Source organism: Strongylocentrotus purpuratus, unplaced genomic scaffold (assembly GCF_000002235.5).
Source record: "Strongylocentrotus purpuratus isolate Spur 01 unplaced genomic scaffold, Spur_5.0 spur5_scaffold_19, whole genome shotgun sequence".
In the NCBI taxonomy this organism is placed as follows: domain Eukaryota; kingdom Metazoa; phylum Echinodermata; class Echinoidea; order Camarodonta; family Strongylocentrotidae; genus Strongylocentrotus; species Strongylocentrotus purpuratus.
Window position 1 is genome coordinate 23264950 of NW_022145604.1, and position 72089 is coordinate 23337038.

The 72089-nt window shown below is 36.8% G+C and overlaps 1 long non-coding RNA gene across 1 annotated transcript; it reads right to left on the reverse strand.

Annotated features, from left to right (window-relative positions):
- Positions 1-832: 832 nt before the first annotated feature.
- LOC115926127 lies at positions 833-26399 on the reverse strand. Its single transcript, XR_004064981.1, has 3 exons — positions 26120-26399; positions 12949-13126; positions 833-3623 (listed from the first exon to the last, which is right to left on the reverse strand). It is a non-coding gene; the product is annotated as an uncharacterized LOC115926127 (long non-coding RNA).
- Between the last annotated feature and the right edge of the window lie 45690 nt (positions 26400-72089).

Consider the following 72089-nt stretch of genomic DNA (forward strand, 5'->3'; position numbering starts at 1 on the left):
CTAAAGAAAGTGCGTTTTCTCACTCTCGGAACTGGAAAGCTAATCAAAACCACATCACATCACCCCCACTTAAATGTTGTCGTATACCTATGATGGTGCGTATTATTTATTGATGTAACTTTTTGTTATTGCTTAAACAGGATGCCTGAAACTCAATCGCAAGAATTAAAACAATAAATAAAGGGCAACCTCATTAGCCTTGTCAGTCACCTTTGAAGTGTTCGAACATGAAAATAACGCATTACGTCCTCCAAAAATGCCTTCTAAGGAATACATAGTCATGATAATAGGGTAAACTGGCCACGGATTCAATTTTTCGAAAATATTACTGATCATGTTCTTGTAAAGTGAAATTAATTGAATACCTCGTCGTTGAATTAAGAGAAGAAAGTGCGCATACGTATACACTACAAATTACCTATAGGCGGTGGAGGATAGGTATATAGCTCAGGGCAGTAAGGGCACTGGAATCATGGAGGGGAGGTGTGTGTGTGTGTGTGGGGGGGGGGGGGGAGGGAAATATGTGAATAAAATTGGATAAAGTGCGAGTTAAGGAAGGGGTTCCAATCTCCCCTCTGGTTTGTTCTCCCCTGCAATTATTATTCCCATAGCCTTGCCAGATACCAATTTTATACACCTGAGTCGAGAGGGACAATATTTGTAAATTACCCTACTCAAGGATGGAAGTTCGGGCAAGGATCGAACCAACAACCTCTTGTACGATACTCAAGCGCCGCTAACAATATAACGCAGTTCTCCCGTTATATTCAGTACAAATTACAAGTACTCTCATTATAACGAACACAAAAACACACAGAACCATCTCGGAAACCACGAGTTAAAGATAAAATTTTATTTGCATGATTCCCAATTTCCACTCCACAAAAATTATCAATGACAAACAAATGATATATTACCCAAGCTATACATCAATGAAATGGCACAGGGATAGACATTGTGGATTTTTTCTTCTTTCAATTTTCTTTCAAGGACAAAAACAAAAATAAGGAACTAACACTTGATATTTTATGAAACTCAGTTTTTTTCATTTATTTGTTCAAGTTATTTTTGACTTTGTCATATAAAGGACACTGCATTTTTGAAAATCATCTTAGGATTACTATGGACAAAATTAAGTTACTACAAACATGAAGCAATACCGATCAAAATATACAGGTCCTGCACAGTCCATGTAAAAACTTTATATTTCTATGCACTTTATGGAAAAAACAGAAGAAAATATGATCTGAAATGAGAAACACATGACATATGGTTATCATGCAAATATGTAGGGGCATTTCCTTTCTTACACTTATATGCAATATTAGATGTTACTAATGGACATGAAAAACAGAAGAAACGTTTAACACTTGATCTTTACAACACTACGATAACAGAAGTTCATACAAATTATGAAACACTTGCGTACTTATATATGAGATTTAACATCGCCATTGAAAGTGTGTGTCTTTCTTTCTTTTGAAAAACAACTTGTCGGATACAAATCAGTACAATAACGGGCAATCTTTACATAAAGACAAATCTCTTTCGTTAACACGCCAACTGTGCATTTCCACGTTGCTGCCCCATTGTGGTGACAATTGAAATTTCCCCAATTATCCCAACTATGTTAAGGATTCATGAAATGCTCCTCTCTTCTCTTCACTTCACTATGCCGTAATCATTGGTATAACATCGAAATATAGCAATAAGTATTTAAAAAGAAAACACAAGCAGTTTTAATTATGTAAATGAATAAGCATGCTATCAATCGGTTATTAAACAAAATTATTAAACAAAATTGTACTCTCACTAGGGATAGGGAGAGAGACCTAAAGATACTGTTTTAATATGTTAAGGAAATTCGTTAAGAGTTTCCATAAGAATGAAATAAGCGCTCAGTGAGGAAAATATATTTTCACGATATTTTCATCTTTTTAACTGTGTAAACTGGTCCCATTTTCTTCCACTGCACCGCAAACTGTGTTACCTTTTATACGTAGACGACACATTATGATACTTTTAAAGAAAAAACACTCTAAAATAAGTGACGAAAATTATAATTTACATTGTTTCCATGGAGACATGAAGGGAAGTGATACCTTTAAGTATTACTGATATTAAATTTCATACACTTGCCTAATGTGACTCTTAATTTCCTCTAAGATAATGAAACGACAAGGATTAGTCGTTGCCATCTTTTCATGGTGAATATTGAGACAGAACCTCTGCAGCAACTATGGCATGGTAATTTTGAATGTTTCCCACCATGTTTGGCAATTTAAAATTACATGGAAAAGCTCTTAAGGTAATGTGAATTCTATGCAGAGAGCATATTTGCAAACCACTTTTCTGTAAATTGATACAAGGTACTAAGCAAATTGTGTTGGCCTGGGTCATATTAATTTTTGAACAAATTTTTGTTGTTTATTAGGTATCATGATACCGACTCACAGTAGAATCGTTAATAAGGTGCTGGTTATATAGGCAAGGTTTTATAATAAGAGACAAATCTGATTGCACGATTGCAAAAAATATAATACATGGCACTGTGTAAGAGTTTATTTGCGTTCTTATAATACCTAGCAGTTTGGGAAAAAACACGAAATTAAAGCAACTGAATAAACATGTTTAAAAAACGCTTTGCTAGTAACGACTGGCCGAAGTGATTACAGTATTATTATCAGTATTGTTATGATGATGATTAAAGGCTCTTTTACATTATAGAATTGTACCTTCTAAACAATCTGATTGAAAGGTCGATGCAGAACATTTTTATTAACAGCAAGCTTATCTTATATTCGCCATTGATTTTAATTGCATTATTTTTATTCTACAAAATAAGCATTTCTTAAAAAGAGGAAAAATACCGAATGATATATACAAACATCTCGACGGGGTATGCAACAAGGAGTAATTAATCCATATCAAACTATATATAACTATATATATAGGTTGATATTAATTTTGTAATTCTAATAAAACACTGCAAGGCTGCGTAGATATTACATGTATCCTAGTGATAAAAAGGAATGGTATTATTTTAAATTAATGCATTGGCAAGAATAATGGACAAACGGGGTCTCCGTTACAATTGACTTCTATCTGAAATATGTACAAGGCAGCTAAAAACAGACCGTGTTCAAACAGATGTCACTGTCATTAAAAAGAATGAGCGGTAACTCCTTCTAACCACTTGAAACGTGATTTCTGATTTGAGATCGTTCCGATACAGAAAGCTTTGAACTGCTTTTCTTTTTACTGATATAGCGCCATCATCGGACTCACAAGAGAAGAACGCGTTTTTTCTTTTACCGTGGGTCTTTTACAGCGAAATAACTTATAACGTAACAAATAAAACTGAGTGAAACTGAATGTAAAATTAAAATCGAGTAACACAGATGTAGTCATCACAAAATGAAGTCACCACGACACTGTTCCGTTATTTTCTGAAAAATTGTTCATGGTGGAATTCCGGGCCGTTCTTGTATTAAAGAAACGCAGAGGATTGAAGACAAAATCTTTGTGTATTTAGGAGATGATCCTTTTGTCCGACGTGGCTTGATTGGTGTTGGTTGAATTTAAGAATGCCAGGTTCTTCTTACTGTGAGCGATTAGAAGATCTGGAGAGAAAAAGAGGAGATAGAATGATTAGTATATTAAGTATATCATTTTTCAAAATGAACAAATTATTTTGATATTGTGGATGTTGATAAAATGAAATGCACATCATATTTTATATTTTGATTAATATGGTGTCTTTAGATGATGTATCAATACTTTGTCATGATATTGTCGAGGAGTGATGATGATGATGATGATGATGATGATGATCCACATCACCTGTAATTTGTATGGCTCCATCTATCTGTTTGAAACATTCAATATAAGCCTTGCTGGTATTTATTCTTCTAGTTGTTATTATTATTTATTGTTTTTATAATTATAATTATTATTATTGTTATTGTTTTTAATATTATTTTTGTCATTATGATTATGATTATGATTATCAATATTATGATCATTATATATCAATTGTTTTTATCATCATTTTACCAACAATGTGAATTGAGTAATTCCTTCATTTATTCATTCATAGCACTATTTTTTAGAAAAAAGGTATGTACAATCTGTTGAGTTATTGCATTATAACTGAGTAAACGCTGCTCTATATATCAAATTGATTTATGCAAAGTATTCAGTATATATTAAATGAACACAATATTAATTTTATAAAATGCTTATAAAGACATAATCTTGAATATCTTTACAGGTATATACATATAAGTAAGAAAGGTAGGGAGCAAAAAAGAGCCACATGTACACAGAGAGTAAGAAATAAAAGAAAGAGACAGAAAGGTAGATAGATAGATAGAGATAGAGAGAGAGAGAGAGAAGAAGAGAGAGAGAGAGAGAGAGAGAGAGAGAGAAAAGAGAGAGAGAGAGAGAGAGAGAGAGAGAGACACACACACACACACACACACACACGCATACACACACACATACATACAAAGAGACAAAGATAAAGAAGAGAAATTATAAAGGATAACGTAGTTTTGCAATGTTGCAGTCTCGCTCTCAAGCACGTGGAATATGTTTAAAGATCTAGTTGACAGTTGGGAGATTATTGAATACAAATTTTGCCCCCTAACAGAATAGATTATATAAATTGAATCTGCAGTATTTTATTTGCTGAAGATGAAGTACAACATTCGAAGGTGCGACGATTGATTGACCGTTTTAGATGTGTCAGGGGCAGGGATTCAATAATTCATTAACCTAAATAATTATATTTGTATTACCAACAATAACTTGGGACGATAATGCTGCCTTGATAAACTGCCATTTTTCTTAGATTAACCCTTTATTAAAATTTATCTTCATTACACAGTTTCCCTGGATATTTTCCTAAACAAATGTAGAAAGTTTTTGTTCTTCTTCTAATTTTCATTTTGCCGTTCATCCGTACGTGTCGACAAATTCCTCGGTGTGTGACGTGTCTTGTGAGAGAGATATCCCACCAAAAGTGAGTGTACGATAATAACTGCTCATAGCGCATGCTCTATTTTAAATTTCGTTCATGCAATAACGCAGCAGACAATGGCGATATACGACCACGTCTTACATCTATAGAAGTTTCTCTCATGAACGAGAGCATAGGTAAGGAAAGGGGCACGACAATTGCAATAAGTTATAGAAATGTATATTGACAAGTTGATAATCATTGTCGTAATGCCAGTATTTAATCACGTTTCCAGACGTAAAACCTGTGTTAATAAAACCCGTGTATCGTTCGCTGTCATCACTAAAGCATGCTTGTATTAATGAAAATCTGTCATAATCAAACGCTTTATTGCTTTATGTCTGTGATGGACTTGCTCTTTGTCTCACACCTACACACCTACTCAAACCGGTTATACGCACCGTCGCGACTCCCACAAATACACACACACACCAACACGCACTCTTTCTTTCTCTGTCTGTGTTTTCGTTCATCACCATCATCATTCTGCACTGCGGTTCTCTCTCTCTCTCTCTGTATGTATATGAAACCACTCACTCTCCTTTGCTCTTTCTTTCTTTCTTTGTTTACCTCTCTATCTTTAACATAGTCCTCTCTTTTGCTCTCTACTAGACTCCCTCTCCGTGTTTTCTGTCTTAGTTTTTGCATCTTTCTCTGTATTCTATCTCTTCTTAGTTGGATATGATCTCTCATCGGAGATATATTTTCCATTTAGCGTACCTCCTTTATATTCCTCCTTCACGATTGGTCTAAAACTCTTTCACCATTAGACTAAATGAAAACATAGTATCTTACACTTGTCTTTCTGCATCACTTGGTCATTCTCACTCCCTCCCCCTCTCTCTCTGTCACTCCGTCTCTGTGTCTCTCTGTGTCTCTCACTTTTTAATGCTCACATACTTCCATCCTATCCTCCTCCCGTCTAAATGTATGAGATTCATCACATTCTGGTATTATTCCTCCTCTACAGTTCTCACCTATGGCTGTGCTCCCACGCGCCACTCTATCCCCTCTTCTCTCTCTCTCTCTCTCCTTCTCGCCTCTTTCCTCTCCCTTTGCCACCTCTCTTTCTCCCTTGTCTCTTCTCAATTCTGCAAAATCGCAGGATTGCAATAAATATTACATGTAGCTCATACATGCTATGTCACTGTTTAACCTCTATTCGCCATGTCATCCTCTTTTCCTTCCCTTTTATTCCATATCTAGCCCCTTTTAATTTTCTCCCACCATCTCTTTCAGGAATTAGCGAGGCGAACATTGGCAAATTTCCATCGATCTTAGCCTACTTTCCATAAATGATAAGGAAGCTGAGCCAAAGGATGAATGGGCTTTAATGTTTTTTGTCGCCTTCAACCGAAAATGGTTTGGAGGAGGCGTCAGTTCGACACGGATGTTTCTGCGGCCGTATCATATTGCGCGGGTGCACATCAAAGACAGAAATCAGTTTTTTCTTCTTCAATTGTGCTTTCGAATTAGAAAATATCTTGCCCTAATTTTTGTAAAAACCCTACGAGTGAAAATAAGTATTTCTAAAGTATAGTTAATAACTTTGAATAACTGATTTGTAACTGATTTGTAAGGCGCCGAATCCATTTGAAATCAAATGCTCAAGGCGCACTTGTGAAACACTCCCCCCGAAAGTAATAAAATACAAGAATAAATAAACGCATCTGCATTATTGAACAAGAAAACTAGAGTAGGCCTAATATAGAAAATACAGAAATGAAAGAAAAATCAATAATATGGCCAACTTATAAACCAGAAACGATTTTTTTTTGAAACTCGTCAAATGATTATAGACACAACAGAGCATAAAGGGTGAAGGCTTTGCGTGAACACAGGGTTCTCCCCATTCAGTATTGAGCATAGGAAGAACAAGAAATCTTCAGTTTGGAGAACGTAAATATCTGGACGGAATGGAAAGATTTATCAAAGTATAAGTGTACTGTGGAGCAGAGCCATGGACACTAGACATATAAAAAACAAAATATTGATATATACATATATGTATGTATGCATATATATATATACAGTCTAACGCATGCAATGTGTATTCTCCAAAAATTATCATTCTGTTGCCTAGAAACGCGTAGAGATGAGAGGAGCTTCTAATCCAGGCGGATGACAGGGTTTTGATCGAAATATTTTTGAATGATTTCTAGCAGGATGTTTGGATGAAAACAGGACAATAAGAGGAGCTTGGTCGGATTCCAGGCGTAATTCCTGTGGGGCTCCAGATATGCCGCTTTATTAGCAATCCCCCTCTTCATTACTCGCAACAATTACGCGCTTGCAAGTCGTATCAATATCTGAAACGTAATACACGGAGCGGGAAATAGAACATTTATTAACCCCGCACTGTCTGCGGTTGGTTCGAGGCAATGGTCTGTGGCCACATCAGAAGCGAATGCCGGCTATGATTGTCAGTATCCCCCTCTGCCCCCGGGCCACCCACTGCTTGAATTAGTGCAGTGAAGAAGCACCAAGTAGCGGAAAAAACCGCGCGAAAATCCAGTTAGCCCGGGCGATCGAAACAATAATTTGGGCGCGTTATTGGTGCAATTGGAATTTGTCAATGGACGTGAATGCGAAATCACCTTGACAGCACAGTTCTGTATTTTGCGAGGCCTACCGAAGACTCATCATCAAATCATTGTCAAGGTGTATATTAATACTAACCCAGCTTGACGTGTCGTCGCTAAGGTTATTTGGCGGGAGAAAGCCTGTTGGTTTATTAGAGCATGTGCTATTCGGAAAGGTCAACACCACTGACAGATTTTCTGTGGGTGGGTTTTCACATATACACGTGCGAGGGGGAAATGATGTATTCATGTTGAGACGTACATGTGAACTTTACTATTCCCTAATGTTTATACCTCATTAACCTTGATCTTTCCAATATCTACCATTTCCATACATTTCCAATAAAACACGAAAAAAAGGTCGAATATGGCCTTCTCCCTCATCTCAGTACCTAGCGGACTCTGCCCAATTATGATTTAGAAAAACGTCTCTTCTGCACAATGATTCGTGGTGTATTTAGATTCCCAAAGCTAATTGATCTTCAAAAACGTGATAGGTCATGCCTTAAGGACTATTAGTCTACGTCACATGTTTCACACCTCGAGGTTCTCCTCTCAGCAAGTCGTGGGCTGGTGAGGACGTGACTTACAGGGGATTCCCCTTATAACGAAACGTGAAGCCCTCAAACCAAACACCGCTTAATGCGTGCGTTGTTCCCCTCGGTCACCATTTACAATTTTTTTCGTTCCGCTTTAAGCAAGGTTTACAAATCTGTCATAGCTAGTTTGTACGTAGGTTCATCAATCTACAAACGTACCTTAACCTGTTATTGTTGGTATTTTGACTATCGAAACCCATTTCATTTTCGGAAGGACAAACCTTTCAGTGCTATGGCAATTTTTCGGTATACGAAACCATTGGAATAGCTTAATTTTTTGGATTATGCATAACTTAAAGATAAAGATAAGTTCTGGTCATGCGATTGCATTTTCAAAGAAACCGTGTGGAATAGATAAGAAAAAGTTGATCGTGTAGCATATAAGTATTGGTGTGTACTGCAAGGTACTGGAGTTGATTTGTTGGTTAAGAAACAAGCACTGTACACAGACAAATGTATATGGGACTACAAAAACAATGCATGAAAACAAAAGGGTGTTGGAAGTAAAGATACAAATAAGAAAAAATATTTCGAGGTATATATTTCATCGATTCACCAGCAATTCAAGAGATATATTGGCAGTTTAGTACACATCTCTAAATGTCATCTGTTAAATGTATTTTTGTTGTTGTTGTTTATGTTGATATATTTGTTATTTGATTTCAAGAGCAAGACAGGATATATAACATGAACAAAAAATTGTTTGCAAAAATTATGGACGACTATCCAACTATCTACGAAATGACAAAATGGGTGTTAGATAGACTGGGTTCCTCCCGCCCATTCGTACCTACATTTTCGCGACCAAAGTGAAACATTGGTAATTAGGTATCCTAGGTATTAAGCTATTTCTATATTACCACACACATCTGTTTGTCTGTTTTGTAGCCAGAAGGGCATTAACAATAATTATCATGATGTAAACATATATAGTTAAAGCGCTTCTTGCTCCAAACAGACGCAATGCTAAACAACAACGCTCTAGTTTGAACCATGAACAACCTTCTTTTTACTCAATACCCGCATTCTTGTAACCTAAATTCATTACGCCTTGGGATGACATGGTCGTGTATCGTGCTGTGTAGAAATTAGGCATCGTGCGTGTGTGCGCCCTTGTGTGCGAGTGTATGTGCGGTATTATACCACATTCATTTGAGTCGAGCTATGCGTGTAAATGTCACAGACAATTAGATCATAAAGGGAATGGTGATCTACTTGTATCCTGCCTTTACCAATCAGTGTTAGTATACGACTGTGACTCATTTACTTATTGAAATTTCTTCGCGCAATATAAACCAGGTTATTTCATTGTATACGAGTTTATTGCTAATTTGGGTAATGGAGTGTTCCTTATTACGAATAGTTGCGTTACATACAAATAATGTTTCAGAAATTATGACTTATTGTGTCTTAGTACCTTTAAAGTGGAGTAATATCCGTTTATAGGCGTTATTCAGGATCATTAGCGGACCTATATGAATACATCTGCAGAAATCGATTTCAATCTTGCTTTTACCACTTTGATTGATATTTAAGGAGCGATGTCACGTAATAAAGATTGCTCTCATTTTCCAATTATAAGCCGAAAATGTTAAAACTCTAGAACAAATTTTGATTTGAAATCGCGTGTTTGTACAGTCCCACGTGCTTAATTGGATGTTTGGTATTTTATTGTTTGGGAATTTAAGCAAAATATAGACGAAATTTGAAAACATTTTTAGTATTCCAAAATGTCACAAGCCAACACAAGTGCATTATTTCGTATGCAGTCAATCACTCGGGATAACTTAAGGATAGTATCTCTTGCAATGCAACAATAAACATCATCTTCAAGTCTTTTCCTTTTCTTTACTTGAAATGTTTCTCCGAGTAAATTGTCTGTCATTTGAAGCCGTCATCCGATCACGGTTTTACGAAAACAGAGGAAACGTTTAGCTAACACGTCAACGTATCGATTCCAATCTGGTGGTTACTGATTGGTAACAAAATCGCAAAGATGATAGTGAGCCACTTCAGCCTCGCTCTCTTTCAACCTCTCATATCTAGTGTGTAATCTAACAAAGATGATTCAGGTACTCTGAAAATATTCTATAGAGACACAGTTGCGATTACATTACGAAAGCAACTGTCTCGAAGCAATTTGGAAAGGTTGTTTATGGGTGTTTATTGTGAGGTTTAGAATGGTATTTTTTTTTTAATTACTAAATTTATTAAAATTATTTAACCAAAATTTGCCAAAACTCACTTCCACTGCACACAGTGATGCGTATATGGCACTGCACGCTTCTACATAGTTCGTATGAAAGTATTGTCCAAGCTTTTCAGCTCTTTCTTGTCATAATTTAAATATGAGGTTCTTTAAAAAAAAACAAGGGTTTTAAATGAGAAATCCTCTTATAAAATGACACAGGTTTCACAAGAATGAAAGAAATCACAAAATATTGACATCTTTACTACTTATCAAAAACGGATATTTGCAGTGTTTTTAAATATATTTTCGCGCTGATTCCGTAAATAAATATTGATTATACTGTAAATTTTGCTCGTAAGAATTACATCTGACGGTATGAAAGTTATCTAAACGACGAATTCGAATTTATTTTGTTAATCCTATACATCAATTTTTAAGGAGGGGGGGGGGGGGAGGCATCAGTCGGTCACCGAAAGCTATCACGTATCATCATATATATATATAACGCTTAGAGTTACAATGTGTTTGTTTGGATTTTTTTTAAATAAAAATAGGCTGACATCATATGCTTATGTCGCATGACGAATCACTTCTTACACTGGAATACATTAAGAATGTAAAATGACATTATACGTTATTATATCAATTTCCCATCTCTCCAGAATCACTACGCAATAATTCCGCTCAAAATTTAACACAAGACCAGGGGGGGGGGGGGAGTATCAGTCCATTAATTGAAAGATACAGTTTTTAAGAATGCCGTGTTACACATATGAGGACGTTTTGTTTTTAACAGGCTGTTGCTTCGGAAATAAGAGGCCTAACTTGATTTAGAAGGACGAAAATACGGCTCTCATTCGATCAATTACTCAGACGTCGAATCTACTTTGAAATGAACCATGAATGGTAACTCAATTTAAGGAGGAGAAGCTCTCCATACGGGAGTTTGTTTCGCGTCTTCAATACTGATTGGCAAATCGTCCCTACCACAAAGGAAATTTAAAGAAGAGAAAGGTAACGGAACCTAAGTAGAATAAGACAGGAATCCCTGTTGTACGACATAGAAGGTGTTCTGTACACATTTCATGGAGCATTGGCAAATCGGGGTAAGAGGGGTGAGGGAGTCGGGGTTGAAGGGGGGGGGGGGTAAGCCTCTGTATACTTTTTTTTGCGCGCTCGAAGCTTGAGTCTTGGTATATTTCACAGCGAACCTTTGTGGCATGCTCATATTATCAATATCGTAACATTATTGTTATAATTATCGTTATTATTTTATCATAAATATACATATTTTTTGGCAGGGGGGGGGGGGGGGGGGGGGGGGGAGGGTGTCCCCTTTATTACCAAAAGTTGGATCCAGTGTTGGATGTAATAGTTGTTTCTCCATTAAGTCCCTGGCACGTCTTAGCTTTACCGATGGACGATGTGATAAGAACACAAGTTCAATGAACCTCTTATGCAAGCAAAGACGTGGGAAACAGTTTGATAGATGGACTTATTCTACTACCCCCTACCACATCAAAGTGGTCCCTTTTGGGATTTGAGATATTTATCTTATATTTTCGGATGTGTCAAAATGTATGTGGAAATGCAATAATCCTTTGCGCAAAGGTTTGTTCACATTTATTATTTTGATTTTGTGGAAGTCAGATTTATCGCAGTAATGCAGCTTATACAGGCTTTTAATAACTTCTCAGGAGATTTCCTTAATTTTTTTAAAACAAATTAATTTCAAAATGCTGCAGATACTTTTAAAAACAATATGTTACAAAGTGTAGTCAATAGTATACCAAGTCAAAATATTCATAGGGGAGGGGGATATTCGCACAGAGTTTAACGATTTTCTACTTAATTTATGATATATTTTGTATCCTAAAATGCGTTGATTACTTGTCGACATTTAAAATTGTATTATTACAAATATGTTTAATTTTCTATGATAAATTGTAAATGTCATTTAATATTCATTTTATGTAAGCATTATTGTTCATGTTTTGATTGACTTTTGGAATATAACTATTTGAATTTAGTTAAATTGAAAAAGAGGTTGAAAATTGACGGTGCCGTCTCGTAGGTTTATGCAATCAGGGTCCCTGACATTTTTTGGTCGAAGAGGGGAAGGGGGGGGGGGCACCTTCTTTCTAGGTGGATACATGCGAAATAACGAGGAAAAATAGGTTGAGGACAGATTGTCCTAAAATTCTCCACGTTCGAATCCATTACCCCATTCCTTTCCTATTTTTTCTTCCAAACTGTCTCAACCATTCGATTTCTATGTGAGCATTCCGTCAATTACTCCAGCGCCATTTGCTAGAGACTTTATTCCGTCGAAGATATAATATTATGGTACGGGTTGAGATTAGGATAAAGGTGAGATTTCTGGTAACGATTAGGGTTAGATTAGGTGAAGGCTGGAAATTAACAGTCGAACAATCGTCGCAGGAGCAACCGTCATAGGGAGGGGCGGGGCATTGGGAAGGGGGGGGGGTGGTGAGAGATGGGCATGTTTACCCTACTGAAGAAGTGTCTGTAATAATGAACATTAAGTCTTACCGATGTAAAAATAAAGGGATGTACAGAAAGCAAGGTGGATGTACTAGCATTCTATATTCATCTGCCGGCACCAGAGGGCGAACTTGACCATGTCCTCGGCGTAATCAATCGACTTGGATCCTCCTCGCTTCTGTGCTACTGCAGCTGGCTCAAAAAGCCTGTCATCTGTGTTTTTGCGCTGCAAAGAAAAGGATAGAGAAGAGAATGGTATCATTAAGCATGGAATAAAGACAGGGTGTATGATGATAGATATTCGTATCAAATAGAACTGGGTCCCATTTCACAAAACTTGTCATCAGTGACAAATGACAATTTTTGTTATAAGCTACTGAAATCCTTGCTTCTGATTGGTTATCAGCAGATTTGTCACTGATTTTTGTAATTTGTCATTTAAAAAGGCTTTGTGGAACACTCTCCAGACCCTCCTCAAGAGTGACTGAGCTGGGTTTTTTTTTTTTTTTTTTTGGGGGGGGGGGGTTTCACAAAGACTAAGTATGACTGAAATCGTACTTCACTATGGCAGGTCGGCAACACCAATGCTTGCTCTCAGCATTCATAATATTAGTCTCTTAAAGGAAGTGCAAGGCATGCTTGCAATTCAACAGAATAACATTCGTTTAATATCATTGTTGAAGGAAACATGCCATTACTTAATGTGCACATCACTTTAGGGAATGATTGTTTGAGCAACTAGTGGCATTAACTGCACATCATAGTTAAGTGTGCTTTCAGTCAATCCTATTCTTTGTGAAACTCCCCAGGAGGTACAAAGGTCGCAGGTTTGATCCCCGGCCAAAGCAAGGCATTTAATCTACATTGGTTCTCCCCACCTAGGTGTTAAATATGTACAAAGTAGGATGCGAACGTTAATGTGAAGGGATTGGCATTTGTGCGCCTGTAAAATGGCGCCTGGCTGGAATACCTCCCGAGCGAGTGCTTATTATTGTTATCATAATTATAACATTACAAACACGTAAAACGCGTTCTTATAATGGTTTGACACTTCATGCAATTGAACCTCTCTATTAAAATCATAATGCGATTGGTGTTGCTTATTTGCTGACAACCTTCATAGTGTTCAGTGATAACAGTTCTTGTATGAGTTGATATATTGGCCTACATTCGAAACATCTATTTACCAGAGACCAACAACGTTTATCTCGAGAATTCGAATGAATAAAACCAGAAGATATGCGAGACCAATAATGTCGGTCTGGTCGACTGTATAGCCAATTGCTGCAACATCAAGATTTACAGATTGAACTAACCATCTTCCTTCATGACAAGGAGTAATTATAATATCTACACATTATGAAGACCCATTTCTTACTTCGTTCTACTATGTGATGTACATGTTTGTGATCTGTATTTGGACTATTGTTGAAACTGTTAATCGTGTCAACATCACTAATTCAGTCTATTGATCGCACTTTCATTTGTCTTTATCATGTAAATAATACTGCAAATGCAATGATCATATTTGTATCGTCATGCATGTAGACTTACCCTTATATACAACATCGATCATTACTGTCAACTTAAACAAAATCTGCTTCCCCTATAAACCTATTACTATGGTTAACTACATGAGACCAAAGGAACTCGTAAAACAATATGGCGTTCACTTCATTCACTGAGTCTCAACCGACTCAATATGAACACCCTTTTCCTTTCTTATAGGCCTCTCAGTGACTATTTATCTTATTATGCTGGAAATGCTTCATCAATCAATCCCTAAACAAACCTAACGCATTCTAACTAAATATTTCAGAAGTAATTGGAGGATGTGCAGTCAGGAAGTACACTATTAAATCAGGATAATTTTGCGTCCACAAAATGTTCAAAATAATAAACACGCATATTGTCAGTGCATGACGTTGATATAGGAAAATGCTTTTTTTGGCGGACCATCTAATGACCGGTCGTGTTTCCCTGGTAACTAACATGACGATAACGATATAAAACCAAAGGAGAAGCTACAGAGGGCCTATTGATTGGAAAAAATAGAAAATATAGAAAGGAGAAGGGAAAGGGAAAGTAAGAGTGCGAGGGGGACATAGATTGAAAAACAGGTAATACGCCCACACCCTCTCCTCATCCAATGACTTTGCGTTTCATTCCATTGCAGATGCCTCCTGAAACGCTGTATGAAACTGATTCATTACGAAATGCAATGTCCTGTATCCATTGAGAAAACAAATTTGGGAGAATTTTTCTGCATTGCCCCCTCTTCCCCTCTCCCCTCTCTCTCTCTGTTATGCCTTTGGGCATGCTGAAGACGCTGTTTAATTACCAAACTCACCTCACAGACCATCACTCACCCATTCTTTGGAAAACGATTATATATATATATATTATGATAAGATTTTAGGGGAAGTTGAGATTAATATTGAAGACATGTGATTGAAGACCATTGATAAGGTATAAATGCTTCATGAATTGTCTGGGCGTTGATCATTTATTCAAGATAGATGAAGATAATACTTTCATTAAAGGTGTTTTACTACAGCGTAGTCAACAGCAACCATTTTTGATAAAATATTATAATGTGATAATTTCACCAAAAATTAAGAATAAAAAAGGGCAGGTGTATAAAAGAGAAGATAGATTGATGACAGCTGATAAGAACAGGTAGATAGATAGAGATTGATTGCAACTGAGAAAGATATAGAGATACACAGATAGACAGAGAGGGAAAGAGAATAATAGAGATTGGAGAGATATGTTGATGGAATCTTATAAGGTTAGATAGATAGAAGGAGAAAGGGATAGGAAGGGATGGAGATATACTTATATAATGCTAAAAAGTGAGCGATGGTAAGCAAACAGCTAAATAAAAATGTCGGGAAAGCGATCTAATCTTATACGCCATGATGAGTAACTAACGCAGGTAAATTAAGTTTATTTCAATAGACTTAAAACTCCCTCTTGAAACCACATCTAATTACTTTACAGACCAACGTCATCGTATTTAAAGAACAAAAACAAGGAACATGATCAATGTAGAAAAGTTTTCTCCAAATTGATATTATAAATCTTCTACTAGCATATTGCATATTATAAATGACCATCAAACCGTTGTTTACTATTCGTCCTCTGCACCATGTGTTGCAGTGAAAACAGTTTCATATTTATTTTAAGAATAGGGGTTTGAATTTACTTGTTTTCCGTAAATGTCCAAAAGGCATCCGTGTTGATATAGTTGTACTTATAAAAATGCATGCATGAGTATTATAGATATTATAAGATACAGATTGGATAAGCAAAATAATAAATAGATAAAAAGTAGCCTCTTAACTGTCAACAAACTGTCAATATCTCCCCCTTACATCAGTAAACATTACACATGTATGTAGTGCTTTTACATTTATATAGCCTTTCTTAATCCTTACGCGCTTTCATTGTATATTTCTCAATTAAATTAGATGAAGTTATCATGAAGTTTGTACACTTAGACCTCAATTTTTTTTAGATATTTAAAAGGTCGTTATCCGATAAGGCATTAATCTACTCTTTGTCACTGCGTACTCAACATATATCAAACACTTGCAAGGGTATAATGAATACCTAGCCAATGAGTGTGCTATCTGTACTGCATGTATGTAATGTTAAAAATGGTAGGAATTTTGGCCATTTAAAGCCATAAATATTCCCGAACGATTCACATTATATTCGAGTTTAATCTGAAACCAGAAATGCTTTTGAAGGGCAATAATTTTCATTTCAAACTGGCACTTTCAATACGATTGCCCAGGGCTAAATACACCTGTTCTTCGGTTCAAGAGCTGGGTTGCCATCTTGCAGATCACAATGTAGGCCTCCATTACAATTTTATGAGCATCATGAGCATACCTGTAGCATCACCGAAATGAAACCGATAAAAATAGTGTACCATTACGTTTTCTTTGAGAGCGCTTATTGCTCACTGGAATTGGTCATGTTTGGGATTTGTTTCGCCCGAGGATGGTTAAAATGCTGAACCAGTGCCTTGCAGAGGCATGAATATAGTATTTCCTAACCTGATCTCCCGGCATGGTGTCAGCGGCATTGTAGTCGCATGCCCTCGTACTTCAAGGCCACCATTGAACTTTTATAAATTCTTGCAGAGAGGACTTTTTATGAAGTTCACCAGGGAAATATGCGACATTGATTATAGGAAGAGTGGGCGAAATTGAGGGTAACGGATGACTGGGAGCTTTAAGTGTAGCGGAGTTTCAGAACAATCATTGCAATATTGAACATAAAGTGTGGTCATAAAAAGTGCAATCTAGACACACTCAGGCTGAAACCGAGAATACCAATTAAATCTTGAACATAAAACATAAAAACGCGATATACACACATTTTCTACTTTATGATGGAAAAATAGCGCCCAATTTTCCTCCGTTTAATTACTTTGCAGTCTGAGAGAGACAATAGCCAGTATGTTATCAACGACATTCGTTGACACGTCGTATGATTGTTCAAGTTTAATTATTGATGTTTTACAATAATCGTTATGTGGCAAGATCTCATATTAGCTTGTATTTATTTTGGCGCATGCCCATTACCTATAAATGAAAAGTCTGTTCAATGCATTTTCTAATCAAACTGTGTTGTTGTGAACGGGAAGAATAGTTGACTTAACTGACTTAAAGTGGTGGAAGTGGGTAAACATAGACACAAGGAAAAAAACAGAAAATACGCATGCAATGAATAAATTTTACCCATGCGGTTAAAATCGTTATTGTAAAATGAGGCATGAAAATATACTAAAGCATTATTGATGAATGGGCTACGCGTATTGAACGGTGAGTAAATCAGGCATGATTCATTTCTTGCAATTATCGCTCGACCGTTTATACTTTGCAGGAGTGATATATTTCACGATCATATTATCTCGAGTTGGTGTAATACCTGAGCACATTAACAGATTCTGACCAAACAAAAAAACACTTTATCATAAATAGTAGATATTACTGACGTGTGTGCTTGTGAAGAAAAAAATAATTACGCAACCTAAAATCGGAGATTTGGAACCGTCTCTGCTCCCCAAATTTCCATTTTCTAAATCTAAATGCGACCATGAATTACTCGCCAGTCAATAGAGATTCCCCATTAATTATTATCTTGACCTTTAATACAAATTTCAAAAGGAAGATACGGTGGTATTATCAATCTTGGACCCCTTTGAAAAACAGCTTATAGCTGACAAGGGCAATCCATCCCATGAGTGGAGAATAAATAAATAAATAAATAAAATAAAATTACCTTCCATTTTGCAATTAGATAATTTTCGAATTGTTACATCGGGTAATAGGCAAGGATTACTGAAACCGTTGTGTTTACATTCACCTTGGAAGACTCGTAATATCCGCTATCATCTTTTAATAATATTCATGATAGTTATGAAAATGGAACAAAGCAAAAACAATATCTGATTTGATTTCCGTTGCAATTCGTTAATGAGGTCATACGTTTATTAGATATTCCAAAGCGTACATCAAAGCAAAACATTACAATATCATTTAGCTCCGATAGAAAATATACGTCAACATCAACATAATACGTCAACCTTCAGATTCAATAAGAAAGAAAAGGGAATAATATTTTCTATATAGATTAAATTTGGAAAAAGAAGGAACAGATTATATACACGAAAAAAAAAAAAAAATCATGAAATCATGAATTCTGTACGAATAAAGCTCCTACAATATTTTCCTACGAACAAGGTCTGTATTCCCTAATTAAACATTCATTAATTATGGCGATATCAGACTTATTTTTGTCTTCTAGTCTCTTCATGCCATATACATTTTTAGTTCTTCCTGATCATTTTAAGCGCAATTTTTCAGGGCTGCAATATTACACCATATCACAGACACTGATAACACGTAGGGCCGTGCATCTCAGATTTAACATTAGTAAATGATGGCTTCAATGTCATAACTCAGGTTTTCACGAGCTACCAATTATGAACTTTTATGTGAGATCAAGTTAGAGAAGAATTCTTTTTCAAAAGCATGTGAAGATCATGCTCTTGCATGGGATTTCCTCAAATGCAGGGTATTTTTGACAGGCCAAATGAAGGGATATTTCGAAGGTGCGCCCTAAATGCGGCAATATCATATGAATCATTAGACCTACAGGAAACCTCGTATTATTAAAGGACGATGAAATTACCAGGATGTAGTGAGAAAAAGCAGAAGAAATAATAAGTTCGCAAGACCACTTTTGAAGGAGTTAAGAGAAATAAAATCTACACAAGTAATGGGGAGTGGAAACGTTGATATGAAGCTTTTTGTACATCAAATATCCGATTGATATGGACGCACATGCTATAACAGTGGTCCAAAAAAGAGCATATTTGCTTGATATAACAAATGATGCAATGCCAGCATTAACAGCAGACTTTGGTTAACTATTTTTGTATTGTGACTAAATTTACCTCGATAAAACTATATTGATTTTGCTCGAGCAAACCTAAGTATAATACCCCCTCTAAACCAGCCAGAACTTCAGCCACATGTACATATAGTCATATTGTGATATTAGGCCAATACATAGCAGATATTTGAAAGAGAAACATTCATATTCTCTGTGTCATCATGTAAGGGTGATGTGAAAGTATACTCATCTTGGTATAAATACATCAATTATTGTACTCGAGCATTAAACTATAATACCCGCTCAAACCAAGGCAGAAATTCGAGCGTATTATACCAGTGGTACTATGCTGCATACAGCGGATATATTAAGAAATGATAATGATATCCACTGTCTCATCATTGTGGGTGATGTGAGACTATTCTGACCCCAATAAAACCCTATTGATTATACTCGAGCAATAAAGTGTAATAACCCCTAAAAACCAATTAATTAGTTCCATGCCCCATTCTATTGGCAGGTTTTTAAATTACGCACCAAAAAACATTAAAAGTTTGTGCATAGAATCCAACGTTTGGATGCTCCAATAGAATACAAACTATCGTTAATAAGCTCATCTGATATTGAACCAAAGAGATGCATGTTTCTTGAATAGTTATTAGAAATTCAACATTTGCAAAACGGTGTATCTTTCTGAAAAAAATGCAGCAATTAGTTAAACACTAAAGAACACAATCTTATGTACAGCGGTTTTACTAAACTTGTCAAACACGGAAGGGGCAAAGACGGGGGAAGATGTGACACATACAGGCACCGAAACGACATAGTTCCGTTGAAAAGCCCTCTTTTTTTTGGGGGGGGGGGGGGGGGTGTTAGAAGAGGCAAGCGATTGCTTTTGTGGCTTCTATCCATGCATACGCTTTTATACAAGCTTGCAACCAAATAACACTTGAAAAAGCCTACATCTTTGGTAGATGTGGAGTTACTGACAAAGTAATCATCGATTCAATTTTTTATTTAGAATGTCATTGAGGGTTCTAGGACACCTACCCCTGGACATCTACCCCCGAACAACTACCCCAGACAACTACCCCCAGACAACTACTCCCGGACAACTACTCCCTAGGACAACAACCCAACGGATAACTAACCCCCAGACAACTACCCCCTAGGACAACTACCCTCGGATAACTACTCCCTAGGACAACTACCCCACGGACAACTACCCCGGAAAACTACCCCCAGACAAAAGCGATTGCTTTTGTGGCTTCTATCCATGCATACGCTTTTATACAAGCTTGCAACCAAATAACACTTGAAAAAGCCTACATCTTTGGTAGATGTAGAGTTACTGACAAAGTAGTCATCGATTCAATTTTTTATTTAGAATGTCATTGAGGGTTCTAGGACACCTTCCCCTGGACATCTACCCCCGAACAACTACCCCAGACAACTACCCCCAGACAACTACTCCCGGACAACTACTCCCTAGGACAACTACCCAACGGATAACTAACCCCGGACAACTACCCCCTTTAACTATACTAGGGGTAGTTTTCTGGGGATAGTTGTCCGGGGGCGTAGTCGTCCTAGAAGATGGTTGCCCTAGGGGCTAGTTTTCCTAGGGGGTACTTGAATGGGGGTGGTTATCCGGGGGTGAATGTCCAGGGGAAGGTGTCCTAGAGGATGGTTGCCCTAGGGGGTAGTTGTCCTAGGGGGTAGTTGAATGGGGGTGGTTATCCGGGGGTGGATGTCCAGGGGTAGGTGTCCTAGAGGATGGTTGCCCTAGGGGGTAGTTGTCCTAGGTGGTAGGTGAATGGGGGTGGTTATCCGGGGGTGGATGTCCATGGGTAGGTGTCCAAGAGGATGGTTGCCCTAGGGGGTAGTTGTCCTAGGGGGTAGTTGAATGGGGGATGGATGTCCAGGGGTAGCTGTCCGGATACGGTCATTGAGATGTTAACCAATTTCAAATACAAGACCTGCAAATCTACAATAAATAGCCTGACATTTGTGCCTTACGAATTTACGTACTTTAACATATCGTCCTTGTTTTCACGAAGTGACGGTAGTGAGGAAAATCGTAACGCAAAGCGAATGCAATTTTTTTCACTACCGTCACTTCGTGAAAACAGCGACGATATTTACTTTAATTTCCAAATGAGTATATACTGTCCAACATCATTGTTTTGCGACAAAATATTGATCTTTCAGACTAAGTCACGAAAAATGAGGAATAATTAAATAAAAGGATTTTAAGAAATCCCATACTATTCTCAAACGTGATATATTTTTGTTTCTAGTTGCATGTCAGAAAGGCCCATCCTTTCCTTAATCTTTGGTTTGGAAATAGCTAAAAATAAATGCAGTTAGGCCTATCTTGCTCTCACATATTTACTTATGATTCAAGGCATGTCTGTGGACGGTCACTTTTTTCCATGACGTTTATGACAAGCCATTCTCCAAGTCTCAACTCCTCACATTTTAGCGCGTTTGTGTAACATGTTTATCTAGCTTAAGCGGGCAATTACGGAATAGAATTCTCCTCCCATCTAAGACAGCTGTGCAAAGCCACTCAAAAGTTTAAGGGGGACATACCGATGCAACCACCACGCTAATGCAGCTTTGTGCCTATTGTTAGCTTTAGGATCGTCTTAAATTTCTCTCACTCCTGTAAACACGTGATCATCATGCCTGAAGCTTCTACCAAGAACATAGAGTTAATGGATTAATAGGCAGTTATGTGATATGTATGACATTTTCCATCTATTCCTGATAATTCGTCATCTACGTTAAGATAAAAATCAACACAATCTGATAAGAAAAGAATGGTTCTTGCCATATCGGATGTAGGTAAACCCTCAAAACCTGTCATCCAAGATGCAATCTCGAGTTTCATCCTACTGTTCAAGGCTGGAGTAGAGCGCCAAAACATTCATATCCTAATCGACTCAAATCAATATTTCAGACAAGCCTCAGTCTGCATGTTTTCAACTTAGGCCTATAAAACCCTGTTTATCCTGCAATTAGATTCCGGCGACTTTTAGTAATGCCTTTCCTACCGGGAGTCGTATAATTGATATCCCGTAATTGTTAAGGCGGTTGCGTCTTCGAGTTTTCCCTCACTCCTCCTACATCTTGTTTTGAAATCGATTTTCTTTTTCTTCAGAATCAAAATATATGTGTATACAAAAACTTATCTTTAGCATGAATAATTGCAAAGAAATACAATCTGGCTTGTTCTCTGACGTCATCAAATGCAGGGTAGGTTCTTTGGGTGTGTTGTTATTTCTTTATAATATCACTACTCAGAGTTCCCCCCAAACGCTAGTAATGCCCCGTCAATTTTCATTTCTTTATGAATAGCTCAATCGATATTTTCAATCAATATACGTCCTCAACAAATATTAGGTTCATTTAGTAACTGACCACACTAATGATTGCCGTCCAATTATCTTGTAAGCATATTTAATAGTGCCACGTACATAAACATATTTACATTTTTCCCGTAAAGGTCTCCTATTTTTAGCTGGATAAATAATGGCATACATTCGTCAAATCTTCGATTTGACACGATTTTTACGCTGGGTGTAAATAAAAATGTTTTTTCTACCCTCCTTCGATGACCCAGTGTTTGTTTCTCCGGGAGCCGGGGGTGTTTGATTATGCTGGCTCATTTATTAGACGGGTTTGAGTGGCGGGAAAATGCGGTTCGATTTTGCCGTCTGTCACAGAAATTGGGACGGTCAAAAAGGATGTCACCTAACCACAGTCTTATTAAACAAATTTTTTGTCTAATACTTGTAAGAGAAAGAAGGTTAGGGTGCGAGTTTGAGAAGGAGATAGAGAGAGAGAGAGAGAGAGAGAGAGAGAGAGAGAGAGATAGCGAGAAATTAGATACAGTCTGGGCTTAACTAGTATTATAGACCAGTACGACATTCGACCACTGGCCAATCGTTTTGTTTGGGGCGACCCTTTCTATGTACGTTGATAGTGCAACATGTATAAGGACATAATCGCAATGACGCGTCCGCATAATTTCCACCCACATCCAAACACACGCACACCCACAAAGAATACGCACACCCATTAACATGTATGAATTATACAGATGAACGAAGACACGCCCGATACACACGCGCATAAGATGTTTAATGAGGCAGTGGTAGTGAGATTACCGGAGATAACTCTTTCAAAAAATGAAGGGGAGGCATTAGAGGAAAACATATTTTTACCCCCCAAAATGAGCACTTTATTTTTCCTGAAGTGACATGTAATCTCCCACTTTCAGATTCAAATTAAAATACCCACCTCTCCGGACGATTTTTTGCTTTACTTACGACCTTCTCATATATGAATATAAATACCTCAAGAAAATGTTGTCTTTGCTTTTGAAGACACGCTGTGCTGATTTGTTAAAGAAAAATGTAGTCTCAGACATACCCCCGAAATTGATCGCTTTACGCTTATCCCATCAATAGAATACCCCAGAAATGTTGGTATGGCTTTCAAACAGGTCTTGTGCTTATTTTTTAGGCAAATGTAGTCTCTGACTTACCCTGGGTTGTGCGTTTTGGGTTCGCTTATATTTAGGCAAATCTGCTCCGGCACTGTCCTCATTAAGGGTTCCGGATACACCCCTCATTACATGCAATGCATTAACTAGACACAGGCTGGCTTCTTATCTTCGCTTGATATCCTCCGTGCATCGTACCATGAACGATGTCCTAAGGGAGGAACGGTCGAGACAGACACCAAACCCCTAACTAGCGCCAAATTGATGACCGATTGAGCCGAGCAGCATTAATCAAATCAGAACCCCGTAATTGATCATGTAACGATGAAATCATTAACGTTAGCGGACTAGGCGTGCATTCGTAATAATGGCCCAGCTCCAGCCCCGTGGCGTCGGCGAACGCGGGGGGTCTACACAGCTAGTTACCATGGGTAATGCACCGTTATCGAGTTATCATTAATTGAGCATGTCAAACAGAAAATAAACACAGAACTTTCATTCCATTATATCAATCAGTGAAAAGTAAATAATTAATTCTAGTCATTGAGATATTAAAACACTAAACAAACCGACTTTTTAGTGTATACATATTTATATAAATTATTATAGGCTGCCTAATGCGAATAGAATCAATTGTTCATCCGATCGGTCTATTTTAACATTTCATACAGATACGGCTAAATTCTGATTGAGTGGATGGAAGAGTGGGAGGGGAAAAATAGCGACACCCACCTTCTCATATATATAATATATGTTTACCTTGATTATATCCATAAATGAACTGAGATCTGGATGAAACTAATTCTTGATGTTTACCACTCAATTTCATAGTAAAGGTAAAAATAAAGGAAATTCGTCATGGCTTATTCGCTCAAGAAACCTCATTGCTCCTTATTCGATTTCTGAGAAAATGCTTGGCCAAGCTAAAGCTACATATATTTAGAATTACTTTATCACTTATCTTGTTTTTTTTAACTCAAAGAATGAGGGAGGTGGGGGGGGGGGGGGGGGGGGAAAAGGAAGATTTATTGTGGTTGCATTGCGGATGTTTGTTGGTATTCGTTGATGTTTTGACCATGACATAAAAGCAGACATGTCTTGTCATAAAAGCTGGTAAATTATTCTCACATATATTATAGTGAAATTTGTGAGCAATATTTGAAAAGCTGAATATTTTATCAATAACAATTACCTCTCTTAATCGTCAAACAAGTGTGTTTACGAAGGAGTTGCTCCTGCTTGTTTGTAAACCTGAATGTAAACTAAGCGATCGACCTATTTTGCTACCTGCCTAAATCGTGTTGAATTTAATACCTTATTATCGTTTCCGGAATCCCTACAGCTCCCATCACTCGCTAAAAACTCCAGGCCTTTCCGATCACCTAATCTTTAGCGATCACATGTTAGCCGATACACACGTTCCGGTATATCGGATGTAGGGGGAATCGATAGTGATGTAGAGTGGAGTGTGTTTATAGTCTTGTTTGGGGAAAGAATCGAGTTTCCTTACCGTCCAGACACAAAGAACATCTAAAGAACTCCGAATAAATGTCTGCAGGTATACTGGCGACATGAGGTAAACATAACGACCTTTCACAATGCGTGAGAGCATGCTGAGAGTATGACTAAATCTGGATCTAGATGCATTCGCAGTACTCAGTTTGTACCACAGGGTGACTAAAGTATGGCTACAAAGTTACTTCATAGTATTGACGCTAAAAACGCTTTTGAATGAAATAGGATTGCTAAAACGCAAGATATGGTTAAATCATTTAAATATGTACTACTGACATCTAGAAGGATTCCTAAAAGTAAGGTCAAACAATCAAAGATCACCCGCCATTAGTGGATTTCCAAGAAAGAGGTCAGGCTTTGATTATCATGAATTTTTTTGTTGTAAATACTGTAAATTGAATAAATCGGAGTAAGTTATGAATATATTTGTATGTTATTCAATTCTGTATATTACCCAATCATGTTAATGGAAGTATCCTCGATTAGTGTTATCCTACTGTATTTATAATTCCTTTTACCGCAATAGACTCCTAAATATTCTATTTGGGTTTAAGGTATATATTTGATATTGGCTTGGGGAATAAGACAGTAATGAGATTGAACATTTTTTTTTTAGGGGGCGGTAGGACTAATTTAACTTGTTTAACTATATCAAAAACTGGTAAATTACTGTTTCATTTAATTATGGTAAGCTACACAATGTACACAGCAGAACGAATTATGCGGGAAGGTTTTTTAACATGGCGAAATGAAACATGTAAAGATGAATGTGCTTACCATAATTAAGGATTTAAGTGTGTTTCGGAGTGCTGCGTCTCTCTTTTGGAATGCGCCTTCTGCCGTTTCCCTCTCATCAAGCATGTTCATATCGAAGGCTCGCGCATGCGTACCCCTGCTCTGTAATAGTAAGACCAAGCACGCAGTTGCCAATGTGAGGAGCAATACCGATCCGGACTTCATGATGGATGAATGTGTGAGGTGTGTGTGGGTGTGTGGGTGAGGGAGTGAAGCGAACAGGAAATTTCCCGGCCCTTTCTCTTCCAGTTGTCTTCTTGAGGATCCTATTTTTCTGAAAGAAATAGTAAAAACAAATACAATTTAAAATTACATTCATCTGATATATCACCAAACTAAGTTTTTAAAAGATTTAAGCGTTCATGTGCAATATTTATAATTATAAACAACCAATCCGTAACATTGTACATGAAATGTCTAGCCCACATGTCCGCACGTACGTCATCAAAGGGACGGATCGAGTAATGACTGAAATATTAGTGTGTTTTTTAAATTTTCCCCACAACATTATTTTCAAAAATCTCACCAGTCCCCCCCCCCCCCAATTTGTCATCTTGATTTAGGAGCAATTTCTTTCAAGATGACTGCCTTAAAAAAGGAGGGAGTAACCCCATTGGCACCTCTGGACCCATCTTACTTTCGTCGATTTGTCTGGATACTCCACACCTTTTAATCACAGCGGAACACCTATCACTGCAGCTTACAACAACCATTATTATCGTTTGTATGCTTCCGAAGATCGTGCTTCTTTGGTTTTAATGAGAAGAATAACTAAATCTCAATTTCCAATCAGCTGGGAATCTAACTCTCTCTGGTGAAACATATATACGGATATGTTTGCTTGGAATAAAGGGGTTTAAAGAATGAGGCGTTATGCAACATGAGATGATACAAAATGAGGACACGTGGCCTGATTTTCCGTGTAAACTCGATGCGGTTTAGGGAGATGATGAAGGATGATTGATACAGACAAGACTGGCGGGTAAAGCAAGGGTGACAGAGGAATACTTGGGAGAGAGAGAAAGAGAAAGAGATAGATAAAGAGAGAGAGAGAGAGAGAGAGAGAGAGAGAGAGAGGAGTGAGGAGGAGGGAGGAGAAGGGGGAGAAGTTGAAATATTTATTTGAAGATACAAACTGTACATGGAAACGGAAAGAGAGATAGAGTGTGGGGTTGTAAACGTGTGTGCGTATGTGTATTTCAAGGCAGACGAGAGATACGTGTGTTATCGGCAGAAACACAGAAATAAGAAGCCAATATAAAACTAAAAGTGTCTTTACGGGGAGTGAAGAGGGGCTTGTCAAGAGAGCAGTAAAGACAGTAGAAACAAAAGAAAGAGAGAGAAAAAGAGAGACACAGAGAGAGAGAGAGAGAGATGATACCGAGATAAAAAAACGAAACAGGAACAACTTCTCCCTTCATTGACGACCAAGATTTAGGTACAGATATTACAAAAAGATAAGGTATTTTGGTTTGCCTTCCTTTCTAACTATTTAGGTTACATATGACAATTGATATGGCAAAATATGCCTCAGCCCAATCTCGATTGAGATGAGATATCTCAGAGTGGTCGGTCTTTAATACATTCATTGATAGAAATCTCCCCCAGTCAGAGAAGCCTCTACATTTGAAGTAAACAGGAGCATGGATATACATGTATTTCAAAAATAATCGTCAGTATGCTTTGCGTCACGTAAATGTGCAGATCCATTCTCGCAAAATTTGTTCTCACTGGACTTCTATTCTTACAATGTATACTTATTCGCAAGCTACTCGAAAGAGTGAGTTAGAATGTTACGAAAAGGTGTCATTCTTAACCACTTCTTCCCCTTTTTTTTTTTTACACCTTTTAACACAGAGTGTCATATCGCTTAATTAAGAAAGACACATTTTCCATTTGTTTGTCATTCATGCCTCCAAGGAAAAGATTCATTCTAAACAGCAGTAGTTACTCTGTTGCATGTCAATGCGTGAGTGTTATTGAATGAGGAGACATGTGTTTCGAGAATTGCATCACCGAATCAATCTTCTCTCTGCACGTGCTACTAAGACCTTTCTTTTGTAAACATGCTTGAAGCAGAGAGAGGGTAGAGCGTTTCGAGGTTTGAGCTGGGTTAAAAGGTTTCATTCACATACGAATGGAGAAGCAAAACACGAAACAAAAAACATCAACGACTGCAAGCCCAAGTTCAAACGCATCGTATAATACTAGGATACATACAATGGAAGCAGAGTTAATTTTCTGTACTCGATACACAGTCTTCATTGGTGAAGTATTATAAAAAGCAGTCAATATTGTGATTTCTCTATTTGTAACATGTTATTTTATGGCACATCTTTATATACGTAAATATTACATAGGCCTATGTAATCAATATAGAGTTGGTTCGAAGTCTCTCTGCGTTATCTTCTTATTAGATTAAACCATACCTTGTACCTATTATTAGCTCTATAATCATTTTGAATTATTTCACTCTCTTTTTCGAGATCGATATGCCTAAGGTTTCTATCATAAAGGAAAGCACAAGACGAAGCGATAACAACCAACAGCAACATGGACACTTCTTCAGCTACACTCATCTTTGACTCTCCGATGACCGCTTGCGTTCAGTTTTTACGGTTTACGTGATTATTTGGTAACGAATATACGCCAATGAAATGATAACCTTTATAAGCTAACGACATTAAGGAACACAAAACATATTACAACTTTAACAAGACTGTACACTCTGAGGTGAAATCACTGAGACTATCTTTAAATAAGAGCAATTGACCAAAATGATAATACACCATTAAATATCGTTAAAAAGATAAGTTATGATGACGTAAAGTCTAATTCCCTTCATATATCTGTATTTACCCTGCTGAAAAGAACACACTCATTCACACTCATTCACAGTGTGATTCACACTGTGATTGAGTGTGTATGAGTGTGTTCTTTCCTTTTCTGGTTATCCACACTGTGAACCACAGTGTGAAACGCCCAAATTTAACATTGTGGAGCACACTGTGATTCACAGTGTGAAACACAGTGTGATTCACACTGTGAATGAGTGTGAATGAGTGTGTTCTTTCCAGCATGGTAAATACACAGAGCTCAGTGAAATCGCGCATGCGTACTTTGTTACGCACAGTTGCCATTTGTTTACACGTAAAAAAAAACGTGGTGGCTTTTTGCGGCGGTCTATACCTCGCCACATCTGAACAGGAATTAACAATACAAGCCCTTTCCTCTTATCTGGACTCCCTGGTAATGACTGAAAGTAACAAACTCCGAAATAATCAAACTATTCATACACTGCATGTTCTAGACTTCATCTGAGGAATAATTTCTTCTTTGGAAGTAAAGCAATAGCAAAATGATAAGTACATGTATAACTATTTTGTGTAAGTAAAATGAGCTAATTAAACGTCCAAGCTCTCTGCAGAAGATGAACTCTTATATGAAAAAATAGGAGTTAGGCTTTCCATTGGAAAGGGATTTCAAGCAACTTTTATTTTTTTTTTTTTTTCATTCTGCTACCATAATTACCCAAACTCAAAATTAGCTGCAAGTGGATTTTTTTGTCACACTTGTCTCTTTAAAATGTATCTACATGCTAATCATTTTTCTGCTTGTATTATTTTATTTCGCCACGTATGGTCATGATGATGCTTTTTTTTAAATAGGTCATCTCTAAAATATTTGGAGAAGATATATCTCTACATGGTATAAAGGAACTCTTCCAGGGCCAAATATCTTGATCATAGCGCAGATCAGTATAAGTACTGGGATTAGGTAGGCTTTTAAATCTATATTCATTCGACTTGGTATTTACTCTTTACTTTATGCCAAATTGACATTTTCGTAGTAACATGTGAAAACGAAACACTATGCGGGTAATTTAAATGTTAATCAGGGGAGATCAAGCGTGATTTAGAAAATGAGAAGAAAAATCATTATTGGTGAGAATTTGGGGGTGTATTAAGACAGCTTCTAAATAATGAGAGATTCATATTCGATGGAAAATTCGCCGATCGATGAAAGGGATGGTTATATATATATATATATATATATGGTAAAAATGAAGTGACTAGAAACTATTTTCATTGAAATAATGTGATATAACAAAATGTCAAGTTTGACACAAGTTTCGCTGCATATAAGTTTTTTATCCACTGACGAAGTCTGGTGTATTGAAATATGCCGCATCGCAATTGTCGTTAAAAATCATGCTCATTCTTGTAACAAATGGAAGATCTCCTCGAAAAAGCATGCAGCCGGATAAAAAGGTTACTTCTACTTTCTAAACAAGGATTCCAGACCATTGTTCAAAATGGTGTGGATGCGAAAAAAGGGTGCGGAAAGTGGTTCTTTTTCTTCTTCAACCTGTCACCTTTTGATGAACCTATTTCAAATAATTTATCCTTTACCTCCTTCTAGCCGACCTCCTCGAGAGAGAGAGAGAGAGAGAGAGGGGGGGGGGGAGGGAGAGAGTGACATAGAGGGAGGGAGGGATAGAGAGGGAGAGAGAGAGAGAGAGAGAAAGAAATCCGAAGTGTAACCCGAAGGCGAATGCTATCTACCAAGTTCCCCTTATAAACTTCTGTCACACATGCAAACCTACACTATATAACTGTGTATTATGCCTAGGTCACACTGCCAAACTGATTCTACTTCTACTCCACACCGACTTCATACCGACTTCATACCGACTTCATACCGACTCCACACCGACTTCATACCGAATCCACACCGACTTTATACTGACTCCACACTGATTCCACACCGACTTCATACCGACTCCACACCGACTTCATACCGACTCCAAATCGACCGGTTCTTGACCATTTGTCAAATTGTAAAATTCTTGTTTTGTGTGTTCTCAGTCTGGTGTCGTTCTGGTTGGCGTGCCTTAGTGTGAATGGGGGTATTCGGAGATTTCACGCTAATCTATTTCATAAATATTACACTCCAGACCATATTTTGTATGCATCGCTTAACAAACACCATAACAAGTTCGGCATGAAAGATTAATCACTGTAATTGTGCATGCATCTCGTAATGGTATTCTGGGAAAGGTCTTTCATCTCGATGTTTTGCTGCAATGACGTATTTCACACATCTCATCTCAGGATTTAAAAGGGAATCTCATCCTTACAGTAAACTAATTTCAAAGAAAGTATCGAAGAGATGTAAATGTAACTATTTGATATTCAATGTTTCTTTTTACAGGAGATTATTTTGGGCAGTTTTTGAAAATACTTTAAGGCATTATACCTTTGGTGAATATATTCAAGACATCAACCGATCAAGACGACGAAATTAGCCTCATTACCTAAATTTTTTCTTCACAAAAAATAAGAAATGTATTTTTTTTCTTCTCATATTAGTAAGACATGGGAGTGTATGAAATTCAATCATAGTAACATTAATGCAAACACTTATTGTTTCGGATTTAATATTAAGGTTGATTAATTACTGTGCTAGCAGGGAATCAACCCCCTCCCCCTGAGGGTTTAGTTGTACACAAAATTTTTCTCCTTATAATTTCATTTACCAGTAAATATAATTAAAAAGTAACTGTAATTAGAATTTGAGTACGCGCTTTGAAAAAACATAGGTGTAACGGTGTATGTGTGTGTGCGTGTGCGTGTGAACGCGTGTGTGGGTGTGTGTTAGAACCAGAACAAATGTCCCCCCCCCCCCAAAAAAAAAAAAAAAGAACACAGAATCCGTGTTGCACCAAGTTACAGATAGTTACGCTTCATACGAAAATCTACTGCTTGAAATATATAAGACCTAACGGCAGGGTGTTTTTCCCCAACTTTATATGACGTGTCAATGCTAGAGTATACCTTCTTTTATAATTCATGGTGTGGTTGTGTTGCTTCTTGATCAACTTTAACTACATGTTTGTATAAAAAACGCCATTCATGGGGCGCCAACGGGGTCGTTACATTATCATCCCCAGTCCAATCACTTTCGCGTTTTCACGTCATCGGGGGCAGTTCTGATGATCAAGAAAAGGCTAGTTGGTAATCGTAATCTCCTACAACCTTCTGTTTCTGTTTCACTTCACGCCTGGTTTTAATGCGGGCCCAGTCATCGATCAATTAACCTCCTATCGTAATAAATAAACACTTCCACACTATCCGTTCTGACCTAAGATAACGTCAGAAGACTTGACCAAATAAACAATGCATTTCGGGTTCTTCATTAATCTTTCCTGCTGCTGACTCATTCACGTTCAGAGTATATGTCGTTGGGATCTCTTCCCTTGATACATCAACCATTCTTACATTTATTGTTGAAATGCTGCTCTTGGTAACGCCATCGAGACTATTATATTCCGAGAATACGGGAACTGTCTGACAAGTTAAGGAGAAAAGATGAATGTCTTAAAATTGTGAGGGAAGGAATACACTAATCTACAAATTGAACCTGTCTTTTTTTTTTTTTTTTTTTTGGGGGGGGGGGGGGTTTGATATCTGAAATGAATTATATTTGAAAAAGAAATGTAAAAAAATTCATCAAGAACATAATCATTATTCCTAAATAACGATTAAGATTCTTGACAGACAGTATAGAATGAAGGAAGCGCACAATGTTGTGATGGAGGGTAACCATTCCGATGATTTCCTAGTTTCGATATCCGAAAAGAAATACTTTTGAAAAAGAAAGTGAAGATAAGTCATCGAGAATATATTCCAAGGAAACTATTACAATTTCCTGACAAAAGGAACCGTATTGGCGAATCTCATAATAATTTGAACATGGTGAAGGCCCGATTTCCGTTGATTCAATAGTTTTTTTGTTAAATCTGAAAAGAAGTACTTTAAAAATGAAATAACTTGAAGAATTAATCTCGAGGATATTACATGCTCTACTAGTTCCTAAGAGCTCCACCCTTGTCACACTCCCACTCCCCTCCCACTCCCACACTTTCACGAATGAACCTCACAACGTTTAGCCTGATACATCTAAGAGCTCACTTCATGAATCGTTTCCAGACCGCTACTTCTCCGACAACGTAACCATGACAAATGCATGCTTACAAATGTTGCTTGTATATAATTTGTGTTATCGAACGTTAAGAAAAGCACAAGGCGTATTCATAAGAAGCGTGCAAGAACCGGTACCAGGCGAATTAAGAATTCCATCAACGCTCATTTTCATCCAGCCCACTCTCCTTCGTTCACTGCGGACCTGTTCTTTGCCTTTCTTTGGTCATACCCTAGTCACATCAATGATAGCGACACCAGACCGACACTAACCAACCGGAATATTACATTACTACCAGTGGCCAAGAATCAGTCCGTTCGTAGTCGGTTGGTTAAGAATCGGGTTTGTGTGTGACTGAGGTATCAGCTATTAAAGCGTGATCTAAACCATTAGGTGACGTCAAACATTATGTCTTACACCCTGCCGAGGCGCCATGTTCTTGTACGATGCACCCTCTTTCTTCTCCTCGCAGGCAATGGAGTCCCTGCTTTAGAATCATGTTCAATTAAATTAAATGTATTTGTTAGAGTCGAACCATCAGTAATGTCGATGGTAGGGGGCCACTTAAATAGAGCATTAAACACATTGGGTTACGCAACGGCTGTTTTGCAGACATTGCATTCACAAATCTACAGACGTCTGCTTGTTAGTAGAAAAAGGATTTATAAGTAAGACAATGAAAATAAATTCCTTTACCGTAAACCCCGTAGAACTCATATCTTTTATAAAGCTAATTCATTTCATTTTTCCACGACTTGAAGTTCGTAATTTCCCAAATTTAGCATGTTTAAATGAATTGATCTTTCATATAGCTTGCCTCTTTCTTGGGTTCCTTAATTTCGAAAATTCTGACTACTAATAAATACCTTTAGATAAATCTGAGATTAACTCGTGTGGCAGGTTATTCATCATCATATATTTGTGAAAGAGAGGACAAAGGGAATATGTAATTATGCAATTTTGCTTCTTATCCAGAATAATAATTACAAAAAAACCAAGTGCAAGCTGTGTTTTCCTTTGTAAGCTAGATGTTTCTTATTGGCAAACCAATTTAATTTTTCGCATTATCATAAAAACACAACCTTCGTTAAACGCATTGGTGTAAATGCTAAATCAACTATGTTGACGTTTTCTTTTCTTCCTTCAGACATCGTCACCCTACTTTGCCTGATTTGAAATTAGTGTTTTGTAGAGAGTAGAGACACACGCTTTAAAGTGGTAAGAAGTACTTGGATTCATGTTTACAACGCAGGTAATCAGTTTCATGCTTATTCGATTCACTTGAAGAGAAGACGGTTCACTTGAGAATTTACGAATTGGCTTTCCTCGTAATCTGGATACAGATCTTTACATTACATTAATCGCTATAGGCCTAATTATACGTTCGTTAATTTTCTTGAATCATTTGTATATTTTTTTCCTTTTCCATCGCCTCAAGACACTTAGTTAATATCATGTAAAGGTTCTATTAATTGTTAGTATTTTATAATTGATCATATGTTACAGAATACCTTATGTTATTTCGTACACATTTCACGCAATAGAATAAACAGATGACGCATGATATGTTATGTATTTTAGAAATATCTGATTATGGGGATATCATTAAATGGAGATCGTTAATCATCACATCTTAACGAAATAATAATTCGAACATGTTGAATTATTCTTCAAAGCGTCAAATGGCGTCTAGGGGGATTATTATCATAATTATTGCTATTATTACCATTAATATTATTACTATTAGTAGTAGATTTATTAAGTATTTGGCGTCATCTGTGCCTGGGAGGCTAAACCTTGTGAGCACGTCTTATCTTTTCAAAATGCATATCTAACATTGCTTTCCATTTCTTACTGTTCCGCTCAGCTACTATACTGCAATGCATCATAAAAATGACAGTATCGCTCGTTTCAATGGAAAAAAAACCTTTTAATACAGCGACCGTCTTTTCTAAATGGGTCCTTCAATTTCACACTTGCTTTTAGGACATCGATTGGTGGCTATTTTTCAAGTTCATAAGTCTGTCAATCTATATCATGTATGGAGATAACTGGGATGCCGCATTGGAAGGGTTAATATCTGTCGGGTAGGGGTTCAACCAGTAAAGACGTCGATGGGCTAAAATGCATTGTAAGCCGATCGGATTTCGGCTGCAAAGTGGAAAATGCGTAATGGGGGAAATGGGGAGACAGAGAAAGAAAAAAGAGAAATTGTGCTTCCCCAGGTTTTTAATTGGTCTCTTTGGGACTTCATCGGTTTATCAATGCACTCTCCTCTACTCGGTGTCAAAGGCGATTAAAAATCGTCTGAATATAGTAAATTTTTCAATGAAATATTTTTTTCCTTTACCATCTTTTTCCTCGCCTCATTTATCCTACACTATAAAAATGCAGTTATGTTTTCTTCAATAATTTTACTTTCATGTTCTAATATACATGTACATGTTTTTAGCTCAAACATACATCCTGCAGAATAATCAATATGGAAAAGCAATATACCAAACAATATGCAGTGCGCCAAATTTCTCATAGAAGGTTATGTATACAGGTTGTATATATCCCTCCATTTTTGTCGTGTGCGGTGATTTTATATCAAACAGGCCTTGAAATATCTCAACCAAGTGCATTTTTCAAGGAATTTTACGATTTATAAAATCAGTTTTTTGGTTCTCCCGACAATATGGCTATAAGCTAATTTTGCGGGAGATATTTCTTTTTTCTTTCAATATTTCACCCAAGGATAATATCATTAGAAACCCTGGGGCAAGATCTGAATATGAGTTTGTTTAGACAAAAATAGATTTTGCATTTCTTGTAAAACATATTAATCTAAAACAGTTTCTCAACTAGTAATATATATATAAATAAATACAAATTGGTAAACATCTTCATTATCGAGTCTATATTGGATATAATAATGTAAATCATACACTTGAGAGTGTCTACCCAGTTAATCAATGAACGGAAAACATTAAGATATGTATACGTGAGCAGCGTATACGTCTTAGAACATGGTTAAATACCCCAAACCCAATCTGCCGCTACGTCTCTGAACATTTCAATTGCTATTGAAAACGTGTAATAATTGTGTGCACTCTTATATAAGACATACTGGAACTTAGCTTTTCGTTTTAGTTTTAAAGGTTTCGTCAACTATGTGTTTTTGAAAGGTATAATTATTTATTCGACTTATAGTATATCATAATGATTATACATTGTATTTGGCATTTGTTAATAATATATATAAAACTAGTTTGTATCTTACTTTTTGTTATGTTGAAAATGCGGAAATAAAATAAAACAAACAATAGAAAGAGGGTTAATGATAGCTGCGGGAAATATGCGGTTTTGTAGTAAGCTGTCATTTTCAATTTTTGAGGGTATTTGAATCCAATCGCCAACACCTTCCTCTTCGTATCAATAACATGTTTTGATTACGTGGTTAAATAAATAATTATAAGTGAAGGACACATTGAGTCGAAACATCATGTTGTTATTGAAGAAAGTGATTATCGAGGAGATTTCTTCTCTCTTAGTAATAATAATAATATTGGATATTTATATAGCGCACATATTCACCATGCATGCATGATGCTCAAGGCGTAAGTGATTGTTAGTGAAACAAATTAGAAGAAAGGAAATTAATTTGTATGAGTTTTATTCCACAGTTTGATATGGAGAGGTTATATTACGCATATGGTATTGTTTATATATGAGGGCTATGTCGCAAGATTACTCAATATTACCAACGATGTGTGTGTTTTCATCCGGAAAAAATATATCCCGGTTTGGAAACATATATATATATATATATATATATATATATATAAGGTATATCGTGTCGATTTTGACTAGAAAAATAAAAGACCCTATCCTATGACTTTTTGACACGTTTGTTTTTATGAATATTATTTTGAAATATGATGGAAAACCATTCTATCTGTCCCTCCAGGTTCGAAAACATCGTGTCAAGTCTGAGTCGAAAAATAAATGGTCGCACCCAATGCAATTGCGAACTTCCTTTGTTTTAATTGTCATTATTTAGAAATCTGTTAGGTTTCCAATACGTGTTTTCCATCTACTAGAACAAAAATATGTGATTGATTTTTGAAAAACCAAAAACTGCACAAAGTATTAGCCCATTCCCCCGTCCAATGAAATCATGTTGCTAAATAATACCAGGATAGGGGCTTACTAACCAATGTATGGTCCATTCCTATGCGTTCGTAATATACACAGTCGGAAGCAAAGACAAGACGTCCTGGGCCCGGGGCAATCCTGTGCAACGGGTGCGGAGTCATTCATGACCACCCCGGGTTAGTTTGACCGATTTGAAGGGAGTACCATTGATGCATTGAGAACGAGAGAGTTGGAAAAAGAGAGTGAGAGACAGGTAGATAGAGAGAAAGAGAGATAAGAAGAAAAAAGAAGGGGAGAGAGAGAGAGAGAGAGAGAGAGAGAGGCTGAGAAAGAAAGTGAGAGAGACCTAGAGAGAGAGAGACACACAAAACAGAAAGAGAAGAAGAGAAGAGAGAGAGAGAGAGAGATAGAGAGAGACACACAAAACAGAAAGAGAAGAAGAAAAGAGAGAGAGAGAGAGAGAGAGAAAGCGGATGAGTAAAAGATAAAGGGAAACAGGAAAACGAGTTAGCTGGAAGATATATAATAAACAAAAAAGAGACGGGTAGATTGACAGAGCTGTTCGTCTTAAAGATAGACGAAAGAACCTGAACATAATTTCCATGGCCAAGAGGAACACTTTCATTTTGCGAATGATTTCATTATTTCGTTTGGTTATCAAATCAAACAGCTGTTGGTAATAACGAAGGAATATGATAAAACATAACTGAAAAAAATCAGTGTGTTTCTCGCCCTGGGTCTTCAAAGAGGTTAGCCCCGCAGGAGAAGGTCGGCTCCCTTTGCCTTTGCGGACGGTTACGATCATTGTTTGTTTATTATCAATTGTGTGAATGCCTAAAATAGCGAACTCATCAGCACATACCCTATTGGCTGAAGTAAGATCATGTGACGACTTATAGTCGGGGTATTGCGTTGACGCACGGCGCGCATCTACGCTATACATGTTACATTTATCGTAGTTGCACTGTCATACCTGCGCATGTGACGCAGCAATTATCAAGCATAAAATTCCACGAGGTAGGGGTTTGCAATAGGCAAACGATTACATACTTTGTCCAATACTACATAAATAGTTCCATAAGGTTATCGGGAAAATTAACAATTGCCCTCGTGCAAAAGTATTTCGACTTCGGCATCAAGTTTTAGAGATAAATATGTATAATTCATCGGATCGGTGCATCAGACGAGATCTAGTTTGAGTATACTAGGAGACTACTCAAAATGTTGGCCTATGTTTATTATTCTGAGAACTAGATTCCAGAGAGGCCATTACAAAAAAAAATCATTTTCATAGCAAAGTTTAATTTATTCAGTTCCAATAAACATATAGCAATTATGGCACGTATACAAATGATAAATGTTGTACTCACTTGAAAATCATTCATTTATTGTTGCATATTTGGCAATATGTAGGTCTACGCTGTAGTTTGTATTGGATATTGACTCACTTTAAATGAATAGCTTTCCTTGTATGTTGCCATGTATCGTTCTGGTCGTATATACTATCATAATACAATCCAAACCTTAACGTAACTTTGTGCCAGATCCTAACAAGCGCACTTTATTAATTGGATTGAAACATTTAAGATGTTACTAAATAATCTTGATATCATTCTATCTTTATCAAGAAAGATAAAAGCCTTGCTGAATCAATACATCTAAGCTTAATCTCATTATTATACGCAAATTACCAAGGGAGTCTTAATAAGATAGATGGGAGATATGAAATACATATTAATTGTACTTAATTGCTATAACCGTGTATTGCTACGTCAGTGTGGTATTGTCTTTCGATTTCCAACTGCTTACGTGCTTATAATCTCCTGAGATTACTAATTAATATTTGTTCGGTAGGAGTGATAGTGATGGTCACGGTGATGACAAATCGATGAAATCTTTAAATTACTGTGCTGCACGGATACTGATTATGTCAGTTTGTCCAAGGAGTTAGAGAGAGGCACGGGAGAAAATATAGGCTGTAACCTGATTAATTTCCAGTTCTTATCTTTATATTCATGATATATATATACTGTTGATATTGTTTCAATAAAATGATTGGTGGGATTTCATTTTTCCAGAAGGAAAGATGAATGAATGGGATGAGACGAAGACAAGTAGGCATGTAAACTTATTTTTATTTTTGTATAAAGGAAAAGTATTGTTGAATGACAGCCAATGTAGCACTTTAGCCTCTCAAGGAACTAAGTACTACTGGTTTTACTTCAGGTGGATGGAGGGTGGCAAATGTAGATAAATGTTTTGCCATGGATTCGAACCTCGTACCTTGTGCTACACAGTCTGGGGATTTATCCACTAGATCACTGCACCTCTAGTATTAGTAGAATGTAAGACTACCTCTATCCCATAAATCTTTTAAAAACAGGTTTATATCATTTGTATGACTCATAAAAGATAACAAACACTCTTGTCAATAATTCGTATGGAGGTAAGTAGGGCACTTTCATCCGTCGGCTTCATATGCAAACACATTTTCACAAGATGAAGGCTAAATGTTGCAAATGATAAGAGGGGCTAGAATCAGAGGGGGCGGAACTGGTTACAAAAAATATAGAGCGTTTATTACGTGTCGTTTAATACGTTTCTTTCTTGAAATGTCCTTGAGCCCTCGCTCTTAACCACTATTTTCCAGATTGTTCCACGAGCTTCGTGGCATACATAAGAATGAGTAGGAGTGTAAAGTCATTTCATAACAAAATGAAATTATAAAAGTAAAATATTTCCAAAGAATCGGGAATCCATACGTTTAACACAAGGGTGCATCTTGAGCGATAGACGATGTGAGAACGCGAGCAAATAAGTATTTGATGAGATAAATAAGCACGAACCATAAAACTTCTCTAAAGACGGCTGCTTGTTTTCTTTGTCAAGCCAGCTCAGTGTCTTCGCCTCGCCGAACAAACAAGGTCGAGCAATGAAGATAGAAGCAAGTCGACTGGCTCCTTATCCACGCACAACATCCAGCGCGTGGAAGCCGAGTCTCGGGAGAAAGGCAAATTAGCAATAACGTACATCAAGTGTTATTCCTTCTCTTGAAGCTATTTGCTTCTCAGAAAAACAAATAGGGATCTGTCTTTTCTCCTTTTCTCCTCAAATCGAGGATCGAAGATTTGTTTTGAGGAATCCGGGATGCGTCCTGCATCTTTGTTATTGATCGGTTATCTGGGGAATGGGCCAATGATAAGGTTATTGATATGTGCTAAGGTGACCAATATATACATGTATAGATACCGTTAACAAATACGATCTATGACAAGGTTCTAGTTGTAGGAAAGGCGATGGTTTCTGAGCATCACCAGGTATGAAGCAGTAAATTTAATATCCTGGCTTTTAACTCTTATTTCATATATAATGTAGGCTTATTACATACTAGCACAGTCTGTCGAAGGTACATTCTGTCACCGCGTAATCTCTCTAGACGTGACTGGATATGAGTCTTTGTTGTTGTTTTTCTTGATTCAATTCCTTTGCACTGTCCACAACGCATTACAATATATTTCAGCGCTGTGAAAACGTGACGATACAAACTCACAGATTATGATATACGGACTATACGCGTCAGTCAATTTCTTGCATTAGTTGAAATCCTAGAAAAACCTCGACTTGCCATTTCCCCTAACCCTTAGCCTGGACTTAAACCTTATCTAGCACTTAGTGCCAAAACGTCGATAACCATATTCTAGACGAAACAAAGCTCTTTCCAAATACCGGAGTATAACTACACCTCATGAACGGTATATTACCGATTGTATGGAATCATTTTTTTTATCATATTTATACTTTTTCGAACAAGTCGATTGAATTTGATCACCATAGTGAAATAATTTTCTCGTCAATAGCCTGGATGCATCGTGAGTGGGGGTAATCAGCTTACCGTCGGTAAAATGCCGACAGTTAAAACTAATCGTCTTATAACACATTTGTATCTTGTGTAGGAGTGAAATAGTATCGTACTATTCCCTTGGCGATTCAGATGGTGATAAATTAAGGCGATTTTCATAGAAAAATAATACGTCACAATTTGCGTGTGTATTATTTGTTACCGTAAGACCGATCATAAACATAATTTCTTACTTCCTCCTTTAGTCGATCAGGTTTTTTTCTATCCCCCTATCTCTCTCTTTCTTTTACCCTCTATCTTTCTCTCTGTGTAAATTTCAAGCTGGCCATTTAAAAAGTAATTTTACCATGCTAAACTATTTCAACTATAATACTACTTTATCAAAAACAACAAAAACTACCTACTACTACTACTACTACTACTACTACTTCTACTACTACTAATATTGCTACTACTACGATAACGACCACGACCATGATAAATACCACGACGACCATGACTTCTAATACTACTATTTTTTGCATCACTACAGCTACTTTGTCTGTATTTAATCACAAGTCTTGTGATAAGTTAAGGGTACCACGTTTAACATAGAGGAAAGTGGAACATCGGTTGTAAGAACCAAACTATAATTCTTTAAAGTGCTTTTACACTTCCCGTCCCCCTTAAAAGGTCACATTAAAAAAAATGTACATAGTTTATGTAAATGATCATCTATCATGCACGCCGTTTAGGCCTTGTATAATCTCACTCTACTTTCTACTAATTTATTTAAAGCCCACCTGATGTCTGTCACTAATTTCATTCATTATTAAGAGATACTAACCTTTTCATGGAATAAATGTGAGTCGACAGATTTTTTTTCGAGGGTCTCGTAACATAATTGTTGTCAGGTTTATGTTTAATGATACATAAAAACTCTCTAAGGCCGTATTTGACAAGTAGCATTTTACAACTTAATATCTTGTTTAAGTAGGCGATAAAAGTGTCCTCCCACCCAATTTAAGTGATATCTAGCTTCACAAAGCAATCTGGAACGATTGCCCATCATGTACAATCGACTCCAGTTTTACTGCTCTCCGATTTTATTCTTCACTCACCCAAATCAAATATTCGCAATACTCTGCTACGCTATACAGGAATGATCCTTTCGTTGTATGTTTTCATTGAATTAAAATAATCTTGAACAAAAGATGGACTTAATGGTCAGACTGTCTACTTCTTTCTGTAGCGTTGACATTCTTCGAGACCCCGTTCAAATTATGGATTTTCAATGGAGGTTGGAAATGTCAGGGCCGTTTAATTGCATTAGAGAGTGTTTGAACAGTTTGGAAATACGACAAAGAATCTGTAATTGAAATTATTCGTTAAAATATGATTGAAGAACGCAGAGAGGAGAGGGAAAGAGAGAGATAGAGACATTGAAAAAAGGGTACTTTGGAAAAGATACATTTGATTCATAAGGAAATGTATTCAAGATGGGCAGAGAAAGAGAGGGTAAGTAAGATAGAGTGTGTGTAGAAGAACATTGTGTGGGTGACAGGGGGTTAAGAAGTATAAGCACTTGATATTGAAAACGTTTATTTATTTTATTCAACTGTATGTTGTCGTTGTTTGTATTACATTTGGAGGAATAAAAAACAAAATTACTATTAAAAAATCCCCAACAAATAGAGAGATAGAAAGAGAGAAATAGGATGGCGCGAAAGTGGAGAAAGAGAAAGAAACTAAGTAGGGTGAAAATCCATTAAATTCAATACATTTAAGTAAGCTTTAATATAAAAAAAGACATTCCTATTCAGTATATTACCACGATTAAAGCTTTTTATTCATCTCCATGCAACAGCTTAAAATGTTTATACTTCCAATATCTCATATACAAAATAATGTTTTTACGCATCAAAAACATGTTATAAGCCTGGCTAAAATCATAAGAATACCTATAGTCTGAAATATAAAACAAGAAGTGAGCTGGCCTAGAGGTACGGCCAGTTGTCCGTGTTCGACTACAAATCCCGGTTCGAAACATATTTTGGATGGTGACGTTTAAGGTCAATACCCACAAGCAAATAAATTATACCACAGACAATTCCGAACCCAATCTCTCTCTTTTTCTCTGTCTCTCCCTCTTTCTGTCTCTCTTTCTATATATATATCTCTCTCTCTATCATTTTCTCTTCGCTCCTATCTCACTCTCTCGCACACAAAAACATCCAATCACGCTGAATATTTATTCAATATTTATGGTTATGAAACTTAAATTTTAAAAAACACCACGTGACAGGATAGGATGAGAAGAAAAAATATCGAGGAAAAACAAATCGACCACTGATGCGGAAATACATTGGGTTACATTTATCATATATTGATGCATCCTGATTTGGCACTGAAAAATATTGTGATTGAAAATTGAATAAACTGAGAGTCTTTAGGTGTTTTCCCTTTGCCATTATACCTTAAAGGTATAATGTGATATTATAGGAAAGTCCTACACCGTCATCAATAAATTCATTCTTGCTAGTTCTAAGAATCTATCTTGATAATAAAATATGAGTTTTTTCATTTTAAACAGATAAGGTAAAGTTAATAAATAGGAACACCCACAAATTTTATGACTCTTTGCTTTTGTTGGTTGGTTTATTTGTTGACTTTTGTTGTTGTTATTTGTATTGCTTTTATGTCACATATTTTGCCGCCTCCTGGCAATATAACCCTCGTTTCACCTCTAAAAGTACACATCTTCTCAATATAAACGATCTGGGGGAAAACGTCGTGTAAAGCACAGATTCCATGTATATTTTTACTTAAACATCCGTTTTTTTGTAGAAACAAAAATCAGTTATGTACAATATTTGTTTCATATTCTAACCAGGTTTAGATACATCTGAGTAAATCTGCAGACTCCCGATGCAAACCGTCAATGTTTGAACGGTATTTGATTCCCAAATCGATTACTGACGTCTGTAGTGCCAATATTTCCCTTTCTGCCCTACACATTGTTAGGTGATGCCCCATCAGGCTTTCCGTTCTTGTTACATACGTGAGTTTACATAGTATGTATTAGCTTTCATTTAAAGGCATGGGCTTGAATTTGTCATCGTAAAGAGAAGGGCCAACTTCCCCTTTGCTGTTTGAACTATTTACTATCAGAAAACTACTAGCAATGGTACATGTAAAAGAACCAAGCAATGAGATTCATATTTGTAATCATTATCTTACCCATCTCCTTGCATCTCCCCAGTCATAAGACAAAACACAAACACATGGTATTTATCACTTAAATGTGTACACTACTCTGCAACCGTACAACTGAAGCAAACTCCAAGTTCGACGGCGGGGACAGTTACGCCCTTCGAAATTCGTCTTACATTGCCATAACAATGACCTTGAAATTGTATCAAATATTCACATTAAACGGAAAGATGAGCATATTCACAAAACTTTCCATGATAAACTACAACGTCAACTAATTTGAATACTAGGAAGATAAAAGCAGTTTTGATGGCTTAGAATCTGACGCACACATAGCCAAACATAACCGATCGCCTTTAAAACAACCGAGTCAAAAATCCAAACAGTGAAATCTTCTATTCCCTTTCTTTCTTTCTCTCTCTCTCCTTCTCTCTCTCTCTCTCTCTCTCTCTCTCTCTCTCTCAATCTCTCTCTCTTTCATTGTCCAAGGGTTCTCTATTGTATGCAGCCCGATCATTTTCCAAAGCAAATGTACACTCAAGAATGAAATAAAGCCGAAGCACGCTCTTCAAAGAATGAATGTCGAAATGTCAAGGTACTGTCTAAGCAAATAATGTATCAACGTATTGAATGTGAGATGAATTCCTTCACGCGGAGGCGAGGCTGAGAGAAAGCCTGTAATTGTTCGGGAAAAGAAATGTTTTGCCAGGTCAGCACAATGCTCATTCTGAATTGAATGGCTATTTGTTCTCTGAATACTTCTAAATTGGCAGAGGCATTAAAAGTCGCATTCTTCTGAAATGCCACTCGAAACGACATTCCGAAATGTAAGCATGTGAAAACCTAATTACGTGATGCGAATTCAATGTAATCCAATTTGTTCAACCAATCATTAAAAACAATTTACAATCACACTGTTACTGATAAAATTACAATTTAAGGACAGACTATGGACCTCTGAGAAGCAAAGCTTGCAAATGGGGCCCATTACATACAACTGAATAAAAGAAAACATGCTATAAACAAATTATGCTATTACAAAACAGTTTCAAATATCTTGCAAACACACTCAGTAACAATATCATGAACATACAAGAACATGAGAGGTTCCACTACAGACCCTTGCGGTACTCCCCATGATTATGTTAATTGCAAAACAGTTATAACACGAGGAGGATTAGCCATAGTTCAAGTCATTTGAAATAAAGTGCCTTTTTTGGCACTACTGAAAGGTTGTTGAAGAAAAAGAAAACGATTTTTTTTATTCTCATATAATAAGTACCTATAAAGAAATCGATGCCATTGATTAACAATTGTTCAATATTAAATATTCTAAGTTTTTTGTTAACCAATAGTCAGCACTTAGAAGGACCTAATTATTCGACCATTTTCATTGTCTTATCAATTAAATTCATTATCTTTAACAATATGTGGATGCACCAAAAAAAGTTATACACTGAGTCATCTATGACCTAAAACAACCGGTATGTAAAATCGATAGAATACCTCGATGGTCCTACATACAAATCTCTTTGCCTCGTTCCGTGAGTGTATGTATAACACATGGGATGGGAACTGACAAACTTGGTTAATAGATACGGGTTGAAACCAATATTTCTAGAGAGAAACCATTTAACAAAAACGCATTCTAATTGCTATTTGGTTCTTTTATAGGTTTAAATATGACTATCAAATGCCTGTTTTGGTGAAACGTTTGTGTTTCACAACATATCGTGCCAAACAATCCCTTATCTTTCGGGGTACTTGTAACACATGTCCTGTGACATAGCAGACAGCGTTTCCCAAGAGTTTGGAAGCCCATTTGCAGAGCAAACCTGATCGCATATCGTGCTTAATCTCATCAAACAATCTGAGGTAAAGTCAACTCTCACCATTTTCAGGGTTTTCGATCTTTTGTTCGTCTTCCTCGCGCCTGGACTATTATTCGAAAGGTTATCTTCACCATGCCTATTCCGATGCATCTAATTGGACAACATGAACGTTCGATACAAGTCTTTCAAGAGCTACCTTAAACTTTAATTACGTATTTTCAGGGGAGAGTGGAAGTATTCCCCAACGTAGGAAACTCCAATCGCCAGAATTCCTGTGTTGAAAGTCAGCATCTTTGGGTTATTTAATCACGCCGAGATAGAAATTCAAATTTTTGCGCTCTGGAAGAGATGTGTCCTTGAGTTTCGTCCATGAAAAAAAGGTTATCAAATTGAAGGAGAACTGTTTCACTCTCGGTTGCACGTTAGGGGGTAAATTGAAAGGAAAATCTGACGGGAAGCTCGAAAAATGGAGAAACCTTATCCAAGTGTTTTCGAACTGCTAAATAATTTGACTTTGAATTACATGTTATATGACTATGCAGCACATTTTTTTTTACGGAAAAGGTATTTCGTATTCTGCATATTAAAATAGTTGACAGTCAGTAAGTAAGCATTGTGAGTACTATATTATGCTAGTATTATTTGTTATAGTGTATTTTAAATAAAGATGCGGAAAATTCCGACAAATGTCTCTTCCACAAGAAGGTACGGTATCTTCTTAGCTTTTTGATCCTGAAAAATGACAGCATACTGTCTTCCTCCTTTTTTGCTTTTTCGAACTGAGAACCAAGTTATACACTCAGGTTTGCTAATAGGCTTAAACTTTAATGCGAGATGCCCGTGGGGCGTCATGTTGATTGCGTCAATAGGGACCTTTAGATTCGCACGAAGACAATAGGTCTATACTACGATCGACGTCCTTTTAATGCACTGCCTTGAATGGACGTCACACGTATCAGTCCACGCAAATCTAAAAGTCCCTATTGCCTACCCAACTCAAACGTATAAAGGAAATCAATGTACGAGTCAGTTAGCCAACGCAACATAAATTTACTAACAATTTAAATTGAAAACCCTCCTACATGGTGCGTCAAGAACACTTGCCAATTACTGACGCAGTCATGCGTCAATATAATTACGCCTTGTGTGCAACGTGCATACTCTCGCAAACTGTGTCACAATGCAGCAGTACATAATCCTGGACTGACCTCTAAAAGTCTCTCTTTACCTACAAACCATCTGGTGCATGCATAATTGAAAGTTTGTTGTGATTGTAGTAGGTACTTTTTTTTCCTGTCAATGCAATCGAATCCTTGTCGGTAAAACAACATTCGATTTTAGGTTTGTTTATTTGATTCGTAGATGCAAATTGTCTTCCTCAGAGACTTCTTATTCAATTTGTAGCGCCTCGTGAGAATTCAAAATAAAGCAGAATTGTAACTATAGGAGGGGAGATAGTAACATCAGATAGTATATCTGCAGAATCTTTCTATTGGTTTGAGTCTTTCAACGTGTCCAAAGGGGTTTAGAATCTATATGGAAGAGTATAATTGTGATATGTGTCCATTTACAGATTTGCAGCGCTGTTGTCTTAACTCTGTATTAGTTAAGCCCATGTCCATTTACGCCATTAACTCTTTGCCCGCCACGTACACAATCCCCCCTGTGCCACATTGTTTTTAGGGTGCCACCTTAGGAGGGGTTCTGCATGGACTATGCTTATTCAACTCGCAATAACTTTTGATTGGTGTACTGTAATGAAAAACTTTGTGTAGCAATATTGTATAGAAATTAATAGTCTTGCCAATGGTATCATTTTTGTAATGTATATTATCATAAATTCTGAGATTATCAACTATACATTTTGTATCCAAGTTTTCGTTTAGAAGGGTATTCTATACCTCTTGTATATAATACTTTGTTATGGAGGTTTATGTCCTGAGTTAGTTCATTGAAAAGATGTATTCATGAGCTTTCACTACATACCAAATTCATGTGTTGAAGGTCACAATGAGCCTGGTAATGTAGGATTGAATAAAGAGTAAGCCGACAATGAACTAATCTCCTATTGAAATTGACCCTGGGTACTTTTGAATAGACTTCCTGTCTCTTGATTGTACTTTGATGAACTTTATTGTGTCTGTAGGTAAGATGGTGTAACATTCTATTATTACTTGCAAGGCTGTGCAAGCTATTAGAATTGAAAGAAATGAATAGAAGAACTTATTGATTTTCTACATTAATAAGGCAAGCCATGAACATAATGTATGCTTGAAACATGTACTAAGTTATGAATTGTAGAAAGCTGATGTATAATAAATAAGAATAAAATATATTCGTCTACATATGTAGTCTCATATTGACATGTTCATTATAACAAGAGGTAGACAGAGAGAGGGAGAGAGAAAGAAAGAGAATAAGAACGAAGAGACAGGCAGATTGGGAAAGAAATAAGAAGAGACAGGGAGAGATAGAGAGAGAGAGAGAGAGAGAGAAAGAAAGAGATATAAGCAGATACAGAAAATGAGAGTGAGAAGATAGAGATAGAGGGGGAGGGGAAGAAGAAAGAGACAGGCAGATAGGGATATAAATAAGAAGAGACACGGAGAGAGAAAGACAGATAGGCAGACAGAGAAAGACAGAGGCAGGTTGAGATAATGAGAGTGGGAACAAGATAGAGGCAGAGAGAGGGGAGGAAGAAAGAGACAGGCAGATAGGGAGAGAAATAACAAGGGACAGGGAGAGATAGAGAGAGAGAGAAAGAAAGAGATAAGCAGATACAGAAAGTGAGAGTGAGAAGATAGAGATAGAGGGGGAGGGGAAGAAGAAAGAGATAGGCAGATAGGGATATAAATGAAGAAGAGACACGGAGAGAGAAAGACAGATAGGCAGACAGAGAAAGAAAGGCAGAAAGAGAAAGTGAGGATGAGAAGATACAGAGGGGCAGAGAGAAATAAGAAACAAGGAGAGAGAGAGAGAGAGAGAGATAGCGGCAGATAGAGAAAGTGAGAGTGAAAAGAAGATATAGGCAGGGAGAGGGGAAGAAGAAAGAGACAGGCAGATAGGGAGAGAAATGAGAGAGAGAGAGAGAGAAAAGAGACAATCAGATTGCGAAAGAGACAGGCAGACAGAGAGGAGGATAGATAGAAAGAGAGAGATAGAAGGAAAAGGGACGGAGACAGAGAAAGTCAGGTATAGAGAAATAGAGACAGGCGAAGAGAGAGAGCTAGGGTACTTTATGTTGAATTATTCCCTCAATGCTACAAAACGCTTTCACTCTATTTAATTCTCTATCATCCACACTTTCCTTGTTAGTCACTCAACTTCTCTACATGCATCTCATCTCATCCCACAACTCAACCACACTCTAAAAAGTGTTGAATAAGAACTCCCATAAAAAAAAACAGTCACTTTTTTGAAAATAATAAACGACACAAGACAATCAAATTTGCAAATCAAATTGTAACTATATTGTTATTCCACACAACCCGAAAATAAGGCATTCATATATTGCATATCAAATTGTAACTATATTGTTATTCCACACAACCCGAAAATAAGGCATTCATCTATTGCAGATCAAATTGTACATTGTTATTCCACACAACCCCAACATTTAGTTCAGCTTCCTGGTGAAAGCATACCAAAAAATTACATCATGAATGTATACAAATCAGAACACATAACAAAATAACTGCATTATCATTATTTATCATAGCTTAGATAATGGACCATTATGTAAATTAAACTTGACACAGTCATGACAGTTATGTATTCAAAGAATAACAAAAACCTAACATTTTCACTGTATGCATTGCTTGTCAAAATGTTATCGCAGTATGAAAGTATTACTGCACACGTAAAAAAAAAAAAAAAAAAAAAGTGAAGAAGTCCTGTCTCCTCCTAATAGGGGCCATCCTAGCTCATCAGAATATTTGCATAAGCAGTTTCAAAAACTCAATTTTTCTTGGAAAATGTCAATGTAAACAATGTCTGCGAAAGCGGTGCAATGAAGTGTGATGTGTATACAATGCGAAGCACGCGTTACTATTGTGTGTGTGTGCGTACAATAGAATTAAATGCGTTCCGTGTGTATTGTGAATGAAATGTGACTTGAGTCGAAGTTGGCAGCCCGCTGTATGTTCCGCTAGTCGAACGAAGCGGGAAAAGAGTTAAAGTCTTCAATTTAAGACACAGATTTCAATATTGCAGGAGGAAAGACCATGAGTTTGTTTATCAATGAGGATTCTATTGGTTTCGGAACAACACACACAGCAACCTAAATAATAGGAATTGAATTTTAATTTTAAGAAATAACACTAAAACCGCGTTTTATCAATACCTTTTGCAATGAAACTCGCGTGCAACTCTCTAGTTTTCTTTTTGTATCACCATAAATGCATGTTTTAGATTCCGTTGAATCATGTTAGGTACTGGTATTTTATGCTGGCCAACACAATAGCGTGATTTAGTAAATGGACCAGTAAGTAATGGATTCCCTTATCAAATATGTACGTAAACTAGTGTGGGCACAACTTGAAGAGAAGCGCGTGATTTAATATCACAAGTCCATATATTTTACAGAAACGCATGGGATAGATTTGGATGAATCATGTTTTAGGTACTGGGATTTAATGCTGTCCATCGAAATATTTTGCCTTTGTGCGTAGACCAGGAGGTAATTAATTTTCTAATCAAATATTTAAGTAAAGACCAGTGTGGACACACACAACTCGAAGAGAAGTGTGTGATTTAATATCACACGTTCACATAGCTTACAGAAATGCACGTTATAGAATTGGTCGATTCTTTTTAGGTATCGGCATTTCAAGCTGTCCATCAAAATATTTTAACTTGGTGCGTGGACGAATAGGTAATGAATTTTCTAATCAAATATGTAAGTAAAGGCCAGTGTGGACACAACTCGAAGAGAGGTGCGTGATTTAATATCACACGTTCACACAACTTACAGACTCTACTATCTTATTTGCCTTAATGGATGTATCATTGTGCATGTCCAGACTATATATTCTCTCCTAACCACACAATGACAAGCTTATATCCGATCAATGATAGATTACTTCAGAGGGAATGACAGTGCATCCATCATTCGTTCATCAGCGTCCTGTCTTCGTGAAGAAGTCTAGCTATTCATGATATCCATTAAAGAGAAGGCTTAGTTTTGTTAGACACACGCTAAAGGTGAACAAAGATTTACGAGCTTTGATTCTCCTTCCTATTGAGTGTCAGTTTGGAAAAATGTCATAGATGAAAATGGCCCTGTAACTAATAGCTTCCAAATGCCCTCATATTCGAAATATGACGTGAAATAAATGATTTCGTAATCCAAACATATATACCAAATATGTGTTTAGTCCCAAATACCAATTGCTGTGTACGCTTCCTGTGAAATTTAGGAGGTTTGAGTCAATGTATTTGTATTTTGACCATTCAAACCGCCGCCAGTATACTTTAGCTCTAATGTAGTTCTGCATAAATAATCTTTCCAAATCGCTTTCAGATAGTTCTTTTACAATTTCATTCCTTGGCTAGAACTCTACATTATTATGTTTGTCTTTAAGCAAAATTATTCTGCCGTTCTGGAGTGGCAATTTTGATGCCACCATGCGATTGCAATCCATCTACCTCTATCGCCTTCCGTTGCTTCATTAAACCGCCGCCATTATATGAGTGTATGTTGTTGATAAATGCATTCACTATGTACTTCCTGATATATACCTTATACGTCAAACCACAAACATCAATCTTAATTAAAGAGGGGAAGGAGGATATTTTTTGACGAGGTAGATACACAATTTAAAAAAACTTTTAATCCTATCCATGAGTATCTGAAGAAAGTTCCATGTTCTAACTATGACTTGTCTTTATTTGTCTAAACATAGCTTTCAAGGTTTCTATTATTCTAGTTTTAAATGTGTTACTAGGCAATAATGTAGGATCTTTGTCAGAAGCAAAAATATATCAAATTGAACGTGAATATCAGCAAGTCCATCATGATAAGCACTTCACTTTGAGCACACACCGAACCTCCCCCCCAAACAAATAAATAAAAAATAAATAAATATAAAATAAATAAATAAATAAATTAAAAAAATAATAATAATAATAACATTAATAGCCAAAACTATATTTTCGAAAATGTTTGGAACAAAAGTCACTCTGTTACTTGTGCATGACGGATGTTAGATCCCCCCAAAAAAAATCATTTGGTATCAGTTACATCCTTACCAATATATTCATAACTCGAATATTTTTGTTGGGTTAAATATTGAGGTTGATCCTAGACCAATACCCGACAGAGTTGGTTCGAAGACCTATCGAGACCACCTGTTTCGCTGATTTAGCACGAATATAAGTGATCTCTAAAAGGAGAAACATGATTTTTATTACATGGGCTTCTTTGCTAATTGGCTGTCATTATTTTCTTATAAAACTTTGGGCGTTTTAAATTCCAAGTAAACTCTCTTTTTTCAATGCTATGGTCTTCTTCCTATAATTTAATATCTGTGGCCATGGATGATTGGTGACCAGGAGAGGTATCTAGGCTCTTATAGCTAGAGCTAATGCAACCACTTAGCGCAACTTTATATCGTGAATCACAATCGGCGCGTCTCGCCTTACACAAAAACTCGATTCGTCCAGTAACAGAATACTGAAATTGTTCTCTAAAGTGAAAAGGAGACGCGTATGACTCGTAGGTTTTCTTTGTGCTTGGACCATTTTTTTTTTTGCGGTTCACTTGTTCTACTTGCTCTTAAAAGCGTTGTTCCCCCACCTCTCTCTCTCTCTCTCTCTCTATCTCTCTCTCTTTTGGCACACACACGCACTCAATTGCCTCTTTGTGTGTTCCTTAACCACTTTCACGCATGGTCCACTTGCTCTTGGAATCTTTATTTTCTGTCTGGCTGTCTGTCTAACTCTCTCTCTCTCTTTCACACACACAAACAAACTCACACAACACATATACACACACAGGCACGGACTCACCCTATTTCCCTTCGTGATTGAATCGTATCTTAAAGGTTCTCTTAGACCATCCATTCTAAAAAATAATAATCGTATTTTCACCCTCTTCCTCTCTCTCCAAACGCACACACGCATCCACACCCCACACACATTCACATGCACGGTACTCTATGCTTCACTGCACATATTTCCCTTTTCCTTACATCTCCTTTTTATCTCATGATGTTTTATTCCCCACTAAGATAGGTAACCTTCACCCTTAATCTCTGGCCATCTATTTGGCTTCTTCCATCGGTGTCAAACACACTAAGTTTAACTGACCTGGGTTTTGATGAGGATCCCATTGGAATACTTCTTTAATCAGGGTCTTCGTCGTCAGTTCACCTTAAAAGCTGTGATAACAACTAAATCAGTTCAGAATAGACTGTGCTCAATGCATCGCCCCCATATATCTAAGAATAAGTTTTGATCAAAGTATACGATCTCTATGGCGGCCTTCAAAGATGTATTTGACCCAGCTAATCAAAAGAAACAATATCATGAGCTGATGTGAATTAGTTTGAATTTTAACACGTTTTATGAAACAATGCCTGCACAGAGCTAAAGATTTTTTAGGGCGTACATCCAAAGCATAATCTTTTTTTACCAGAAAAAAAAAGTTTTTAGAGTTTGTAATTATAAACAGACGAAAGATGAAAATCCTGTTTCAAGAAGAATCCAAGTCGGATCCAAATAAAAACATTGGTCAGTGGTTAAACAGAGGTAACAAAAGCTACAATGGTGGCCGGAGATTATAGGTGGTGAAGGTTAACATATCGTATACCGAGACATAAACCATCATGGGGTAAAATATAAATGAAAATAACGATATATAAAAAAAAGTTAGACAGACGGCACACGCACATGTGAGCGTGTGTGGGTCGGTGGCTGCGTGTGTGTGTTAGATAAAGAAGAGAGAGAGAGAGAAAGAGGGGGGGGGGGGGATAGGGAGTGAATTTTGTTGACAGGAAGTTAAGCAGGTCTTTGATGTGAATTGAGAGTTTGTTATATCAGAATGACTCTTACTTAGTTCTCCATCACAAAAATTCAAGGTCAGTATCCGTAAAATGTTATAATTTAACATAGAACGTGCAAGAAACGTAGGCGACAGAGATTGTAGAACGGATCATGCTTTGTGATATGATCATGTCAATGGAACATGATTATTTTACATCACATGACATCGATATTAACTGTGACGGTAGGAGTAGCGGATTTCTACAGGGGATGCACCTGGTGCAGGGCTGGGTTTCAGAAGAGTTGAAAAACATGGGCAGGAAGTGATGAGATATCCCTCTCAATGATCTTTTAGAGATGCGAAGAGAACAGATCACGGGAGCTAAAGAATAATAGAATAATTCAGAGCAACTTCGTAAGCAACAATGGGCACTTTGATTATATATATAAAGCGAAGATGCAGAGAGAGAGAGAGAGAGAGAGAGAGACAGACAGAGATAGGGGTGGGAATTAAGAGAAAATAAAGAGAAGATGATAAAAATAGCAGTTAAGAGGTATAATGAGTCAAAACGACTTCATAAAAACGAATGTATAGATGCAGCAACAGAGAGAGAGAGAGAGAGAGAGAGATGGGATGGGCTGCAGTTAGAGAGAATGGAGAGAAGTTGAAACAGATGCCAAAGAATTATTTTAGTACGTAAGTGGTTATTGGAGACAATAATTATCTGCAGTCACCTTCTTACAATAACCGACTTCAATCATGAACCAAAAACAGTTGCGCTATCCCTAACCCAAACCATAGCCCTATAGCCCCGATCCTAAACCTAACCCTTCTTAACCTTATATCTTTGACGAAATTGATTCTGGGGCAAACGTCAAGCAGAAAAATGTTGGGTCACCGTTTCACTATTAAATAATAAATATTGACAAGTATGACGTCGCCTCTGTAATCCGCTAATCAGAAGGACAGTGTCCTCTGAGACCACCTTGCTTTCCTATGTTTTTATTTTCAACAAGGATGAGAGGAAGAAAACATATCCAGCATTTAGCTTTCAAGACACTTCTTAATCATTTGGCGACGGGAATACTCAAGCGGATTAGGGAAAGTTCAGGGTGCACTGAAAATATGTTTTTAAGTGCGCCCCGTTTGAGATCTTGCTGACGTCACGGTGCAACCGATTAAGGGAGATATATTGTACTGATAGCCCAATATACTTGAGGTATTATCAAGTTATGAATCCACTTGAGGGAACCACTGGAAAAGAGCTTATTTTTTAAAGACAGATACAGAATAAAGACGGGGATAAGAGCCACCTGTGGGTTTTGGGTTACATAGTGGCTTTTTAGCCACTTTGCTGCCATTTTGGAAGAAGTTTTCATCCCAATCGATAGCAGACACCAGGAAGATTGACGGCCGTTGGTTTGCATCATCGTGGGAGGGAACCAGGGAGGAATATAAGAGAACCAGGATTAAAAGGTACTCTTCAATGTTTCTATTGACGCAAATAGAATTCTCATGAAATTCATAATGTTGTAGATTAAGAATAAAATGTTAACAGCCATACAAATTGAACAACAATTATAGCTGATGAAGGGCAAAGAGAGTTGATCAAATCAGATTGGTAATGCCGTTTTTAGAATCTTCTTCCAGCTGCTTAATTCGTCAAGTGCTGAATTATATCATATTTGTACAATGTGGCTCGATCAGGCGACTCACCTAATACGTGATAAACTTTTCCAAGAGACGAGTTATCTATACTACAGCCGTTCAACTTCCTTTAAAGTGCTACCTAGGTCCATAATACCTTGAATTTGGCATTCATCAAGTTGTGATATCTAATGCCATGTGATATTCAATCATTATTCTTTTCAATTCCAGCCAAATTTGAAGAAAACAGCAAAAACCTTTGTCTAAAAAATCAATGACAACTTGTATGCAAAACACCTTCGGTAAAGGGTCATTCCTGTAAAAGCCTACTTGGTGATATAAATTAGTTTTATGAATACTATCTTGACTAGATGGAAGTAAAGAAGAGCATTTAAACACAAGAACCGCTATATACTACAACACTATCTTCAGGAGATGAACCATAATAATGCGATAAACAGAAATGAATATTAATATTTCATCTTTGATCGAATACATCAACGTGATAAAGTATAGTTTAACGGCAAGAACGATTTAAATAGTAGTATCACAACTATGTCATGATTAATAAATGTATGAACGTGTTGAATTGAAGATTCATATCTAACCATATAACAAAGAAATATTATTTTCACAAAACTGACACGACCGAGGTCATATCTGAAGTAGATAAGCGAGAATAATTGTTCTAAAATGAAATTAACCTTACTATTTCATGTCCGATAAATTTGAGGATGCGATATACTAGTTTCATTTCGTCGGTAGATGAACTATGGAATGTGCTTTAAAAAAAATACTATTCTAAAACTGGTAAATTTACAGACTTGACAAACTGATGTCGTATTTACGTTGATTATTCATTATAGTACGCCTTAGAGAAAAAGCATTAATATTTTATGTGATAAATTCAAAGATGATATAAAGTTCTTTCATATCTTCGGTAGATGAAGTATAGAATGTGCTTGAAAACAAAAAGTTACTTTTTTCAAAACTGGTAAATTTACAAAGTTGACAAAGTGATGTTCTATTCACGTAGATTATTCATTAGAATACGTCTTAAAGATATTACATTACTATTTGATGACTGATAAACTCGAAGATGGGATAAAGAACTTTCATATCTTCGGTAGATGAACTATGGAATTTCTTTGAAAATAAAAGGTTACTATTTAAAAACTGATAAATTCACAGAGTTGACAAAGTGATGTCGTATTTATGTAGATTATCCTTTGAAATAAGCCTTAGAGAAATAGCATTACTATTTTATGACTGATAAACTCAAAGATGGGATATAGTACGTTTATATCTTCGGTAGATAAAATATGGAATGTGCTTGAAATAGGAATAAGTAACTATTTCACAACTGGTAAATCTACAGACCTGTAAAAATAGTCGTTTCTGAAAAAGATTTTATAAACAATGAGAATGAGCTTTTGAAAAAAATATTTTCTATTTCTTAACTGATAATAGTATACACCGATGCTATAAAAGGGATTTCATATTTTGAGTAGACACTTTTATATAAAGTAAGGACACTTTCCTATGTGACTACTGAAAAAACAATGAATTGAAAATAGTGGCTTCTTATCTAAAGTAGACTAACGTCAAGTTTAAATGATTTAAAACAAGTTGGCCATTTTACTTTTGATAACGCATTGAAATCGTACTCTTTCTTTTACTATCTTAGGAAGATGAATTAGTAATACATAGAACACAATCGTATTTCATCGTTGATAAATGCAAGGTTCTGATATAATGATTTCACAAGAAGGTTAAATGAACGAAAAAAATCAAGCTCGAAGGAAACCTGGAAGCTTCAAAATACTTCAAACAAACAAACATCAAAATTTCTACCTCGACCAAATCAAATTACCGAACAGTACGACTCGCTAACATTATTGAGACATCTAAAGATCAGCCGTCATCAAGACTCTAAACGAGCAAAAAAAAAAGGGTACATCAATAAGGAAAACTTTCCCACGAGCGGAGAGCACTTCAAAACCAAGATTAAGGATACCACACCAATAGAGCCTCAAAAACCACTAATCGATATTCATGAGCCACTGTCATGACACTTCCAGTATATCTCTGAGCTATATCTTCATTTGAAGCATGCAGACGGGGATTAGGAAACTTTTACTACGGATTGTGAGATTCGGTTGTCCAATTACTTGATTAGACACCGAAACCAAGGGCAAGTATCGTATTTCCTTTAAAGGAGAATACATTTTGATTTCCTTCCCATTGTCTGTTGATACACTGAAACTCGGATGAACTATTCAGATATTTTTGATTTAGAAATAATGATGAAGTGCATAACATTGACTTAAATGATATCCTTAAGGGCAAGTCAAACGTCGCACTGAAACAATATGACGTATTCAAAAGGCTTGAGTTTATTAAAAAAAGTTAGTTCGATATTCCACAGAAGAAATGTTACATTTTTTTACCAATCAGAACGAGAAACCTGAAATGTAATTAGGATGATAATTGCATGTCATTTAATGGTTGTTAAGACGAATTTCAACAACCTGAGTGTTGTTTAAATCAGAAAATTGATTGAATTTATAGCTTTCAATTGATATACGGAGTGCAAAGACTTTTAAAGAATCAATTTTTAGGCAGTATCAATAGAATTTCAATCATCTTTAAAATGTGAAATCATTAACATGACAAATTGAATATCAAACAATCACATGTATGCAAAACGATTTGGTATTGAAAGTGAAATGGAATTACTCTCTCGGAGTTTCTGCAATCGCAAACTACATTAAGGTTCTCATTGTGTCCTTTAAAAGACAATAACATTTGGAAGCATTTTCTTTGACTGTGTCATTATTCATTGAATCACATTTGGTCCTTGGAAAGGCAATAGCACTTGAAAGCCTTTGAATATCATTTCGTTTACAGGGTCACTATTCTTTTTTCTGTTCACGATGCCTTGAATCTCTCAGCAAACTGATATTTTGTTGCAAACATTGCAGTTCACATACACATTGAGATATCGTACGATCAGATAGCGAATGTCAGTCTCATACCGCCCGCAGAGACACCCCGGTTGATGCTGGCCAGGTCCCGTACATTCCTCGTAGACTTGGCGCCCCCGGGATTGTATATTTTCATAACGTAAGTGAGGGCATACATTTGGAAATGATCGCCATAGGAGAGTGAACTTTTTGCAAGAGGTTATTCCTCGATTGACAGGGCGGGTATCTTTTGTGTAATTGAGGAGGGGGTGTGCAACGTTATGTCTCCATCTTCTTTTCTCGAAGTGAATACCATTTTTACGGAGGAATGCATGCCCAACTAGGCGTTGTGGCGTGCGCCTGTAATACAGCTAAAAGTGGAAGTTACAAACTGATTCAGCAGAGGACGCAGGTTCGAAACTGAGTCACGTCTTTCGGATGGTGACGTTTAAAGGTCGGTCCCCAGACGTAAATAATCATATCTGAATGATACACGTCTGCAAAAAACCCAACACACACACATTCCCTGAAACATTTGTTTAAGAATGGTAAAACAAAATGACGACTGGATGGGTAGCTTAATTCACAACAAGTTCTATGCATTTTCCAGAGCGTAAAGCGATGTTATGAAATCTCCAACTCAAAACGAAACATGACAAATTATAGGCGGATTCATTAAGTATGGTTGGAAAAATTACCTCATAAATATACAGAATTAGTTGTGTCCACTAAAATATATTCCTTGCACATATGTAAAAGTATTCTGGAAAGCAAGCTTATAATTATATGCAGTGTTGGTAGCTTGGATTCATTTAGAATTATTCCTACATTTATTATTTTTAATGTTAATTTATACCTATTCCTAGCGTACTACAAATACAATTACAGTACAATTATCTTCTCCTTATGGAACCCTGATCGACTTTTCCTAGTACTTTCAGGGACGATTTTCTATACACAGTCTATTTTTAGACAAATCTGTAAACAGTCTTCGGAAGGTACCATTACCAAAAAACTGTTTTCTTTAGGTCGAACTTTCGACGAATATTCTAAATAATAACTAATGAAACGTTTGGCAGATTCTACTTTTCAGGGAGCTCTTTGAAAGCAAATTTGTACGGTTTGTCATAATGAGATATTCAAGCACGGAATTTAAAAATTATTGTGATATATTATTTTTGAATAAGCGAATTTTGTACGTAACACATTCAGACTTCGAGTGCATTATAGAGTGCTCCCAGCGTGGTATTGAAAACCACTTTCGCAGAAAAATTGCTTCATCACATGACTTCACAGGGATGTAGCACTAACAATGAGAGAAAAAAGATGTATGCTCACGTTGGCCGACTTTACGATTATAACTCGCTCATCATTTTCATGTTACATAATCTTCGACCAAGGACTAGAGATTAAATATAATTAAAGCAAATTCTTTTCCCCTACATGTCGCAATAGTCTGCATAGCGCGAAGCTTTCTGTAAATGATAACTTGCTGGTGGGATAGTTTTCCAGTAGTTTTTCCAATCATGTTGTGGGCAAACAGTGTTTAAGGCCAAATGAAATGTTTCGAATGTTAATGTATATTTTACATTCTCCTCATTTAACATGTTCAATTCCAAGTATCATTGCGATAAAACGTCGACGAAATGATAACTAAGATTTCATAGATTTTGCTAGGTATTTGAAAACTGCTATCATGATGATTCTTAACAATAATATATTCGAGATGAATAAAATAGTTTCGTGAGACTTCGAGGGAAAAATGACAAATGACCTAAAAAAAAAGTGACAAAAGTTGTATGATAACACATCTAGATCAAATACGTTTTTAGATTTCAAGATATTTATTCGTTATTCTTTACTATGCTTCCAACAACATTTCGTTTTGTCTAGAATATCATGGCTATGTTTGTTTAAATTCATCTAGACTTGCATTTAGCCCAAATATTTTTTTTGAGACGTTCGTGCATTAGCACTCAACGGTCTTCACCAATTCATAAGCCATTGAGAATACAAACATAGAATTGCAAATGCTCAAGGATAAAGACATATGATGGATATCCTAATGCGTAGAGAACCGTTTGCCCTCTTTTCATTTTCATGTAGAGAAAACACAAATTGTATTCCTAAGAGAGGAAATAGATTGGTTTTCACAATGAAGGCATACGATAGAAGCAAGTCACACACCACCAATAACGATAACGGTAACAATACATATACCTGTAAAGTCGGTCTCTGCAGAAAAAAGTTATTGACATCGATGTTTCTCGCTGAGGATGTTAATGGACCATCATCATAAATTTTCTTCGGATCCAAACCAATACAACCAATCCAGAAGGTACTTAATAGGGCGCTTTTTTTTTTGCATTTACAATGCGCTACAGACCTCGCCCCACATGTTTGAGACACTTAAACAATATTCATTTCTTTAAAAAGACCATGTGAATAAATACAATGGATTGTTTCATAACAAATGAAATGGATATTTCAGATGATTGTTTGTTTCTTTGTTTTGATAGTTTGGTTTTACCTGACTACTTTAAGGAAGCATGTGTCTGGTTGTAAGAAACCATCGGCTTTAGGATCCTTCCGATGGACTTGGTAATGAGGATCAATGTATTTACAAAGGGCAAAAGCCCATCGAACATGTCGAATTGGTTTTGAACCCGGGATCTTCTTGTTACAAGACCAATGCACTACATCTGAGCCATTGCACCTCCATTTCTTGATATACCTTACGTCTTTTCTACATATATCAATTTATTTTCCATGTACATATAGCTATGTTATTATTATCGTTATTAGCGACGTGTGGCTGGCTCCCTCAGAAAGTAGGATTAGTGGTCTATGGCATGACACAACTGTCTCAAGAAATACCTCGAGTACTTCCGACTCCTCGAGAAAAGAGGAAAAGATGCGCCCTAGCCGATTATGTCAATCTCTTGCGCATCTATCCTTGTTTTTCTCTCCATTTTGTGCAAATGGATCGCCTATCGGATGACTATGGAAATGTTTGCCCATCTCTACAGACCTGAAAAAGTCAAATACTTAAGCACGCTGATAATTATGCCGGCACTTCGCACGGTGAGGAGTAACTTAAGCCGAATAGCAGGTTTACTTAAGGATCGCGTATCGGTTTGTGGTGAGTACACTCTCGGGCGTAGAGAGCCTTAGGAAATATTAGTAAAGTTTTTCTTTTCCTAAACGAGGAGTTTCTTTTTCTCCTAAGTGTAAGGAAAGTTTTAGGTCAGTATTGCCCCCAAAAAGAGAATCAATCTAACTTTGATGGGATAAAGAACATTTTAAGTGGATGAAATATTTTCTGTGCCAAGATAACAGGGAAATAACTCATGGAAATTATCCTCTGCGACAACATAAGTTGGAGTACGAATATTGGAGACAGCATAGGGGAACCAAAGTGGAACAAACGATAGGCGACATTTTACGACAGGATTGCTTCGTGTAACACAATGAGTGATTTCAAGTTGGGTGTTTAAGGCTGGTGTTAGTGTTTAATTAACACTAACACCAGCCTAAACACCGAAATGGAAATCAGCTGGTGTTAAGGCTTTGACCTCTGAATGTTGTCAACTTCCGGTAGCTAGTGTTATCGATTTTGCAAAATTGTCGTCTGCTGAACCGACCTTTGTGACTGGTGTTAATATTTTACGTACAAATGTCCTATTCATTAACACTAGCCTCTAGGGATTAGGCAAATGTTGATTTCCAGTTCGGTGTTACTGTTGTACCCGCACACAGTCAACGCACAAACGACGCCAATTTATTGTCTGGCGATCAAATACAAATAGGTAAAACAGATAATTCATAAATTCTTTTGTGTAAAATGAGTTATTTTATAAGACCAGAGAAATAGGTGTAAATTTATTCTGTACTTTTCATGATATCTTTAGTTTTGATGTACTATTTTAAAATCATCGTCGTGAAATCAAATATGTGGTGACGTCACAGTTCGTCGCTGTTTTCACGAAGTGACGGTAGTGAAAAAAAATTGCATTCACTTTGTGTTATGATTTTCTTCACTACCGTCACTTCGTGAAAACAAGGACGAGTTGGTGTTAAGCTATCGATTTTTATATCGGTATCGGGCTCTTAATTTCATCAGCAATTTTTTCGCTCGATTTAAGAGCTCTTGACTGCTCTAAACACTAACACTAACACTAACACCCTACTTGAAATCACTCAATGTCTTTAACGAAATTATCAATTTCCCTTTCTTGATTATCTCCACGACAACCCTTTAAACACCGGTAAAGATCAATCCTGCACTGGACACAGTTAAATATTTCTTGAAGCCTTTTGATAGATATACCCCCATGATGAATAAAATGTGGCAGAAGGAGATAATTGTGTGGTATATACTAATCCCTTTTATGGATTAATAAATATCTAGGACTAATCGCTTACGTTACCTATTTAGATTAATTCCCTCTTTCTTGACACATGACGTCATGATTCCATTTGGATTTGAACGGATCTCAGGTGCTTTGGAAGTAAAAATGAATGCGTGTGCAAATAATGAGTGAAAAAACCTAATGAACGAACAAATAACCAGGAGCCCTTTAAATGGTCTCTACTCGTAGAAAAAATAGGATGGTGTTACTGAAATATTAAATTCACGGTAACATGAGCATTTCGCCAATTAGGCTGTAATTTCGAGCGTTGAGTAAAGGGAACATTTCAACAAAGAGGATGAAAAAAACTGACGAAATACATTAGATGACAAAGAATGTAATATAAACAAACCCGATACACGTCAATGTATAAATTAGTAGAGCGACAAATTTGACATAAGGAAAGTGGGTGGATGTGTAATTATTATGAAGAGAAACATGACAAATTCAACATGTTAGAGGGAGAGGGAAGGAGGAATGGCAGTGAGTATGAGCCGATGGAAGTTACAATGAAGGATGAAACGAGATGAGGCAACAGTGAATGAGAAAGAATGAAATAATGAGATCGAGCATGGAAGGAATCTCCAATTGCCCTTCCAGACCAACAGAGGTAGCGAGAGAGTAATAAATAGAAATTAAAAAAAAATACATTGTTAATAAAGATTGATAGATAAAGAGAGAGATGATGTTGATGGTTTAAAAGGGTACATCATAAGGATTAGTATACATCTACACCAAAAAAGGGACATCGAGAAAGATATATACATCAAAGAAAGAAGGAGAGCGAGAGACATAGACAGATGGAGATATGGGTGGTGGAGTGGATAGATGCAGATACTAGCACGCAAAGGCAGCTAGAAAGAGGGAGAGATGAGAGAGAAATGGAGATGGAGAGAGGGAGAAAGAAAGAGAGAGAGAGAGATTAAAAAAAAGAGAGAGGGTAATAAATATATATATCAAGAAAAAGAAAGAGAGAGAGAGAGAGAAGAAAAAAAGAAAGAAATGAGAAATAGAGAGATAAAGAAAGAATGGGAGAAGGGGAAAAGAAGGAGAGAAATGAGAACGGGAAAGAGAGAGAGAGAGAGAGAGAGAGAGAAAGAGAGAGGAAGAGAGATAGATAGAGAGAGAGTGAGAGAGAGAGAGAGGTTGGGATGGGAGAGTGTGAGGGAGAATTAGGATGCAGCCATACCAGCATGCAGAGACCGTAAGAGACAGAGAGATGGGTGGGATGGGGGTAGAGTGTGACTTGTTACTAGCTAGGCGACGATTGGCACTCTAGTGTAACCCAGATTGATGAAGAGTTAAACAAACAGCCAGAGCCCACCCATCCTTTGATGATATGATGTCTTCTACCTACCCTCAAGAATCGCCCAAAGGTTACACCGTGCCATGACCTCAATATCCGTCTTCTTACACTTTTTTCTTGTCGTGTTTGACTTCAAGTCTGACTAGCTCTTGTTCTTTATTCCTCTTCATCTCGTCACTGTATAGTTCACTATTTTGCTGTCAACGTTTAGTATTTCACGATACTCATACGGATATCCGTATTTCCCAAATAATAATCAAGTTTATTCTAGCACTTACTACTAAAAGATTTTTTTTGGGAAAAAAAATCGTATGATGTCTTCTACCTATCCTCAAGCACCGCTTAAGTTGACAAGGTGCCGTGACCTTACGATCTTTTCTTCGGACACTGTATCGATTTACTCGTAATTTCTCTTTTTTTTCTTTGCTTCTTCTTTTCCTCCTCATTTCCCTTCTCCTTCCACTCTTTTCTTCTTCAGCCCTTTACTTCTTCTTCTTATACTGTCTTTATTCAATCTCCACATGTATCGGCATTTTTGCTGATAACCGTCCGTTTTTCGAATCATTAATTAAACTTTTTCTTATTGTATTTCTGCACCCCTCATGTTTAAGGTCTCACCATTAAAGCCGATTATAGGCTCTAATTGAACGTAACACTTCTCCCCGTTAAGGCTAATACAGGACTTATTCATATATTTTGACTAAGAATCTTCCAAGAAGCTTAGGAGGAGATCACAGCACAAACTTCTCAACCGATATTATTGTACTTTATCAAGATGATTGGCAATCAAATGAAATGTAAAGGGCGAAGGATCAGTCATTTAGAAAAAGAAGAAAAAAGGCAACGGATATTTTTTTAATATACCTTTTATGTTGAACTAGAACTATTTATAAGCAAGTTTACAGAGAAAAAAACGAAAAGAAAAAGGATAACGCTTGTAGGGTAAATATACCACAACCACCAATTGTTAATGGAAAATTCGAGGCCACAAACTAAATAACGGAACAGGGAAGTGCCATTATTTCGCATTGCGTATTTGCAAAGGATATCAATTTTTGAGTGGTTAACGTAAGCATACGAGAAATGCATACTTCCGCACCCGATTGCGAGAAAGTTATTCAACTGGCATCGTTCACATTAACACAAAATTGAAAAGAATGATTAAATGCGTATACCGTTTTTAGATCAAGGATAGCAAGAAGAAAACTGTACCAAACTTAAACATGGTCAAAAAGATGAACGAGGACAACACTTTGAATGCCTAGTGAAATATTAAATATTTGTTGGAAAATGTCATGTTTGCGTTTACCCCAATCCACTGAAATAGTTTTGCAAAATAAACCTTGCCTTGAAGCCATCAGTAACTGACACAAAATCACGACAAAACATCGCGCTCATCATTTATTCTTAAGATTTTGGCGATCTAGATTTTCTTTCAATATTTATCCTCCATCTATTTTTCAATACTCTCTTGCGTCCATGTCCTGAGGTAAAATAATACATTTCATCAAACTTGAAGCGTCAAACCTATCGTTCAAAAATGTGACATAAAAAACATTTGTTTAAAGATATTGGTGAACATATACATTTGCAAAAAATGTATAATCAATGAAGAGCCCAACCCTGAAGGAACTAGTTTATCGCTGCTGAGTGCCACTGCGTTCATGTAACCTCTAACGCTACTTTATATTTTAATGAAGGAAAAATGTTCGCATTGCAATCGGCAGGCTTACATTGGTGTTTGCAAATCCTTATCCCTCTCTACCAGTTTTCAAGACTCAACTCTTTTCTTACCCTATGCTCATGACTAGTCAAAGTTCTCTTCGATTCCATCTTCGTGCTTATAATGATACTTCCCTAAAGAGACCTGTTTACATCCAGCCCCGTCCATTCTATCTGTGTCTGTTTTTTCCCCTCTCTCCCTCTCTCTTGCTCTCTCTCTCTTGTTCGTTCATAAACTTGAATATGGTACTTTATCTCTCACTTGTTTTTATCTTTCGTATTCAACCCCTTTGTCTTTATTCTTGTAATAAGGTTTGAGTCCATGCATATATAAATGGTCCATTGCCAAGTGTCCAATTATATGTCCAGTGGGTGGTCAAGACGCTGACCACTACCACACCCTATACTTTTAACTGTATAAGATTCACTTTAACTTATATTAAAGTTGCTCGTCCACTAAATGCATGCTTGTGAATACCTCTTTTATAAATTGTACTACTTAACCTCCAGCCATAGCAGCCATCTTTACACTTCTTTTATTAAACAACCTTCTAAACATTTTACTTAATTTTGTATTATTATTACCATATACCTGTGATGAATTTCAATTAGTATTTGACGATTAATGTAATTTTATATTTAGTATATTTATTTCATGTATTTTAATTGAAATTGTACTGCGTTTCATTCCTAGGAAAGCGAAAGTGTTTTCTATACAATAAATACATTTTTCAATTTCCTTTTTTTCTGATTCGTTTAAAAAATAGCCATTCTCTTTTCCTTATTCTCTTTGATGCTTTTCTCTCTTTCTATATTGACTCTCCGCCTTTTTTCCCTCACACATTCCATTTCCACATCCGCCTCTCTCTCCCCTCTCCCCCTTCTCCCTCTCTCTCTCTCTCTCTCTCTCTCTCTTATACACATACCACGCCAATGGTACCGCATCCTGCTTTTCTGCATTTTCTATCTTCCCCCTCCCCTCTCTTCCCTCTCTTTCTCTTCCTTTATCTCGCCCTCTCTCTTTCTCTTCCTTTATCTCGCCCTCTCTCTTTCTCTCTCCTTCATCATCTTTAACTCTCTGTATGACTGGGAGTATGAAAGGAGAAACTATTGATTTCTCCTTGAAACTCGGCCTACCGCTTCAAGTCTTTGTGGAAAACCGACTAAATGTTCATGACGTAATACGATTCTGGTATGATGGTTGTTGAAATTGTTTCACTTAAAGATGTGTCTAACGAACTTTTCACATGACCCAATGGCTACTGGGGAAACTAGAGCATATGGAAGGAAATAACAACCAGTTTTCTAAAGGTATAGACCAGACTTTTTCTTTCGTTTATTGTTGGGAAATTATTATCTGATGAAGATCTCATCAGGGATATGTGAGTTATCCCTGATCTCATTAAACAGGAATAATAGAACGCGAGTGCCCGATTTACCAAAGGGGCCGCAAAATCAATGCTGCATTCATCGTTCTAAAAACATTTACCATTTGCATGGTTCGTTTCTCATAGTTGTTTATAAAACCCCTATGTCCTCTTTGTTTGACAAGTAAGTCATAAAACCTCCGATGTATATCACCTTGGGGGACATCTAAATTTCCTAAACAGCAATTACCTTTCAGCGGTGAATCGAGGGGGGGGGGGGGGGGCACATGTGGCACGTGCCCCCCTTGCAAAATGTATATTTTACTCATAACACGTTATGCCCTTTTTGGCATTTGATATGAAAATTAACATGATAAAGCATTGTGTGTATGGTTACATACATTCTCTGATTTTATACATTTCATCATCACAGAGACGTGGCATATTAAAGTCAGGAAAGAGACAAGGGTCAACAGCAATTTGTCCGTTTTTTTAAAAACAAAATGAACACTGCTAGGTTTCTTTGCTCAATTTATCATTCAATTATAATCCTTTGCCGGGGCCCAGCGAGTTTTGAAATATAGATATACATGTATATTGAAATTCCCCTGCCCCCGACAAAGAAATTAATAAATAACATTAAACAAAAATGTCGGTCAATTGAATCTGTTGTCGCCGAAGCCACGGGCCCGTCTCCGTGGTCTTGTGGTTAAGGAGTTGGCGTTCTAAGCCAATGAACCAGGTTCGAATACCGGCGGAGATGTTTGTATAACCTTTGAAAAAATTCAGAAGGGAGTACAGCAACCATCATTCTCTCATTTTTTTCGCATTATATATATATATATATATAATTATATTTATTTATATATATCTTCCTATATAAGGGTATGTAGACATATATATATATACATATATATACATCACGGCTTTTCCCATGGGAATGTTGATAACACTCTTTAAAGCACCACCCGCTGTTGGGTGAATTATTGATCGCTAATCCATCATCTGTGTCTGTTTGACATCTCGTCCGGGGGTAAGATGTTCCCCCCTACGGCTCGATCCTTTCTTATTTCACCCCTCGCTCTCAAGTAAGGGGAGGGATGTATTCCAGTTCGTCGGCGGTAAATCGACTTGGGCAAGATTGCTAGTTCCTCATAACCCAGTAAATCCTGCGTGCTCTTCAAGCAATATACAATTTTGTATAAATTAAACGTCATGAAAGATTAATTCCACGAATCTGCTCTCTCTCTCTCTCTCTCTCTCTCTCTCTCTCTCTCTCTCTTGCCCCCCTCTCTCTATTTCTCTCTGTACGTCCATCTCTCTTTTGCCCCCCTCTAACCCCTCCCTCTCTCTCTCTCCCTCTCTCTCTCCCTCTGTATCTCCCTCACTCCCTCACACCCTCACACAACCCTTCCTTTATAGATATTTCCTTACACATTTCTCTTCCTCTCTCTCACTCTCTCTCTCTCTCTCTCTTGCTTCCCCTCTCCATCCTTTATTTCTGTCTTTCTCTCGCTGTCTATGTCTCCCTCTCCTCTCTCTTCCCTCGTCTCTTTATCTTTGTACACATTACATATGGTGTTTATGCTAAAAAACATTAACCCATGCAAATAAGCATTTGAAAGGATTATGTGTGAACAGGCAAACTATATTCACCTTCATTATTCTGTTATGGAATTACGTGTTGAAATAACTTCAACAGATGTGAACCTGAAATTATCGTTACAAAGTCATCGGGGTTTTAAGTTCTCAATTTATATATGTGATATAATAACCTAGGAATAAGCTTGTTCTTCAGATTGGCATATGTTTTAAGCCTTGTTGTTCTCTTTCTTTCTTTATTGTGCTACTTTGATTCGGGCAATACTCATCATGGCTGCTCCTTTGTCTTCCAAGCATGAGAGGGAGAGGGACTACAAAAGTCCCTACATACATATTTGGTTAATTGCTGTAATTTTTACTTCGGGCCAAAAGTCAACGCTCAATTTCCCCCATGAAAATTCAATCCAAACCATTGGCTTAGGGGCGTGTAGAGTTAATGGGTGTATTTCATTATATGTAAATGAATTAAGATGGCCGCGACAGACGTTGCGAATTGGGCATTTTCATCACGGGAATTCGAGTCTCAATACTATATTCAAATACACTACTCCTGAGACCAAATAAGACCTGATTATTGTACTCCCCCAATCAATTTTACCAGCCCTGCAGTCTCGTTTTAACCCTCGGAGTTGCTATTTAAAGGCATGGGCAATTGTCTGTGGAAAAATATCGAACTCTAAAACGTCATCAGGATCATGATATACAAAATTCCACCTTCAAAACTGGTGTACAATAACCTTACGTCATTTGAAGAAGAATGCAGGGACAAAAAACTTCCTGTTTAAATACAAGGACAATGTTTTTAGAGAGCGAAGCCAACTGAAAATCGAGGGAAGTGGAAGATACCAAAATAGAACAGTAAAAGAGTAGCATAGATAGATAAAGATGTGTACATAGCTCTCTATGGATTTGGACAAAAGAACTGTTCCGGTTGCTTCAAATGAATACATTGCTGTTGTCAATTTGAGACATTAAAAAGTAAGATTGTGTTTGTGATGTTCATCCTATACTCTGTTAGACAATGGTATATGAACTAAGAATAAATCATGTTCTTTCCATCTCAGCAGAAATAAGGGTATATTTGTGATGAATGAAAGATTGGCAAACATAATTGTCTGCTTCGTATCTTAATTTAGACACGTATCACCAATGACCTTTAGGTAGACGAGCGCATTAATAGAAAAGACTTGTTTATTTTTGGCAGTCATGTTTCGTTTTCAATACTCTACAAGTACATGTATTTGATAAATTGTTTATGTTACTTTGTATACATTATGATTATTGAAATATTGAGTAATATAATAACACAAATCTGGAAGAAAATATATACATTTAACTGAATCATTATATTTCCTATGTCTGATATTCTAAATACTGACATCATTTGCAGTAAAAACAACACACAAAAACAACAACAAGGGGGTGGTCTTAAAGGACACTATGACATAATCGAATAAAGGCGTATGGTTAGGTTGTGTATACAAAGAATCAACATACTGTACAGTTTGTTTAGGTGCATGACAGAGATTGCACGTCGAGTGTTTGTGTTCGGTATTTCATATATTACGGTATTAAACTTGATGATAAATATAGCCTGCTGGTAGAGTAATAATTACTTCAGTGATCACGTTTCAATTAAGTAATCATAAGTGTGATTTCATTTGTTCCTCCCACTCTCATAATCCCCTCATCACGATTCTGTCATCATTATTCTGAAGCAGATCTCGTATCGTTAATGGACTAGATAGATCTAGCGTATCCTTGTACTATCATTGTCACCCAATGGCTCAATGATATATTAGTTATACGTTCTATCGACCTCGTAACAGGTTGTCGGAATATTAATCATTGTCTGCCCGCAAAAAGGGCATAACTGATATTTCTATCAAGGGCACTAAGTGCCTTCTTGCGGTCAACCTACATGATTCGCTAGGCACATGACAAGCCGAAAGCATGTCTCGTGGCCTTACATAATACAAGCAGCCTTCATGCACATTCATCGCTGCTCTAGCTAAAATGATGCCGCTGTCAGGCATGAAATTAATCATTGCACAACTCTTTCGACACCAAGGGCATAAAACAAAATCCTTCTATTTAGAAGCGCCGTGAATAACACATATTTCATTTATATTGCTAGAAATTAGAATACGCTTTATTTGGTTTTGATTAGAGTAGAAACTGTTCACAATACCAAACACCTTGGAAGGGAATATTGACACCAACAGGTCTTCTAACCCCCATATTTAGCCCACGCGGAGTCATTTCGACTGAGTTACTACCTGCTTGTATCTGAACCCTATGAAAATATCTGAATTGACGCCCCATTTGCAATGGGCATAGCAATTTTTAAGCACCAAAGGTCCACCATTGTACAAGAAGAGCGTATCATTCAAAACAAGTGGTGTCCCTAAAGCGGTGACAAGAGTGCAGCCCCTTGATTTTGTTAATTTATTATCTTTAGAAAATAATAATTTCTATTGTTTTTTGTCCAAGTCCGGCAATATTTCACGTTTACAATTCCGTCTCTGTTATTCGATGCTTATTTTAGCCTAAAACTCGTCAAAAATGTACACTTTTTTTCAAGATCACCGTTACAATTTTCGTTGAAATTGTATGTAGAAAGATAATGGATTTTAACCTCTCAGTATGTAATTGACTGTGTAGGCTTCGTTCAAAACTTGTTTCGGTTCACTTATATTCCAACAAGTGGTAACTCGCGACGGAGGGATTTAATAAAATGTAGAGTGTTATGAGTGTAGAATGTATCAAGGTGACCAACAGCACGAATCCAATTAGAGGGGAAGGGGGGGGGGGGGGGGGCGCCACAATCTGTTCGGAAAAAGTGGGTGAATTCCAGCCCCTTGAGCCCCCATCACCCATCCCCCTTCTACATCCCCACCTCCCCACTACTCCCCCTCGTTCCGTTCTAGGGGTGTGCA